Source organism: Balaenoptera physalus (genome assembly GCF_965194825.1).
Source record: "Balaenoptera physalus genome assembly, chromosome: 18".
In the NCBI taxonomy this organism is placed as follows: Eukaryota; Metazoa; Chordata; class Mammalia; order Artiodactyla; family Balaenopteridae; genus Balaenoptera; species Balaenoptera physalus.
Genome location: NC_138899.1, coordinates 68192565 through 68264653, shown reverse-complemented (window position 1 = coordinate 68264653; position 72089 = coordinate 68192565). Strand labels below are relative to the sequence as shown.

Genomic DNA, 72089 nt, shown 5'->3' with positions numbered 1-72089 from the left:
GTTGAATGCCAGATGCGGGCTCTTTCCCAAACATTTATTCATTTACTCTCTTTGGCTGGCTGACTCCATTTAAAAGGCCAGGAGAGGGATTTCCCTGGTGGCGCAGTTGTTAAGAATCCGCCTGCCAATGCAGGGGGCACAGGTTAGATCCCTGGTCCGGGAAGATCCCACATGCCACGGAGCAACTAAGCCCGTGAGCCACAACTTCTGAGCCTGCGTGCCACAACTACTGAAGCCCGTGCACCTAGAGCCCGTGCTCTGCAACAAGAGAAGACACCGCAATGAGAAGCCCGCGCACCACAACGAAGAGTAGCTCCCCACTCACCGCAACTAGAGAAAGCCTGCACACAGCAACAAAGATCCAATGCAGCCAAAACATTAATTAATTAATTAATTTTTTTTTAATTAAAAAAATAAAATAAAAGGCCAGGAGAGGCACTAACCAATAATGTTCCAAGGTTCTGTTATGAGAGGACTGGATGGTGGGGAATAATTCTCTTTAGGAGAAAACAGTTTCTGGAGTCTGCGTTAGTAGAGTGATCTGATGGATAATATAGTTTTACCAAGAATAAATTTGAATCCTGATGAAAAAAAATGGCTCCAGAGATTATATCGGTGCCAGAGAATAATATCTGTAAGAGACAGAATACAGGAAAGTAGCTAAAGCAGAAAAAAAGCAAGGAAATATCAATGGATAAGGAAAGGTCCAACTTCAAAAATCTCAGAGAAATAACAAGACTAGAAACAGCGCTAGACATGTCAAAGGTGAATTGTTTCTTTTTCTGTCTTTTATACTCTAAATTACATGAGGAACAGTGGGTTTATATTTGGGGCAAGAGGCCAAAAAGTGCCCTGCACATGTGGTAGCTCTTAATGAAAACTAGTACAAAACGGTTGGACTAGGATAGGATTTTAAAATGTTAGAGATTCCCTCTCCCATACTTTCGTCAGAAATTTTAAATTTTATAAACAGTGCATTTATATGAAATGCTGCAAATGTGGATTTATTTAATAAGTTTAGAAAATATGCATTATAATATTTAAAATTGTATCTGTAAGATATATATAATTTTTCAGTTGGTGTTTCACTTCGCATCAGCAACCTGATCCATCCCTACAACCCAATCCACGTAGTTCTGGATGCCAGTTACAACGCTCTATCACCACCACTAATTTAGGTTAGTCCATGTGACTTAAGAATATTCTATTCCCCTGGACACAATAATTGACCCGTGGATAGTCTATGATGGAAGCCAGGCCAGTCAGGATCTTACTCTATATTTTCCATACTGACACTGGAATGGAAAATCTTCTACAACCCACCACCTGATACCCGCACATAGAGTTGAACATGCATTGTTGCTTATCTAGGATGATGCAGCCCTAGGGCTCCCTACAGACATATTCCAACCCCAGGGTATAAAGCTCTGTATAAAAGAGAATATAATCAATACCGAGTGTAGTAGGGATAGGAATGAAGAGTAGTTGGTTAGAAGCTAAAACACTTCTAAGTCTCCAGATCCTGAGGTTTCTTAAAACCAACATCACTCCTGCCCTTCAGAGTTAACTAATAGATAGTTAAAATAATGTCCCTTCATTTTTTACTAAAACTAGTTTGAATCGTATTGTACTTGTACATGAAAAAATATTGTGAAAACATAGTGTCTTGAAAGTAAGTCGTTGTTCCTGAGAAGATTGCATTTTTTAAAATTTATACCAGATTAAGTGTGTAGCAGAACTAAACAATCACAGTAAATACAATTCAATGTCCTTATGACACTGATGTAATTCTACTAGTAAAAACATTTAATTCTGTGCCTTTTACAGGCTGGAAATAAAAGTAGGGAGACAAACAAAGAAACACAAAACTAAGCACTAGTCTTTCTTACCCATAAAATCATTTTGTTTACCTCTGAATAAAACATTCAGTAGCAAAGTTCTTACTCTATTAAGCCTGTTAATTATCTTGTGGTGTGACCCCCCAATTTGTGAATCAGGAATAGTGTGGAAGAAGATAGTTGAACTGTTAATTTATAATTACTCTTAAAATAGTAGTTTTCTTTGCTATGGATAATATATCTAGGCATTTCTCTATTGTCCAAGATAGATGCTCCTTTATAATAAGTTCTAAACAAATGTTTTGTAAAGTTTAAGGTCAGTGCTATTTTGGGGAAGTCACTTGTCAGAATTCATTTAATGAAATATTTTCTCAGGGTTTTGCAAGCTAGACTGGTCTTCTGGGATCTTTAATCCCTCATTAAAAAAACAAGTAAATAACATCCATGATATTAATGTTCCCATTAAATAATGACATATTTTCATCTTGCATTTTATCCCTAGATAATCAAAGGAATCGTACATTTATCAAAAAAATTTAAGTGAGTGTGTAAATTCCTTCTACACCTTCAGCATTGCTTAAATGTCAGCCCTTCTTTAGAGTTCTTGAAGCTGACACTAGTAGGAAAATATTGGAGAAGAAGAATGGGCAGACGTAATATACTTAATATTTATTTGTGATAGCTCTGTGATTGCTATCTGTCCTTCTCATCATGGCATGCCCAGGCCCTAATATGGTGCTGCCGTGCACATATAGGTACTTAAAGATACTTACTAGCCTGCATGGCCATGAATCTATCACGGTCTTAACCAGTGTTCCTCCTTCTGTGTTTACCCTTCTGCTTTCCTTGCCCAACCTATTTAACAAAGCCATGCCAAATAAGTGATACTTCTGCACAGAATATGTCCATACCTAAAATTACATTTGCATTTGTTCACTTGATTATTGTGAAATGTAAAGTCATGAGAGTAGGAGTTTCTTTGGTCGGTTCATTGCTATAGCTCTGGGAAGCTACCTTGGGGAATGCCATTGAAGGCATTCAATAAGTACTTTATAAAAAACCGAATAAATGAATTGATACATATAGTTTGAAAGGAAAGGAAGGAACAGATGTAAGAAACATTAAGATGGATATTTCATAATACTGGGTAATTTATTGTATAGAGAAGGAGAGATAAAGTTTGCGCTATCTCCAGAAATCAGTAGATGATTGGGATAAAGAGTTTATCATTAACTGAGATAGAAAGCAGATTTGAGGTGAAGGTGGGAGAAAGGAGAGAAAAAGTGTTTATTTTGAGAGCCTGCCCAGCTGTCCTCGTGGGGAAGTCCATTAGATAGGCAGAAAGGCAACTTTGAAGTCTAGGAGAGAAATATTGATGAGAAAAGTAGATTGCAATATTATTGTCATATAACTCATGGTTTAAATGTTTACATATATTATTTCTTCTGCCTAGAATAATTTCCTTTTCTTCATATATTTTGACAAATGTTCTATTTGCTCTTCATGGTCCAGATCAATGGTATTCTCATTTGGGAAATCTAATTGACAGAAGGATATTTGGCCATTTCTCCTTGGTACCATCATTATATTATTTCTTGAACACAGTAATACACTTATGGCATAGCATTACAAACAATAAATTATATTCTTGTCTGCTCTAATCCTCATGTCCATACATACTTAGCTAAGTGTGGTGGCAAGGGACATATTTATCATTGAATAATAACTTTAATTAAAGTAACGAGCACTTTTATAGCTGAATGAATGAACACTGTATGTGGAATCAGTAAGCAAGAGATTGAAGAGAAGCTGACACTGGAACACCAGGGAAAGCTATATTAAAATGGATGAAGAAATGGAATTTATGATTGATAAAGAGAGAACCATAAAGAAGATTGAGATGGAGCAATGGGGTAGGAAATGAAACAAGAAAATGAATTGCTAATTCTTATAGAAGGAGACTTCGAGAACAAAGTGCTACATAAGTCGAAACATGAAAAACAGTCAAGTAGTACATTGCCAGAGACAAGACCCTTGAGTTCTAAGTGATGCAGGGCACTAGTGACCTATAAGACAACTGTTTTGTAGAATAAAAGGGATAGAATCAGGACTGAAGAGAGAATAAGAGAAATATAATAATGAGCAGAAGATGCAGTCTTTCCAAAAAGAAAAGGGCATGATGAAAAGAGATGTAATAATTATTCAAACAGCTGCAGGATCCTTAAAGATGTTGTATTCTTAGTTTAGTTTCAATACAGAGGTGAACTGGGATACTATGTTCTTTAAAAGAAGATACCCAAATTAGCAGATGCAAACTATTATATATAGAATGAATTAACAACAAGGTTCTACTATATAGCACAGGGAACTATATTCAATATCCTGTGATAAACCGTAATGGAGAAGAAAATAAATAGATAGATAGGTAGATAGATAGATAGATAGATAGATAGATAGATAGATAGATATAACTGAATTGCTTTGCTGTACAGCAGCAATTAACACAACATTGTAAATCAACCATACTTCAATAAAATAAAAAACAAACAAAAAACAAAAACAAACAAAAAAAGAAGCTACCCAATGTAAAATAAGAGGCCAAAACTACAAGAGAAGAGACACTTAATGGAACAGTATCTCAGAGCATGTAGGAGAGGAGAGGAATACGAATGAAGGTGGGGAGGGGATTCAATTGGTTTCGGAAAAAAAGGAAGGTAGCTCTTTGAAATGGGTGGAAAGAAGAAATAGCGAAAGTAAAGGGATTTATTTTTCTGTTAAAAGGAAAAATTGAGGGCATTGCATAAAATAAGAATTTTAAAAATCAATGTTATTAGATAGATACAATGGCAATAATTTTATCTGTCAAAAAAGATTGCCAGTTAGATGTGAACAGAAACGTACAAATAATAATAGTCTTCCTATGATGTAACTGAAATACAGTAAAAATCTTAATGACATTTACGAAATCTTTTAGAAGCCCAGAATACCCCTTTTGAGATTTTGATTATCTTAGTATTTTAATATTATAATTACAGCATGTCAGTACTCTATTTAAAATGTAATTATCAAAGCTCAGAGGAAACTGATTCTTGTGCATCCATAATTTCATACAATATAATTTTAGAGCTTGAGCTATTTTTATGTTATCATTTTAGTCTTAGAAACATAGTTGAAATTCTAAGGACTTGTATTTTTCATTTTTCAAGAGGCTTTTAAAGATAATCTTTGCTTTTAAAGTGGCCTTGTCACTGAATACACATTTATCTGAAGTAAATCAAATTGCTTCTGGTGGAATAAAATGGTTCATTAGGTTTTCATAAACATATCATAACAAAACTATATCCTCCAAAACACGTGTTTTATAAAACTCTTTCACAGAGTCCATTTTACCTTATAGGGATTAGGACATTTTTAATTATACTGAATGATAGATGTTTTATTGATTTCATTTGAGTATTTACCTAAATGTCATTTCAAAGTGGCCTTCCTCAACTACCCTATTTAAAATAGTTCCTCAACAAAATGTAAACTCTTTGACATCCGGGGTTTTGCTTTGTTCATCAGTACATCCCCAGGGCCCAGAAAGAGGGTCTTTCATGTCAAATCAACAACTGTGTTTAAGAGATGTATATACTTCTGACAGTGATGTTATCACTGATTAAAACAATGGTGGTCCCAGGCTGTGTGGGCAAGAAGGCTGGGTCTCCAGGGATGTGGTCCAGCATCGCTAGATGTGAGTCTTTCCGGACATTCAAGTCTCAAGAAAGTTGTTGAGACCTGCTATGTACCAGGCACTTTATTAGTTCCAGCATATTCCCTGACCCAAAGGAAAATCCAGCTTAAAAAAGCAGGCTGAATTGGGACAAAGAGTAACCCTGTGTATGAAGAGCAGGCCATAGGAACCAGGGGAAGAAAGAGCTAATTCCACTGAGAAGCAAGGGGGTAGATTCACCAAAAGAAAGCAAAATTAGTATTGGAAGGACTTGTTAGAAAGGAGGCCTGACTGCAACTGCTGAATTGCTACAAGGCTGAGGGATGAGAACGAGGCTGGCCACCATTCAGCAGGAGACCCTCTTGAGACTGTCTGTTTGCCCTTGCTCCTGTTGAGTTACCACAGGTGGAAGCAGGAGATGGGCTCAGCAGCAGCCAACAGGCCATGATCCAGGAGGCGCAGTGAGGGACAGAGCTGCTGCTGTGTGGCTGACACGTTCTCGGTGCTGTGGCCAGGTGTCAGCCCTGAGCCTCTGAGGTGGGAGAGCCGAGTTGAGGACATTGAATCATCCAAAACCTCCCAGCCCCATATAATATCAATCACGAGGGGTCTCCCAGAGATCTCTATCTCAACGCTAAGACCCAGCTCCACTCAATGACCAGCAAGCTCCAGTGCTGGACACCCCATGCCAAACAACTAGGAAGACAGGAACACAACCCCATCCATTAGCACAGAGGCTGCCTAAAATCATAATAAGGCCACAGACACCCCAAAACACACCACCAGACGTGGACCTGCCCACCAGAAAGACAAGATCCAGCCTCATCCATCAGAACACAGGCACTAGTCCTCTCCACCAGGAAGCCTACAAAACTCACTGAACCAACCTTAGCCACTGGGGACAGACACCAAAAACAATGGAAACTATGAACCTGCAGCCTGCGAAAAGGAGACCCCAAACACAGAAAGTTAAGCAAAATGAGAAGACAGAGAAAAACGCAGCAGATGAAGGAGCAAGGCAAAAACCCACCAGACCTAACAAATGAAGAGGAAATAGGCAATCTACCTGAAAAAGAATTCAGAGTAATGATAGTAAAGATGATCCAAAATCTTGGAAACAGAATGGAGAAAATACAAGAAACATTTAACAAGAATCTAGAAGAACTAAAAAGCAAACAAACAATAATGAACAACACAATAAATGAAATTTAAAATTCTCTAGAAGGAACCAATAGCAGAATAACTGAGGCAGAAGAACAGATACGTGACCTGGAAGATAAAATAGTGGAAATAACTACTGCAGAGTAGAATAAAGAAAAAAGAATGAAAAGAATTGAGGACAGTCTCAGAGACCTGTGGGACAACATTAAACACACCAACATTCGAATTATAGGGGTCCAAGAAGAAGAACAGAAAAAGCAAGGGACTGAGAAAATATTTGAAGAGATTATAGCTGAAAACTTCCCTAACATGGAAAAGGAAATAGTCAATCAAGTTCAGGAAGCACAGAGTCCCATACAGGATAAATTCAAGGAGAAACATGCCAAGACACATATTAATCAAACTATCAAAAATTAATTACAAAGAAAAAATATTAAAAGCAGCAAAGGAAAAGCAATAAATAACATAAAGGGGAATCCCCATAAGGATAACAGCTGATCGTTCAGCAGAAAATCTGCAAGCCAGAAGGGTGTGGCAGGACATATTTAAAGTGATGAAAGGGAAAAACTGACAACCAAGATTACTCGGCCCAGCAAGGATCACATTCAGATTCAATGGAGAAATTAAAACCTTTACAGACAGGTAAAAGCTAAGAGAATTCAGCACCACCAAACCTGATTTACAACAAATGCTAAAGGAACTTCCCTAGGCAGGAAACACAACAGCAGGAAAAGACCTACAAAAACAAACACAAAACAATTAAGAAAATGGTAATAGGAACATACATATCAATCATTACCTTGAATGTAAATGGATTAAATGCTCCAACCAAAAGACATAGACTGGCTGAATGGATACAAAAACAAGACCCGTACATATGCTGTCTACAAGAGACCCACTTCAGTCCTAGGGACATATACAGACTGAAAGTGAGAGGATGGGAAAAGATATTCCATGCAAATGGAAATCAAAAGAAAGCTGGAGTAGCAACTCTCATATAGTCTATCAAAATAGACTTTAAAATAGAGACTATTACAAGAGACAAAGAAGGACACTATATAATGATCAAGGGATCAATCCAAGAAGAAGATATAACAATTGTAAATATTTATGCACTCAACATAGGAGCAGCTCAATACATAAAGCAAATGCTAACAGCCATAAAAGGGGAAATCGACAGGAACAGAATAATAGTAGGGGACTTTAACACCCCACTCTCACCAATGGACAGATCATCCAGAATGAAAATAAATAAGGAAACACAAGCTTTAAATGACACATTAAACAAGATGGACTGAATTGATATTTATAGGACATTCCATCCAAAAACAACAGAATACACTTTCTTCTCAAGTGCTCATGGAACATTCTCCAGGATAGATCATATCTTGGGTCACAAATCAAGCCTTGGTAAATTTAAGAAAATTGAAATCGTATCAAGTATCTTTTCCGACCACAACGCTATGAGACTAGATATCAATTACAGGAAAAAATCACAAACACATGGAGGCTAAACAATACACTACTAAATAACCAAGAGATCACTGAAGAAATCAAGGAGGAAATCAAAAAATACCTAGAAACAAATGACAATGAAAACACGATGACCCAAAATCTATGGGATGCACCAAAAGCAGTTCTAAGAGGGAAGTTTATAGCAATACAATCCTACCTCAAGAAACAAGAAACATCTCAAATAAACAACCTAACCTTACACCTAAAGCAATTAGAGAAAGAAAAACAAAAAAACCCCAAAGTTAGCAGAAGGAAAGAAATCATAAAGATCAGGTCAGAAATAAATGAAACAGAAATGAAGGACATGATAGCAAAGATCAATAAAGCTAAAAGCTGGTTCTTTGAGAAGATACACAAAATTGAGAAAACATTAGCCAGACACATCGAGAAAAAAAGAGAGAAGACTCAAATCAACAGTATTAGAAATGAAAAAGGAGAAGTAACAACTGACACTGAAGAAATACAAAGGATCGTGAGAGATTACTACAAGCAACTATATGCAAATAAAATGAAAAATCTGGAAGAAATGGAGAAATTCTTAGGGAAACACAACCTTCCGAGACTTAACTAGGAAGAAATAGAAAATATAAACAGACCAGTCTCAAGCACTGAAATTGAAACTGTGATTAAAAATCTTCCAACAAACAAAAGACCAGGGCCAGATGGCTTCACAGGAGAATTCTATCAAACATTTAGAGAAGAGCTAACACGTATCCTTCTCAAACTCTTCCAAAATATAGCAGAGGGAGGAACACTCCCAAACTAATTCTACAAGGCCATCATCACCCTGTTACCAAAAACCAGACAAAGATGTCAAAAAAAAGAGAAAACTACAGGCCAATATCACTGATGAACATAGATGCAAAAATCCTCAACAAAATACTAGCAAACAGAATCCAACAGCACATTAAAAGGATCATACACCATGATTAAGTGGGGTTTATCCCAGGAATGCAAGGATTCTTCAGTATACGCAAATCAATCAACGTGATACACCATATTAACAAACTGAAGGAGGAAAACCATATGATCATCTCAATCGATGCAGAAAAAACTTCTGACAAAATTCAACACACATTTATGATAAAAACTCGCCAGAAAGTAGGCATAGAGGGAACGTACCTCAACATATTAAAGGCCATGTATGACAAACCCACAGCCAACATCATTCTCAATGGTGAAAAACTGAAAGCATTAACTCGAAGATCAGGAACAAGACAAGGTTGCCCACTTTCACCACTATTATTCAACAAAGTTTTGGAAGTTCTAGCCACAGCAATCAGAGAAGAAAAAGAAATAAAAGGAATCCAAATTGGAAGAGAAGAATTAAAACTGTCACTATTTGCAGACGACATGATACTCTACACAGAGAATCCTAAAGATGCTACCAGAAAACTACTAGAGCTAATCAAAGAATCTGATAAAGTAGCAGGATACAAAATTAATGCACAGAAATCTCTTGCATTCCTATATACTAACAATGAAAAATCTGAAAGAGAAATTAAGGAAACACTCCCATTTACCATTGCAACAAAAAGAATAAAATACCTAGGAATAAACCTACTAAAGGAGACAAAAAACCTGTATGCAGAAAACTATAAGACACTGATGAAAGAAATTAAAGAAGATACCAACAGATGAAGAGATATACCATGTTCTTGGATTGGAAGAATCAACATTGTGAAAATGACTGTACTACCCAAAGCAATCTACAGATTCAATGCAATCCCTATCAAACTACCAATGGCATTTTTCACAGAACTAGAACAAAAAATTTCACAATTTGTATGGAGACACAAAAGACCCCGAATAGCCAAAGCAATCTCGAGAAAGAAAAATGGAGCTGGAGGAATCAGACTTCCTGACTTCAGACTATAATACAAAGCTACAGTAATCAAGACAATATGGTACTGGCCCCAAAACAGGAAAATAGATCAAAGGAACAGAATAGAAAGCCCAGAAATAAACCCATGCACATATGGTCACCTTATCTTTGATAAAGGATGCAAGAATAAACAATGGAGAAAAGACAGCCTCTTCAGTAAGTGGTGCTGGGAAAACTGGACAGCTACATGTAAACGAATGAAATTAGAACACTCCCTAGCACCATACACAAAAATAAACTCAAAATGGATTAAAGACCTAAATGTAACGCCAGACACTATAAAACTCTTAGAGGAAAACATAGGTAGAATACTCTATGACATAAATCACAGCAAGATCCTTTTTGACCTACCTCCTAGAGAAATGGAAATAAAAACAAAAAATGGGACCTAATGAAACTTAAAAGCTTTTACACAGCAAAGGAAACCATAAACAAGATGAAAAGACAACCCTCAGAATGGGAGAAAATATTTGCAAACGAAGCAACTGACAAACGATTAATCTCCAAAATATACAAGCAGCTCATGCAGCTCAATATCAAAAAAATAAACAACCCAATCCAATAATAGGCAGAAGACCTAAATAGACATTTCTCCAAAGAAAATATACAGATTGTCAACAAACACATGAAGGATGTTCAACATCACTAATCATTAGAGAAATGCAAATCATTAGAGACCTGCAAATCAAAACTACAATGAGGTGTCACCTCACACCGGTCAGAATGGCCATCATCAAAAAATCTACAAACAATAAATGCTAGAGAAGGTGTGGAGAAAAGGGAACCCTCTTGCACTGTTGGTGGGAATGTAAATTGATACAGCCACTATGGAGAACAGTATGGAAGTTCCTTAAAAACTGAAAATAGAGCTACCATATGACCCAGCAATCCCACTACTGGGCATATACCCTGAGAAAATCATAATTCAAAAATAGTCATGTACCACAATGTTCATTGCAGCTCTATTTACAATAGCCAGGACATGGAAGCAACCTAAGTGTCCATCAATAGATGAATGGATAAAGAAGATGTGGCACATATATACAATGGAATATTACTCAGCCATAAAAAGAAACAAAATTGAGTTATTTGTAGTGAGGTAGATGGACCTAGAGTCTGTAATACAGAGTGTAGTAAGTCAGAAAGAGAAAAACAAATACCGTATGCTAACACATATATATATATGGAACCTGAAAAAAATAAGGTTCTGAAGAACCTGGGGCATGACAGTAATAAAGACGCAGATGTAGAGAGTGGACTTGAGGACACGGGGAGGGGTAAGGGTAAGCTGGGACGAAGTGAGAGAGTGGCATGGACATATATACACTACCAAATGTAAAACAGATAGCTAGTGGGAAGCAGCTGCATAGCATAGGGAGATCAGCTCAGTGCTCTGTGACCACCTAGAGGAGTGGGATAGGGAGGGTGGGAAGGAGACACAAGAGGGAGGAGATATGGGGATATATGTATACGTATAGCTGATTCACTTTGTTATAAAGCAGAAACTAACACACCATTGTAAACCAATTATACTCGGATAAAGATGTTAAAAAAAAAAAAGAGAGAGAGAGAAGGATATGGCAGGTGCGAGGAAGTGTGGGTAATCCCCACTGATAGCAAGTGGGATCAGCCATTTTTGAGTAAATGGAGAGAATTCCGAGCTGCCCATATTTGGCAGAATGAAGATGTGCACACTAAAAATAAGCTTTGTTATTGTAACACCTCACATAGCATTCAGAATGATAAATGATTTTTTATTTAAAATAAAATATATGGGACTTCCCTGCTGGTCCAGTGGCTAAGACTCCATGCTTCCACTGCAGGGGGCACGGGTTCCATCCCTGGTCAGGGAACTAAGATCCCACATGCCATGTGGCTCAGCCAAAAATTAAAACAAACAAACAAACAAACAAAAAAATATGAAGGGAAGCTATTTTTAGGTCATACAAAAGGAGAAACTAGTCAACGGAGAAAGGAAGTTTTATCTCAATTTGTCTAAGGGTTGCTGTGTTAGTTTGAAGTCAAATCTGTTTACCACAGATTAAGATGGAAGAACAGAAAATTCCAGAAGAATTTGGTTTTCAGAGAATGTCAACTTAAGAGGTACAGATTGGTATTGATATCAAAATGGAAAACAAAGTTTACATTTACCTCATCTCTGAACTCCTCTGGTGGGTCCTTTATTTTAGGACTTGTTATATGGAAATGACATTGAATTGAATTGAGTCTGTTGGACCATCAACAAGGCTGAGAATCTTGAGTGCTGAGTCAGTGGTGTTCTCGTAAATCTGTTCTGGAGTGTGGGAGCTTGACTTGTACCATATTCCAATTTGATCAGTGTAAATACGTTCCACACCACCGGTTTCAAGTTACCAAGGGTTTAACAACCTCCTCACAAAATTCCTGAGTATTTAACCATTGGCTCCAGCACATGACTGGCTGGGACAGAATCTCTGCACCATCATCGGGTAACACATGGCCCAGCACAGACTGTTATGCAGCAAACATTCGTTGAATCCTAGTGGAGAGAGTTTTAAAACAATCATTATGAGAATACTGGTTCTTCCAATTCCTCGATTGTTTTACTTCAGGGCATGCCAGTTTTTATGAAACCAATTTTACTTTCTCCAGCCAATACCATTCCTTTTTATAGCCTATGAGAGATGAAAAGATAGAGGTTTAGGAAGATAAGAGTCCTGCATATTATATCACAAAGTCCGTGGACATTTCCAAATGTAGTAGATTTCAAAGAATGCTTTGATGGTTAAGGCAGGCTTGTCTTATGTCATTAAATGGAGAGTAGTTAATCATATAAATCATATAAGTGGATTATTTCAATATTCTCCATAACTAACATTTTTATAACAGAATGCCAATTGATGAGAAAAGTGCCTACCTTTTTGTTACTGAAGAGGAAAAAGCATACTTGACGGACTTATATATGCTAGGATTTGTTTAATTTTATATCTGTTGCCCCCTCTTTTACCAATTAAAGCAGAGTCATCTAAAGACTAAGTTGAACAAGTCAGGCAATTGCAACAGAAAGATTAGAGCTTTGTTTGACCGATTTCAAAGCCTTTGCTTGTATGGTGAGGAGACAGAAAGCAGAGCTCTGTAGGATGGGAGTTGGATAGGGGTCTAAATATAGCCTTTGCCTGCCCGTGTCTTCAAAAGAGAAGGCTCTGTTTACTGCTCAGTTCTGCTGGGCTTTCTGGGCTTCTGAATGGGTCAAGGCTTAGAATTTAACAACTCAAAAGAGAAGGGTGAACGAATCTTTATGAAAAAAGATTATTGCATAACCACTAGAAAAATTCCCAGTCCTGGAAATTGGGAAGAGTGGTGGCAGGGACCAGGTGCTCTTATAGGAAACTCAGAGAAAGAAGACGGAGATGGAGTAAAATAGATGCTTAGAGGATTTTTTAGGGATTTTGCTGAATGTTGGCAAATGTTATTCTCCTTACCCCCATCCCCTCTGCTGCTGCTTTAAGAGACTTCAGGAAATATCTTCCCTAATTATTTTTCATGACTTTGGAATGAAATGGATGTTTACATTAAATGCATTGCCTTAACTAAGACTTGCCTAAATGCAGTTACATTATTCTGGTAGTTACTAATCAAAAAAAAAAAAAAAGAAAGAAGAAAGAAAGAGAAAGATTGCAAACAATTAGTCCCTAGAAGAAACAGAGAGAAACTCCACTTCCTGGAGAAGTGAGATATTGTTAGATGCCAGCTATTTCTATGATTTCATTCTTTTTTAAAACATAAACATCATTACAGGTTTTTTTAGTCATTTCATTCTAAATACAAAGGAAGGATTTTCATAAGGCTTCAAAAACAGCACTCCGGCAGTTTGACCAAAGTTGTAAAGTTGATGTGTAATTTAAAAGTAACATATACACAGCTTCCCTGTCTTACCTGAACATCAGTAATATTTTCCAGTTTTGGCAAAAAAATAAAAGTTGCTCGCCATTTTTTGTTCTGCCAATGGTGTGTTTCATTTAACCTTTTTCTGCTTGTTAGTTCTTGAGTATGTTAGATTATTTCCTGGCTAGCCATTCTGGCAGTCACAACAAAAAGGAATCCAGCCAAGCTTCCTCAACTATTAAAATTTATAGCCTTGGATGTGTCAGATGCTAAGCCTAATAGACGATTACCCCTTGTGAAGCTAGTTCTTCTTTTAGATTTATATGGTCACGTACATTGATTTTTCAGAAAATTGATCAAAAAATATTTTAAGTGTTTCCAAAGCATCATGCTTCAGTTCACAGACATTGAAAAATATAAACAGAGCTTTGAGGCCAAAGACCTCATGGTATATCAAACGGCAAATATCAGTATAAATGAACATAATCGCTACGTGAGTTCTTGCCTCAAGCATGCGTTCTTCTCTGGAGACACTCAGATGTTAAATCTGAGACGGGCCTGGGACTTGGGCCCCTTTGCTGCAGGGCTGCAAAGCTTGCACTTGGACACACCACTCCTCCAGATACAAAATACAAAGAAACTATATGGCACTAAAAATAACTTTGTGCTGTGCAGTTCGGGCAAATTCTGCACCAAAAGATACAAGAAAGAAACAAACCAACCAACCCAACAGCCATTTCTGAAGAGGCGGGAGCAAAAGCAGGGTACTGCGCATGCCCCCTGCACTCAGCACCAAAAAGGGGTGATCAAACCACCTAAGCCTCGCCTCCGGCCCGACCCCTGCACACACCGCTGCCCTCACCCCGTGTAAGGAGTGGGGAGCGAGCTAGTGAACCTGCGACTTGTTCTCACTCTCTCCTGCAGCGGGCGCAGGGGCCCCAGTAAAGCCCCGCCTGAATTTCTTGTCTGGCCTCTAGTCAATTTCCAGTGATTGGGGCGCACCAAGAACCCTGATAAGTATCAAATCTACGCACTTTACACATCAAAAGCAACGAACTCTCTCCTCTTAGATTTCTTTCCACCGTTATGGTCAGCATTTTGAGGTGTATCCAAATTTTCATACGTATAAGTCACTAAACACAAGGCAATCACCCCCGGGAAATTCTGCCTTTCCATGGACCCCGTGGAACTGAGTGTGTTTGTATCTGGCGGTGGGGCTGTGGTGCTCTTAATCCAGGGCATTATCCTTCCGTCAGCGAAGGTAGCTCGTCATTTCCTTCTCCTTGCCCCTCCAATGAAGCTCTGCCCTCCGGTCTCCACGCAGGCTTTACTTCACTGCCGGCTTTGAGTGGTGGCACCAAGTGAGGAATGTGTCCGTGGGTCTGATTACAGAAGTGTTAGTGTGTCAGAAAGAAAGCATGAGACATTTGGAAACCTAATAATAAAAGTGAAAACGCAAAACTTTGAGCAGCAAAGCAACCCAAATTTGGGGGTTATTTTTAGAATCTTCTCTTAAATGTTCAGAATTTTCTTCCCTTGAAAAATCTAGACTCTATGTTGAGAGAAGACAAAAACTTTAGGTGTGGAGATGTATCGATTTCTCATGATCATAGCAGGTTTAATGTTTGTAATCTACAAAACAAATATTTTTCTAAATCTCTTCCTTTCTAATGGGCACTCCCTTTTGTTTCAGGGGTGTCTGGGTTAGTACCCTTACAGAGGTGAGATCAACTTGTGTTTACAAGGCTCCTGAGTCAAGCCTTGTGGCCTTATTTTTCTTTCCACATTTCTTAAAACAATGTAAATTGAGTATTTACTGTATGCCAACCCTGTGCTGGACATCTTTATCCCATTGCTATCCATACTTTCCTTGTGTAGTGATTCTAAATAGCAATTTGGAATGTCTCTGCTACTTCTTCTTTACAAGTCACATTCCATGGAACATGAAAACCAGGAGTCCTAGGAACTAGAAGAAAAGTTTACTCAGGGCTGCTAAAGCCATGTGCAAGCTGGAACTCTAGCTTCCTGGGTGACACCACCAGGATATCCCCTGAAATGAGTTCTGGGATCCAGTCACACCATTGTTATTAGAACCATTTTGAGTTCTTGATAACTTATTCTGCTAATCAGTGTCAATATGAGGAAATGTTGGGTAAACCCAGATACAGCAGAAATTTCCAGAACACTGCTTCTAGTGCTAGATAGTGTGGTAAGTACTACCTCAATGACCTTAACAAGTAATTTTACCTCTGGGCTTCAGTTTTGTTTTTGTTTTTAACGTGGAATGAAGCAGATGGTTACTCAGATTCTATCTAACTCTAACAATCTAATCTAAAAGGACCTTTTGGTTAGATGACAGGTGCAACATTCATTCATTCATTTTGTTATTGATCAATTGACTAGTGAGATTTTAGGAAAGTGATGGAAAGAAATTTGTGGATGGGGGAACTATCCTATCAGTCAAACAATCAAATATATATGGAGTGCATAGTATGTGTGACAGTCTAGGTATAATTTTTCCCTAGGGAGAGAAATAGGGAGAAAGAAAAGTAGAATCAAGGGAGCAAGTATCTGTTCTGAGAACCCCTGGATATTCCTGGACTCCTGTAACACAGAAGAACTGATGTATCCGAGTTGCCTTGGTCCAAGTATCTTAGGCATCAACAATAAAATAGATACTTCACTTCAGGTATTGGGAACTGTACAGACGAAAGCATACTGATATATATAGGATTAACTGTACTGATTTACTGAGATTTGCTTGATTTTGGAGGCTATGAATATAACAAAATAAATCAGATTAACCATGTTTTAAGTCATACTTGCAGAATCCGTTCATTTACATTCTCACACCAGACATGTGATGAAGGTCTTTCTCTGGGTTAGATACTGTTCTAGGCAAAGGCTAAAGCTAGTGAACAAGTCATGCATATCTTTGGCCTCATAAAGTTTAGTTGTTAACACCTCAAGCTTAAAAATAATTAGGAATTATATAATTCAACGTATTTTTTCTGAGTCTTTCACAGTCCTTACAATCTACACTAAGGCATTCAAAGTGCACTAGGCTTAAAAGATAAAAGCTTATGAAAAAGAATATTTAACCCTTAACTTTATCTCTAAGTCCTTATCTGGAGTTTTCCAAAGACTCTCAGAATAAAAGTCATATTCATAGCAATGTGAATTTAAAAGATTTCCAAGAAGTATAATTATTTTTAAATTTTAAGACTTTAAATGGTATTTAGAAGAGGTCCTAGTTGTAATTAAGAATTTTTTAAATTAATAGGAAGAGTAAAAATCAGTTTTCATATTCCTATATCATGTCATAAAATACGAGGTATTTATAAAATACAAGTTATACAATGGAATGCACATTCAAGATCAATAGGCTGCCTTCTCAATTTCACTCGGAGGCATTACAATTGAAGTGTGTAAATCTAATCTGATTATGGTCTAGAAAATTCTGACATTGAGACTTACAACATAAGTCAAATAGCTTTTCTGGCCTTGTTTTATTCTTTGTCAGTTTCAGTTCTATTCTGAAACTCTTTATTGACAATGGAACTTTCTGAGTGCTAAGTAAAAGTGCCGAATTTGGTTTTAGGGAAACCACCAATCATTAGCACAGATAGTGGGGAAATCTTCCATATTAAAATTAAATTTTTATGGTATGATTAAACTTGTTCATTTATTTAAAAAATAAAAAATACAAACACATTCCATTGTTTTTAATCAAATCAAACATTGGAGGTTTCTAGTTCACTTTCAGATCATGGATCATTTTAAGATGGTCCCAAATCATATGTCTATTTTTACTGACTTTCAGTTATACTATTTGTGTTTCAGTGTTTAGTGTTTAAGAGGGAATCACTAATTGTTAAGTCACATTTAAAAGAAAATTGGAGGATTTTCTTGACCATATGACTTCAAAGTCTCTATGCATTTAGCAATAGAAATAATTCAGTAAGCTTCTCGGGGTGACTTATTTAGGAATAGTTAATTAATTATAATTATTATAATTATAATTAATTATATCTTCCATTAATTATTGGATTAATGGAAATCCAATAATGCAAAAGGATTGCATAGACCAGAAACACAAGAATGAAAACAGAAAAACCTTTATGTAATTGCTTATCTTTAATTTTATTCTTTCTCCAGGAGTTTATGGTCCTTTCCTTATCTGAAATTTCCCCTGAGGCCCTTGAATGTAATGAGGTTTAACTTAGTAACTGATAATTATAAACTACTCAGTCTTACTTTTTACTTTTTTTAATTGAATTATTGCTGCTTTCAGGCCGCTTGATACATTTTTCATTCCTATCCATAAGTTATTTCATTTCTAATAGAGGGAACCAGGGGCATGGAGTGGTTTATAAAGGCTTATTGACCTTGAAACTTTGTCATCTATTAATCCAATCTTTCCACATTGCTGCAAGTGGATACATGTATTTCTGTATGATTATGTGAGAAAAGCCACAGCTCTTTGTCACATATAATAGTTCCAAGTTAATGATAGCAGCTTTTCTTGAATTCTTACCTCATGTCAAATCTATGCTAAGCACCTCTCATAGGTTGCTTCATAGTGTCATAAATGAAATGAGACCATATTCTTTTTTGGGGGAGGTGGCCACAACTCGCGCATGCAGAACCTCTCCCACAAGGGATCAAACACGCGCCCCCTGCAGTGGAAGCACAGAGTCTTAACCACTGGATCACCAGAGAAGTCCGAGACCATAATCTTATGGTACCAATTTTAAACATGTGGTAATTGAGGCTCAGGATGCTTGAGTAATTCATTCAAGGACACATGCTTATTAATAATACGGTATGGATTTGAACTAGGTGTGCCTGATTCCAAAGAAGGTGTGCTACCTCTAGGATGTACTGTCTTGCACACACCTACAACTACTTAGTTATAAAAGAACTTGTATTCTCACTAAAAAGTTAATTCTACTCCGAAGTTGCTATTGTCTGGCTGGTCCAGCCATTACTAACAGTAAACTTTCTCCCAGAATCCTCTCAAAAAAAACACCCAGTGAAAACTTAATCACTTTTTTTTTTTTGCCTGTAATTTAACCCACAGAGTAGAGTATTATTAGGTTTATATAATAATTGTGAAGGTAATTCACCAAGCATATCTAATTGTAAGGATCTCTTTCCTCATCTCTTCCCTGTATCCTGGTTCCTGTGTTCTTACTATATCTTCTATGTTCTCATATTTTGAATATATCTTTTGGGTCCAGTAATCAATAAATAATAAAAGGCACACCGCATACTAACCGAGCTTGGCCCCCAGTGTCTTCTCTGGGATTCTGACCATGTGCGCTATGCTTGCAGAGACCAGGATTTGAATAGAGATTCTAGGAAAGAGATGATTGTATTTTCTGCTTCTGGGAGTGAAGATATTCAGAAAGTGAAGGAGTAGTCAAGACAGTGACAGGAGAAGGTAACAATAGAGATAAATAGAGATAAATGTACATTCTTGGTGTTGACAGAATTCTAATCTGCTTGGGGGAAGAACATCGAAGTGGAGGAATATCTCTACTGAGGGACAGTTCAGAATATTCTTTGGGTCTTTTATCAAATTACATTTGTACTCTTCTCATTCCATTGCTACCTGCTACTCATGCATAGATTAGCATATCATCAAGACTCCCCACTTCTGCCCTGGGTAGAGTACTTTCCCAAGAAGGAAATCATGTCATCTGAGGAGAAATGTTGGTGATGGGAATGCCTGGCAGGTGAAAGTTGCAAATACTAAGCCATTATTGAGAATCATTCTGCAAACAGTCCAGCCTGAGGATCAGAGTTGCTGAACTGAATGTGAAAGGCACCTACTGAACAGATACTATTCCCAATCCTGTGTGGGCCTTGGTCACTAATCCTTTCAGGTGGTTCTTCTCCATCATTGGGTGCTTTCCTCAGAAGCATGAGCTGATCAATACTCATCTGAATAATCGAGGGGGACTCTGAAGATCTCTGGAATTCTCTTTAGGGTCAGCCTGCTCTTTTCTGGTTATCTGTCTTACAAGTTCAGTGGTTAAGACTGCGCTGCCAATGCAGGGGGCGAGGGTTCGATCCCTGGTCAAGGAACTAAGATCCCACATGTTGTGGGGCGTGGCCAAAGAACCCCAAAAAACAAAAAACCTTACACGACCTTACCTCCCCCAGAGTCCCATTTCATCCTTTCAGGGAGATTTCTGAACTATTCCAGGCTGCTTGCTTTCTATGCTGAAACTTGGAAATTTTCTCCAGGCAGTAAACTGTCAGTCATAGCCCTCTCCTCATCTGTGTCTCTTCTCTCATGGATCAGTGCCTTTCTTTGCCTAATGTTCAACACCTTGAGTGCCATTATTTCTTTTACTTTATCTACCTATTCAGCTGTTTCAAGGGAGAGTAAATCTAGGCCCTGTTACTTTATCTATACTGCAAGTTGAAGTTTGCTGTTGTGTCTTATTTTCAATCTCCTTTAATGTGGAATAGATTCTTGCCTTCCTTTGTCTTTTATGACCTTAACTTTTTGATGAATCCAGACAGTTATTTTGAATAATGTCCTTTGCTTTGGGTGTGTATGATGTGTCCACATGGTTAGATCCAAGTTGTGAATTTTTATCAGGGATCCTACACTACCAAGGTCATGTCCTTCTCACTGAGTCATTTTAGGATGCATTTGATAATGATTTCTACTACTTGTAATGTTAACTTGAGCCATTGATAAGGTGGTGTCTGACAAGTTTCTCTAGAGTAAAGTTACCGTTTTCTCTTTTTAAATAATAAATAGCTTGTGAAGATATCATTTGAGCCTAAGGAAGTATCTTGGTTTTCATCAGATTTTCACCAACTAGATTTAGCATTCAATGATGATTATTGCTGAATCAATTATTAATATTGCTTTCTAACTTCAGAATTTTGGGGTGGGGAGTGCTGGTAAATGAGTGAAGGAAGAGCTTTTCCTTCTTTCTTATTTATTTATATATGCATTTAATTAGTTTTTAAAAAAATATTTATTTGACTGCGCCGGGCCTTAGTTGAGGCATGTGGGCTCTTAGTTGCGGCATGCATGCGGGATCTAGTTCCCCCACCAGGGATCGAACCCAAGCGCCCTGCATTGGGAGTATGGAGTCTCAACCACTGGATCACCAGGGAAGTCCCTATATGCATTTAATTATTAACAACATTGTAGACTTACGTATTTAAATGAGTTTTAACTCATGGATTCTTTACAACTGGTTATAACTTATTACAATTATTTTGATATGCAAATCATCCCATACTTGGACAATGAGTGCCCCATCAAGCTGACTAGCTTTATTTTTCCATGTCCCCATTATTCTTAGATCATCTGTTACTTTCTAGAACACTTAGATTTCCAAGTTCATCTTAAATTTATTTCCTCAGCCCCAATGCTGGAATCAACATATTCTCCAAAGAACCCGGCTCCATTTAGTGAAGAATGGTACACATAAAAAGTATTTGTGTGCTGGTTGTTCTCATTGCTTCTAGGTCCTCTCAGTGAGTACATTTAGAAATGGTAGATAGATGGATGATATGCATATTATATATGCACGCGCACACACACATATATTTCCATGTATTTATTCAGTTGTCAGTTATGTTTCCTCCATTTTTTATTATTATTATTATTTTTTTTACCTGTGGAGTCTTTTTCCATCTTTAGAGAGGTTTTCAAAAGTTTTCTGGATTTTGAAATCCTCCAGAAAAGTAATTTTATTCTTATCCTTAAAATACTTCTATGTTGTCCTGGGTTTGGGCTCCAACAACTTTCCCTAGTTTGGTAACCACTAAACTGCCTCATCTCTTTCTCATGTCATCTTTAAAGATTTTTTTAGATGTGGACCATTTTTTTTTAAAAGTCTTTATTGGCTTTGTTACAATATTGATTCTGTTTTATTTTTTGTCCATGAGGCATGTGGGATCTTAGCTCTCCGACCAGGGATCAAACCCTCACCCCCTGCATTGGAAGGCGAAGTACAAACCACTGGACCACCAGGGAAGTCCCCCTCATATCATCTTCAAATCAATGAGCTCCTGGTACATATTTCTCTTTTTTCTCTTCCATAAACTTTTAAACTTACCCTTGAAAACCTTGAATCTTTTTGAAAAACACATTCAAGTACTTCCTTGTTACTTCCATGGTTTAGTCTCTCTCATTTCCAGAGATAAAACTTTTTCTAAGCCACAATTCTTTTGTTCATTTAAAGCAGTGGGCAGCAAACTTTTTCTCTAAATATCTAGATAGTAAATATTTTGGACTTTCTGTGTTGTCCAGTTTCTGTTACAATTACTCAAGCCCGACACAGTAGTGTGAAAGTAGTCATAAAAAATACATAAATGAATAACTGTAGCTGTATTCCAGTAAAACTTTATTTATAAAACAAGTAGTGAGCCTGAATTGGCCTACAGGCTATATAGTTTGTTGACCCCTCATCTAAAGCATCCTGATATTTTTCTTTCTTAAGACCTTTGTCTCTTTCTATGCAAGCATAATTCCTCAAATTAAGGGTTCATTACTCTAAGCTTTCTTTATTTACATTTGGGACCTTCAGAATCATTATAATTTCATTCACTTTTCTTTATGCCATCTACCAAAATGGAGGTTACATCTCTTGATTTAGTTAGGATATATTTAACTTGTAAGACAGTGTCCTCAAAAAACAGTGGCTCAAAGAATGTCGAAGCTCATTGCCAATTCTCTGAGTTGAGTGTTTGAGGAAGGCAGGCATCTTATTGCCATTCAGGAACCCATGCAAATGCTGGGTTTGCTTTCCGCAGTAGTGACTTTCAAGGATGCTGTGGCAGCTATCATCCCATCCAGGGGAGAAAGTGGAGGGGTACGTAGGGTAGTAATACTCATGCTCTTACCTTGCCCCAGAAATGGCATATATTCCACTGGAGATAGTTTAGTCATGTGACCATGATCAATTGCAGGAGATATTGGGGAATGAGTTCATTACTATGAAAAAATAGAGGATGGATTTTAGTGGACAGTAGCAATCCCTGCCATCTCCAAGGTTGGAACCATCCCTATTTCCCTTTGTTTGATCATAAAGTTCACCACACTTTTAGGGGTAAAAATTGCAAACTGAATCTCCCAAATTGACAGAACTAATTAGCACCTGATGAAAGAAAGGCAATCAGAAAGGATACAAAGGCCAAGAAGATGAGTCAAGCTACCCTTGGCCCTGGTAAATCCTTATAGTAGGAAGGCCAAAAAAAATGTGGTCTATTGGCTTATAGTTCTGGCTGAGAACACAATAGAAGGATGACTCTCTTCACTTGACACAAGTGAACAGCCAACATTCAGAAACTGTTCTAAAGTAGATATTAATGTGCAATAAAGAGGACAAACATGTAGTCCAAAACTAAACACATAAGTCCACCTTACACTGGCCCCATCAAAAGCTTCTGGAGTATAAATTTGATCCTCAAATTCTCTGCAATCTCTATTTCTCAGTTCACCAGATATTGGGGTCACAATTAGTCATCAGGGGTAATGGGCTGCAAAAAGAGCTGGATGTGGAACAAAGGAGAGTGTAGGCAAACCAGAAGCTACCAAAGCTCTACATATGTCTGTCTCTGCATCTAAACATGACGGCATTCAGAGAATATTGACTGTTGCTTCGTTAATCTCCTCCATGTCTCTTATGGTCTACACCAATCCAGAACCTTACAGGGAAGCATATTCCAGTAAATCAAGCCCCAGACTAACCGATCTGACAGAGTCCAAACCCCCATAGATGTGAACATGCATAGGAGATTTTTTTAAATAAAAAAGTAGATATTTGAACTTTTTTATTCTCTTCACTTTAACTGCCTCCTTCTTAACTAGAAGTTTTATAAGCCTATTTTACAAGATTTTAGAAGACATCAATTACAGTTGTCATGTAATCACTAACAGGATCAGTATCTTAGAAAGATGCTTAGTTTATCTGTAAGGTAATAACCTTATTTGAAAAATGAACAATTTGGAATGGATGATTTCTAAGGTTCCATCTTGTGCTTTGCTTCTAATAGTACATGTGAAGTGTTTTTTCTTTTCTTTGAGATTTTCTCAGAGCTTAATTCTTAGTAATAGAAACCTACATTTTTTCTAAATGTTATTCCATTTAGAAAATCTCTCCCATTATAAACCCAATATAATTCTACTTTTAAAAGGCAGAAATCTTGTTCAAATGCAACTTTGATCTGCCTTCACATTAGATCTGCATAATAGAATAACTGAAAAAAAAGACAGAAATATAGTACATTATTGAGCTTCAATTAAATTTCAGAGCTGGAATGTGTACACAGGGAAATAGTCAACCACAGTCTAATGCATTTAAAATTGCAGACATCATTAATGTTGTACATTAACAAAGTACAAATGAACTATTTCATATCATTAGCTTTTAAAAACCACTTAGGATGCATTTATACTCAAAATCCAAATACATTCATTATTTCAAACAAGAAATTGTGTCTGATTTGTGGCTTATAGTATGAATCAATATGAATATATCCTCTTCATTTCATTTTCATGTTACAAAACATGACGTAATGTACATAAAAACACTTAACATACATTTTAGCATTTTGCCACAACCAAAATAAAAGAACCTATGTGTTGATGGATTTGATTAATTTTTCTGGATTGAATAGCAGAATATTAATTTAGGTCTTCTTGAATTATATTTCTCATTTTAACCAAAAATTTAAAAGTAAGCAAGGGTTGAAAATAGAGTTTACTGTTAGTGGGAAGGTAAGTTGGTGCAGCCACTATGGAAAATAGTATGGAGGCTCCTCAGAAAACTAAAAATAGAGTTGCCATATGATCCAGCAATCCCACTCCTGGACATATATCCAGAGAAAACTCTGATTCGAAAAGATACATGCATCCTAGTGTTCATGGCAGCACAATTTACAATAGACAAGACATGGAAGCAACCTAGATGTCCTTCGACACATGAATGGATAAAGAAGATGTGGCATATATGAATGATGAAATACTACTCAGCCATAAAAAACAAATGAAATAATGCCATTTGCAGCAACAAGGATGGACCTAGAGATGATCATACTAAGTGAAGTAAGTCAGACAGGGAAAGACATATACCATATGACATCACTTATGTGTGGAACCTAAAATATGATACAAATGAACTTATTTACAAAACAGAAAGATTCACAGACATAGACATGGTTACCACAGGGGAAAGGGGGCAGGGGAGGGATAAATTAAGAGCTTGAGATTAGCAGATACAAACTATTATATATAAAATAAATGAACAACAAGGTCCTACTGCATAGCACAGAGAACTATATTCAATATCCTGTAATAAACCATAATGGCAAGGAATATTTAATAAATATATAATATATACATATTATATATATTATATAAATATATATATATATATATAACTGAAACACTTTGCTGTACACCAGAAACTAACACAACATTGTAAATCAACTATACTTCAATAAAAAATTTTTTTTAAATAGAGTTTATATTGGTTATACTCTTATTTTTTTCTCATCACTTTATGACATGGTTCCCAACCTGGTGTCTTTGTTTCTCCAAATTTCCGTTCTAAATTGTGTAAAGGATATGTTAAAAATTCATTTTACCATGGCGCTACCTCTGTCATTCCATGTGGTATTTTGTTTAGATAGAACCTGGGACTCTGAACTGTGAACAAGTTCCCCAGATGATTCTGATGCACACACAAAATTGGAAACTGCTGCTCGAATATTTTCAAGCACAGCTGTATTTGATGAATAATGACAAAAGGTACTTTGAAATATATGACTTGTGAATTTCCAGGCCCTGTATCCCTAACAGTCTCTCACCTTATATACTTGATGTGCTTGGGCTCTCATCAGCTCTTTCCTAGGCTGTAATGGAAATATTCCCGATTAGTTATCCTGTTTCCTTTCTCTCCTCTCCCACTGCTCCTTCTGGCTTTATCCTTTATTACCACCAATGTACATTTTTTTCTCAAATATAAGTCTCACCATGTGATACTTTTCAAAATCAAGCCGCAAATCTACCTCCCTAGCCTTATGTTTCAACACTAATCTTTAAACAGTCTCTATTCTATTCATACAAAAATTCTCAGTGTTTTTTTTGGTTTGTTTTTGTTTTTTAATTTTTATTTTATATTGGAGAAGAGTTGGTTAACAATGTTGTGTTAGTTTCAGGTGCCCAGCAAAGTCATTCAGTTGTACATATACATGTATCTATTCTTTTTCAAATTCTTTTCCCATTGAGGTTATTACAGAGTACTGAGCAGAGTTCCATGTGCTATACAGTAGGTCCTTGTTGGTTATCTATTTTAAATATAGCAGTGTGTGCATGCAAAAATTTTCAGTGTTATCTAAAAACCGTGTGTTCTGGCCACTTTATGATCAGCGTCACTAATCATTAGTGTTACCTTTGCCTTGAATGTCCATTTTCTCCTTCACTTCCTAACTTACTAATTACACTTATTGTTTTAGAAAGGTTTTAGGTTTACACAAAATTGCTAAGAGAGTACAGAGAATTTCCATATACCTTACACCCAGCTTCTCCTATTGTTAAAATCTTACATTAGTATAGCAGATTTGTCACAATTAGTAAACCACCATTAATACATTATTATTAACTAATGTCTGAACTTTATGAATATTTTCTTAGTTTTTATCTAACATCTCTTTTTGTTCCAGAATCCCATCCAGGATACCATGTCTTCTGCTAGTTACCATGTCTTCTTAGGGCTCTTCAGTGGTATCTTGTTTTTTATGAGCTTGCAGCTTTGAAGTGTACTGGTCAGATAATTGGTAACATGTCCTTCAGTAAAACTTTTTATAGTGTTTTTCTCAAACCAAGATCTGTGGACTAGGTATGCTTATTGCTAGTGGAGTGTGGTTGCTCCCAGGTCATCTCAGCTGTCAAAGCAAGGAAATATAAATGTATACTGTATTAATTCCCTGTAGCTGTTGTAACAAATTACCATAAACATAGCAGCTTAAAACAACATACATTTACTTTCTTATTGTTCTAGAGGTCAAGATTCCAAAATGGGTCTGAATGGGCTAAAATCAAGGTATTGGCAGGATTATTTTCCTTTCCAGAGGTGATAAAATATAATTTATTTTCTTGCCTTCTCCAGATTCGAGAAGCTGGCCTCATTTCTTGTCTCATGATCTCCTTACAACATCAAAGCCAGCAATGGCTGATCAGTCTTGCTCATAGCACATCTTTTGGACACTGATTCTCTGTGCACTGATAAGGACTCTTGTGATTACATTGGGCCCACCCAGATAATCGAGGATAATCTCCCATAATAAACTATTTTAAGTGAAAATAGAAAGCATTAGAATTGTTGTCAAAATTTGTTTCAAATAAACTAATTTATTATGATGTTGACAAAATAAGCTTTTTGTTAAAATAATTTCAATAAGATGGCTAAATAATAGTGTTGCTTTAGTTATTTAAGGAAATGGACAGTATCTATAAAAACAGATTTAATACCTTACAAACTGTCGGGTGTAGAATAGGCTCAAGGATGTATTGCACAACATGGGAAATAGAGCCAATATTTTGTAATAACTGTAAATGGAAAGTAACCTTTAAAAATTGAATTAAAAAATCACCACAATATACATTTTAACTCTCTTACGATTTTGTTTGTCAATTAAACCTCAATAAAGCTGGAAAAAAAATTTTAAAGATGTAATAAAAATGAGTTGCATAAAGTTAGGTCTGATATATCATATCCAAACTATTATATGTGGATAAATCAATTAAACAAGGTGGGTTTAGGATTGAAAATAAGAATATAGAAGAGTTTGGCAGGAGGAAAAGACATACAATTCATATATCTCTGATGAGAATAAGATTATCTGGATGCAATTCTTTGGAACATAAATCCTGAAAGCTATTAGAGTCACATGAGTTTAATTATGAAAAACAGCACCAGGAGAGCAGCAATTTCTCTGCTTTATAACTAACTATGAATTTCTTGAGTTTTCTCTAAAGGCAATAGGATCTACTTAGATTTCTCAGCACCATGAATTTTTGATTGTTTTATAGTAACACGATCCTAAGCTTTTATGCTTTTACGGAGTAGGAGGCAATACAACACAATCCCTAAATGTTTACACTTTGGAGGTAGGGCTCATTTTTAGACTTTATCACCTACCAGCTATAGGAACTTTACAAAATTATTTATCCTTCCTAACAGTCATCATGTTGTTGTTGTTGGCTTTTTTTTGTTTATTTTTGGGGAGCAGAGTGAAGGTTAAATAACATTATACAAGTAGAGTGTTTAGTACATTATAAGTACTCAAAAGATGTTAGCTATTATTATTAATGATATTATTACTAGAGTTATGTTCAAAGTAGCAGAAAATTCTCAAGAAGGGTATTTGAAAAAAAGGAATACCAGTGGGTGTAAAATGTGATTTTTAAGAAGAAAGACATGGCCAGAGGAGTTTTTTAAAGGAAACTCCAGTTGACCTTTACTCCAGTGAAAATTCTATTGAAGCTAAAGTATTCATGTTTTCTTCATCCTGATGATGAAGAAAACATGAATACTTTAGCTTCAATAGTATTTCTTTTTTTTTACTCAGTAGTCAACAAAATCAAAGGGACTTATGGATTTTAAGTTAAAGTATGGCAACATTGTCAATTCTAGGTGTTAATTGCCCTCCAAAGCCACCATCCCATGAGTTAACCCCTCCTCTGTCCAATTCAGTAGCCTCTTTATCTATGGCACTGCACTTTGCTGCTTTCTTCCACCTTTAGGTCTACAGATACCCTGGTCTCTGGCCTGTAACACTTATTTATCTCCGTTTGTGCACCTCCTCCCACCTTAGCATGACTGAAGCCTATCAACTAGATCTTACTCCCTCCAAAGAGCCTGCTGAGAGGACGTACCTCCTGAGTGCCCAGCAGCGTTTAGTACTTCCGTAGATGACCTGTTTTATAATCGCCAGTTCACTTGTCAGTTGGACCCTCTAAACGAGTGATTTTTCAATTCTAGCACTATTGACACTTTGGGCTGGATGATTCTTACTTGGGGGGTGGGGTTAGGGAGGGAACTCACCTGTGCATTGTAGGACATTCAGCAGCCTCTAAGTACTAGATACTGACAGCACTTACCTTCATCCCCAGTTCTGACATCCAGATATGTCTCCAGACATGACCAAATGTCCTTGGGGAGAAAAACTGCCCTTGATTGGGAATCACGGCTCTGGACAAGTGGATCTCAATCTTGGGTGCTAATTAGAATTTCCTGGGTAATTAAATAAAATCTGTATGTGGATCTCACCCAAGAGATTCTGTTTGAATTGGCTTAGATTGAGATGAAACCAAACCAGGATTCAGAATAAAGAATAAGAAAAAAAGGAAAAAAAAAGAAAAAGAAAAACCTTGACACTTAGCTTGTTTAAGTCACAAAAGCAAGGACTCAAACTTATTTACAGAATATTACTAGAACATAATAAAACCTGACACTTCTTTTTGGCAATTACTGGATATTTTGATGATGAAATGAATAAATGAATGAATTCAGCTACTTGTTCGTAACTATTTCACAGACATGGTTCTGCATTTTATTGTAGTGTTCTGTTTATTGATCTGTATATTATCCATTCTTTGCAGGAATTTGTCTCAGTATATTCTAGTGTAGTACTTGGTATATATTTGAGATGTATGTATGTATTTGATTAGTATGTATTTTGGAAAGGATGCGGTAATGAATGAATGAATAACTGAAGGAACATAGCATTTTGCACTTGCCTAGTTCCTACTGTGACAGAGACTGATGGTTGCACTTTGTTATTATCATTAGAAGTTTGTCAATTCAATGTCTAGTCTGTTTTTTATTTTCAAGCAAAAAATTCAGATTTTATCAAGGAAGGAATGCTCCAGCCCAAAGACTAAACTTCCCAGCCTTTGGAATGGGGTTTCTGGAGAAGCTCATTACAAAGGGGAAGAAAAATGACGTAGATCTCTTTCTATCTCCCCTCTCCTCATTTTCTTGTTCCCTAATACATATGGCTCGGGCTCCAGATGCTCTCTTGGACAACAAGATGACTTTAGAATGAAAGTCATTCCTCAAGATAAGAAGCAAAAAACATAAAAATCATATGCTGTCATATCAGCCCTGGACTGTGCACCTTTGTACTTTTATATTTAATTGAGAGAAGAGTAAAACCCAGTCTCGTTTCTGATCTTTGCTACCAGCAGCTTGAGGCAATTCTTAAGTACTGTAATAGTCACTATAACACACTGTGTTAGAAAAACCTGTTTTCTTTATCTCTCCCTTCTTTTGTATGTACTTTGCATGGGAAGAGGGCATATATTTTAATTCTGTCTTGTTTTATCATAATGCTTATGGGGATGGATGTATCAGCTTATGGTTGGGCATACGCATTTTGATCTGGCTTCTTATATTAAACTGGTGTGTTCCTTTATGAAAGACAAGTTTAGAATCTTCTTTCAGAATTCCAGAATGTGCCTTCAATACATGCCTAAATGCACTTCACAATGTTCACTTGCCTTTAATGGGAATTTTCTTGCTGTGAACTTGCTGCCCATGTAAGAATGCTTCCTTTCAGAGCTTGCATTAAGGATTGTAAGCTGCACATATAAAAATGACTGGCAAGCCTGCTGTGAAGTCGTTGTTTTTAGAAAAATAAATCTTTTGCTTCCAGCAAGATTCAGCTATCCAAATTCACCCAAATGGAATGGAAATTGCCCCCTCAACTAATTATACACTTTGAAATGTTCACTTAAGGCTAATTGTCTATTGATAATTACCCTCACGGTCTACCATCTTTAAGATGTGAGGCAGTGATTGTGCAGCATTCTGTTGAATACTTGAATGGAGAAATTGTGAAAATATTGTTAAGCTTTTTCTGAGAGAACTTGAAATATTTTTAGGCCTCAGATTCTCCCCCTAATTGCTTAAAAAGGTAGACTTATAAACATGATCCCTCTTTTCCTCTTAGCTCCCCCAAATAGAAAAGTAATAAGATGCTTTGTCAATTTATTTTCTTGTAAAACTTAGTGTTCAACATCTTAAAAGATAATTTTTACACTGCACAATAATACAGTGGGTTTCATAATATACATGGCTATGTAGTATATTTTGTAGCTATGGAACACTATCCTAAAACAATGGTCTGTCCTTGAGTGATTTTATTTGGGAAGTAAAATGATCAGACTTAACTTTAGACAAAGGTATGCTGTCTGCGCTCTGTAGAAAGAAATTAGGTGACTCAGGGAGGAAAGCAAAACCACAAAACACAAGTTCATTTATAAGGTTGCATTCAAAATCCCGATGAGAGAAGAAGGAATTATGGCCTAGACTAGGATGGTTGTAGTGGAGACAGAAAATGAAAGAGATATCGAGTAAGCCATGGAGTTTAATTGGGTTTAGGGGTGAGGGAGATGGGTAATAAAAAATTTAGCCAGTGATAACTCTTGAATTCCATCTTGAGCAGCTGAATAGTTCTCCTGAGACAGGGAACCTTGACAGAAAAGCTGGTTTGAGGGTAGGAGAGGTAATGGATTCCGGTTTGTAGAAGCAAGTGGTTATCTACTAAAGATCTGTTCTTTCTTCCCTTAGTAACTGAACCCCAGTTCTTAGCTGAGCATCTTGTCTCTTGGAAGAAAGACTAGATACTTTCATTTCACCTGGGGCAGAGGTGTCATGTGACTAGATTTTGGCCAATGAGATGGATGACATTATAAGTGTTGGACTTCTAGTAGGGCTACGTACTTGAAAGTAGCCAGCTTTATCCTGTCCCGCTGTCTTAAATGAGGCCATTGTGAGTACAGTTCCAGCCAGGGCTTGTGAGGTAGACAAGGGAGAAGAAGCCTGGATCCCTGGTATGTCTAGAGTTTCCATGCCAGTTTTGGACTATGTACCTTTAGATTTGTTTTTCATAACAGAGAATTAAATGTTTATCTCTTTTAGATATTGCTACTTTGAGTTTTCTTTTATATGAATTTAAAATGAATCCTAACTAATAAAGCACATGATTCAAATATAATGACCTTAACTCTAGATTTGGAGAGCTAACATTGTTTCCAAAAACAATACAATGTAAAGAAAATTCAATCTTTAATTTAGGGAGAAGCGTGATTTAGTAATGTCCAGGAAAACATGTAAATGTCTCTTATACCCAGATTTCTGCCACTCACAATATCCTTCACCAAAGTAGTTGCCACTACCCCCAAATCTCTCTCAAACTCACTGTTGATATCCGAACAAAATTTTCTCCCAAAATGGGTATGTTGACTTTTGTCTCATGGCTCCACCACCCCAAATTCTATATCAGTTCATGTTCTCTGGTTAGATTCTCTGTTACCCAATATAAAATAATCTTAACCCAAATTTGGTTCTTTCTGGTTATCGTTCTCTTTCCTTTATTTAAATTAGACTAAAAGAAGTCCTAAGATAAAAGCAGGCTGATTCGGATTCTTTTTTAGGAACTACAAAAGGGAAAAAGAGGAATGAACAGAATATGCTTACATTAATTTTTTCACACTTTATCCAGACAGGCTGAGAGTGGATATTTTTGAGACATCTAAGTAAAATGTTTAATGGACACTTCTATATTAGAGTCTGAAGCTCAGAGTGGAATTTTTGGGTGGATATATGAATTTGGGATTTGTTAGCATATACACAGTAATTGAAACCATGGTTATTGATGAGATTTCCTAAGTTGGGAATGTAGAGTTAAAAAATAAAAGTGCCTAGGACCTGGAGCTGCGAGTGTTCTTCATTTAGCTCCTGGGCAGAGGACAGAGCTGGCAAAGGAGCAGAGAAAATAGAGACTGAAGGAAATCCAGGAGACTTTCGTTTCAAGACACATCATTGCTACGAACTAGTTTCGACTTACACATGAGTGTTTCAAGAAATGGTTCACATTGGCTATCTTGCTAGACTGGAAGTTCAAGTATATGAAACTGTGAATTTTCCAAGAACAACACAATGAGATACACCTAACAGTAAATGTATATGAATAATGATTAACTTATGTTGATGCCATGGGCAGAACGTTGCATTGGAATTGACAGATTTCATTTCACTATCTGAAAGAGCAGGTGACTCAAGTCAGTCACATACTGCAATGCATGTTTGTTGATCCAGTTAAGCCTCTTTCCTGACTGGAAAGCAAATAGTCTAGGCACAGTTCTGAAGGGCTTGGTACGGAAGGTGAAGATAGCATCGCAAAAGAGCTGCATATGCAACTCTAATACAAGTTTTATTTAGGGACTAAAATTCAACCATAACATTGTCCTGCTTTGGAAAAGTGTATCAGAGTCATTCTGATAGTCTTGTACCATTAAATACATTTGGGAGATAGCCTTTCATATACTGACTTTATTTTGCCAATGGTTTGCCTACAGTAGGCACTTAAAAAGGAAAATCTTGATAACTGAAAGCTTAATTTTTGTTTTGTTTTTCACATAAAAGAACGTGCAGCAAAATATTCTAATTATTTTTACTTCCTACTTGTTTAGATTCTAAGTAGATGAAAGGTTTTCTACCAAAATCTGAGCAAATCAGTCATTTCCATCTGTTTAAGTTCATCATCTAACTGTCTTCTTCCTAAGAGATTAGAAATATGACTAAGACATAAAACATCTAGATATTCAGATATACCTCTTGGCAAATTATTCTGTCCTCCTATTTTTAATGCTTGTAATTTTCAATGATAAACTGCAACCTATACTTAATCATTTTCTAATTGTTACCTAAATTGTTAAATATTTATTAATCAGTACACTTTGATTAGGAAACACTTAATTTTCTTATAAAATAGAAACTGGAAGAGTAGCATGTTTTTTCTTTCCTTCTTACACAGAAGCTACTACCCCGAGTCAATACTTTTTATTTGCATTTGAGCACTTTATCGTCATTTTCTTTGATGCATGAATTCCTTCGTTTCAAGAAGCTATATTAATGCTTCTTTGCACCATAAATTTATTTAGATTAATTTTTTAAAAGGGCTACATTTTAAAGACTGATCTTAACTGGAATTTTAACCTTCTGAATTATATATGTTTTCGGTGAATATTATCTATTTTAATGATGTACTCTTCCATCTGCTCTCAAATAGTAACCTGCATTTATGACTAGAAATGCAGAATCAGAAAAAAAATGCCCTTTCTCCCATTCTATAGTGCATTATTATTTTATCTGAGATAAAATTTCAAGAATTGAAAAATAAAAATCTCTCTATCCTAACGCAATAGTATATTATGGGGAAAACATATACTTATTCAAAATTGATTGGAAAAACAACTTCTGAAACACTATTCATAGCATATGTCTATTTTTCCCCTCAGATTCCCATTTCAGAAGGAATAATCAGAGAAAAGAAGCAAAGTTTAAGATCCTGATTTTCTAAGTGGCAATTTTAGCTCTGCTACTTATTAGTTGGGTGACCTTGGGTAAAATATTTCATTTTTCATGCATCAGATTCATCATCTGTAAAGTGGGGAATATGATAGGACCTGATTCATTACATAGTTATGATGCCTAAATGAATTAATAACTGTAAGCACTAAGAATGCTTTCTGGAACAGAAAATGCTAAAAAAATAGTTGGGAGGCGGCACAACAAATCAAGAGAGGGGGTTCTAGACATAGACAGGTGGTGCTCTAGAGTCATGGTAAGGATTTGGGCTTGTACTCCGAGTGATGTGGGCAGCACAGCAAGATTCTGAGAAACGAAGTGACATAATTTAACTTATGTTTTAAAAAGACTGCGTCGCTGTTTTTGTGAAGAGAGTCTGGAGGAAGAAGAGGGAAAGAAGGAGGAAGACATTTAGGAGACTATGAAAACAATCCAAGTAAAAGATACCCAGGGCTCAGAGTAACTGAATAATTCTAATATTTTAAAATAAGAAAGCAGGATTTCAGAGGTCGGTTGATTTCATGGATGGTAATTTTCTATTGCATACTGTGTGAATTTGAGAACTCTAGAACCTCACCGTGTGATCATGAGCAACTTAATTTACTTCTCTGCTTTCGTTTCTTCATGTACAAATGGGGTTATTGTGAAGAATAAAAAATTTATTTATATAAAGTGCTTACAGTAGTGCCTGACACACAGAAAGTGCTATGTAAATGTTAGCCTATTATTATTGTGCTTATTTCAGGCAAAATTCACAACAAAATTTCTAGAGAAATCTTTATGGCCAAGTCAAATGGCTATTAATCTGTTACATTCCCATATAAATAATATTTTCAGACAAACACAAATGAACAAAAATCCTTCCAATTAGATACAAGTCAATGGTTCTCAATTAGGGGCAATTTTTCCCATCAAGGGACATTTACCAATATCTGGAGACATTTTTGTTGTCATTTATAGGGATGGGGGGAGGAGCTACTGATACAGAAGGATAAAGTGTTGGGATGCTAGTAAACATCCTAAAATGCACAGGACAGTCCTCCACAACAAAGAATTATCAAGTCTAAAATATCAATAGTGCCATAGTTGAGTAAACCTGGTGTAAATTCTCGAAACAGATTAGCACTAGTATTGAAACTTTTATGTGTGCTTAAAAGGACTTCAGCTGGAAAGTTTTCATACTGTTTTATACTTTTCTACTTTTCTCAGTGCGACAGTCACAAATACATCTCTCTCTTCCCTTCCTTTCTTCTTTAATTCCTTTCATCTCTGCAAAGTTTATCAATAAATCACTATAGTTTTTAAGATCACAGAGATTTCCTGTTTTTGATACTTAAATCTGGCACCATAGTTAGAGAAAGCTCTTGGAGCTTGAGTTATTGCTACTTGCAGCCTTTTTCATGTCATATAAGTATGTCCCAATCTTTCTGATAAAATTTGAAATTTGTCATTGGATTTGTTTTTAAAATGCATAAAATATTTTAACTGACTGTATCATATAATTCACTTTATTTTGTATGACCCTTTTCTTCATAAGAAACCTCATTGGATTATCCAGCTGAATTTTCAGGAGAATAGATGTAAACCTTGAACAGTATCAAACAAGTACCTTAAACAAAATTAAAATCTGAAATGCACATGAGGCTGCCTGGCCAGCCCTGCTGTCACTCAGAGTTGCCACCTCCTGAAAATACATGAAAAAGAATTAGAAACCTCTTCCTGGGAGGCTTTAATCATCTTACTTTTTGTCTTATTTATAGTGATATATTTTTTTAAGACTATCATACTTCTCAAATTATTTGCAGACATTAGTTACTTTTTGCTGTCATCTGTGTGTTATCACAGGTAACTGGCAATCTGAGAACACTAAGGTCTAGGAAATTCCTTACTTCCTAATTAGGTAAAGACTTTCAATTTGATCTTCTTTTACTGCTTAAAAGAGGAGTATTTCTAACATAAAACTATGAGGCAATCCAGCTGGGTTGATTTTACTCTGTGTGTGCGTGTGTTTCTTTTTTTTTTTTTTTTTTTTTTGCCTTTTTCTAGTGCCTTCTTTAAGAGCTTCAAGGACAAATGGCTTTCAGTAGTGGGGTGGCGCTGGCTCTTACACTTGGCAAGAGCCGATGGCACACATTTGTTCTTCTCTTTACATTCAGTGTTGTCCAATTGATAGCTTATAACTGGCTGTGTTGGGAGAATTCACACCACTGACGTTGGCAAGTACTACAGAGCAGGGCTTCCTCCTCCAGAATGAGAGCTGCTAGCTTTAGTATCCTCCTAGGAGTCCAACTTGTTCTTGTTTTGTTAGAGACTTGCAGAAGGGCTACACAAGCTTCCCCAGTGGTTTCAGTGCAAGAGTGTCTGGGAACATTATTGTCAAGCTGAGAGAATTAGTTTTAAAATGAGTCCTCCTACTTTACAGGAGAAACATATTTCTTCCAGTTTATGAGATCCACTGTGATTTCTTGGTCAATCAAGGTGAATTAAGCACTTGCTTTTTAGTTCCTCCCATCACCGAGTTACTGTTAATTTTTTCCAATACTAAACAGTATTTATGTCTTCCTTGCTGGGTGTCTTTTATTATCCAGGTATTTCTGGCAGATAGAGATCCACAGATATATCGTGGAGTAAATATTGTATTTTCTCATTTTGCTTGTTTTGGAACTTCTGAAAAATAATGATGGTGTGATTTTGTCACTGCTTTCAGCATTTACTGACGTTACTGGGCTGCACATTTGAATTTGGAGTTACTGAATTTTCAATAATTATATGCTAGTATTTAAGTCTGCAGACTTCAAAAACAAAGATTTGAAATTTAATGTCATATCTGCCATAGAAAGTATCCCTGGAAGTATCTTTCCTTTGGGTTTCTGCTCAAAGTTATTTTCATCTGTTTTATCAGCTAGACTATAATTTTTGGTAGATGCTTTCATTCAAGGGTATATGTATTTTGCCAGCACACTTGGTGGGGAGAGGGGTATTTCATAAACACAGCAACTAATATTCCAAATACATGTCTTATAGATGCAGCATGTATGTGAAACCACTTAGGACTCATCTATTACAAGCCATATAAGACTGTTTAGGACTCATGTATCAATTAGCCTGGTGGCCATCTATAGATTATCGAACTCTGGTGCCATCCCCACATCCCACAATTTTATGTTGCTTTCATTAAGAAAATATTTTGGGTTTTCAGATCTTAGTGAAATGCATTTGTTTATGCATAAATCGCATAAAAAAAAATACAGGACATCAAAACCAATCACACCACACTTCCCCAAGTTCTCAAGCATAAGCCTGCCTTTTTATCATTTGAATTTTCCACACAGTTATTCCCCTTTATAGAAATTCTTAAGTAACAAATGGGTGCTTCTCATTCAATAATACCTTGTTCTCAACTGGAGGCTACAAGAGGTTTTTGGTTTTTACTTTTTTTCTGTGTTCTGTACTTCTAGTGCTTCTGTCATATCTACTCCTTGTAGCTGCTTCTGCCCACAGCTCAATAGCTGGTGTTGAGTTGTGCCCTCGTCCTGCAGGTGGTCCCCCTTATCTCTGGGCAATGGCTGAGCACAGGCTGCTCAGCTGTTCCAAGATGGGTGTCGACATCGGGGCTTTGTCACTGTGACATTTGTATCTATATATTGTGCAAAACTGCTTTTCTTCTTTTGACATTATACCATAAGTATCCCTCTATGTCACTTAAACTCTTCAAAAACTTTGCCTTTTATAACATTTTCAAACATTTTCTAAATACTGAAGTAATGAATGTTTAATCTAAGCAACTTGGTAGAAGTAGAAAAGCACAAAGAAAAAGTAACACCCAAAAGTATCTAGGCTTAACACCTGGGTGTATATACTTCTAGTATTTTCTTATGTTATGTTTTTCATGTCATTTATTTTCACTTGTCATTCTTTAATGAATGCTGTTCATGTGATTTTGTGTTTTTCACACAATGATTATCTTTTATTGAAGGACAGTTTACTTACAATGTTGTGTTCACACTGTGATTTTTTTAATGGCTTAATATCAACATACTATCTATTGTATACTATTGAATATTACCATATTTTTATCAATGATCAAGTGTTGGAATTTAAATGTTTTAAAAGATAAAAAGTTGTGAAGATTATCCTTGTACATATATTTTTTAGAAATTTGCTTTAAAATTATATTACTGAGTCCAGTGAAAACTGTAACATTTTAAGGCATTTAAGACATTTTTCCAAATTGCATTCTACACAAGCTGTTACAATATACAATTCACCAGGAATATTTGAGGGTGCCTACTTTCACACACCTTGGATGCTCGATAGAATATTCAAAAAATTATGCTTCTTCATAAATTATTTCCCAAGAGGAAGACACTTAAACTTTTCTCCTTATTTTTGCAATAAAATAATTGCATATAACTCTGTCTGCATTTAGGTTGGATGCCTAAGGACACGGTGATTATACTTCAACATAGAAAACAAGGCTAATGTTTTCAAGAAATGACCTCCTTGCTAAGTATGCAGAGATTCCCACATTTGGGGTTGTTTTTTCTCCCATAGTACATGCTTTTTTATGTTATTTGGAAGAATATTGTTAGGAAATTGTGACTACAGTTGTTTTATATAGTTGATAGGTGAGGGCTTAATAAATAATAACAGATTGTGATAGATCATGCTGATGTAATATTTACAATATGTGACTTGGGATTTTATATTTTAAAGTATTTTAATTAACCCAAAACTTAAAACATAGAATTTTAGTAGAATATAAAATAAATGCAATTTTTAGCACAATAATAACAGTGATTTTTAAAAGAGGGCTAAACGTAAAGAATTAATTAGAATTCCTACCTACAAAAGTATTTAATGGAAAATATTTTTCTGTAAGGTCATTCAAAAAATGCACATTCAACAGCAAGGATTTCTATGAATATCGTATATTGTCAATATCTGCTGTTTGTTAGTCAAAAAAAATTCTCTTTTCTGTATGCTCCCATGCTCTGTTTAAGGGCAAGATTTTGCACTTTCGAATATTTTTAATTATGTCAGATAAAAACTCCAGAAGACTTTACTTTTATCACTGAAACCTACATGCTGAAAACAATTCATCACAGCTTATACAGAGTTTACAATTCAGTTCATATGTATGAAAAAAAATCCTACTGCCTTCCTCACTCAGCTTTTCCTTTGAGAAGTGTTAACCCAATTCCTAATAAGGAAACTGCTCTGCACATTTACAGGAAGAAAGGCACGGGTTTCCTTGGCAACTGGAGCCATGTGCAATCGCTCAGAATGGCTCCTCCTACACCCAAGTTTCCTAGGTGTCAGGCTGCATATATTTTATAAAGACAATGGGATAACGGGACAGATATTACCCTGTTCAACCTTGCGTGTGAAAAGCTTCAATGGGAAAGATGCTATAAGAACTGGCAATTTGAGAGAAAATATTAATTGTATAATGAGGTTGCTTCCTCTGTCTAATTCAGGATTAACAGTTGAATTCAAGGTCCAAAATATGTGTTTGTATATATATATATATTTACAGCAAAAAAAACCCACCTTCCATTCTATTTCACCCCCACCAGTCCACCACCAAATTAGCTCATATAGATTTGCAGCTAAAGCTAAAGGTAAATTGCAGGTGAGCAATTTCATGGTAAATAGCGATTACTTCGGTCTCCCAGAGTTCTGTCACTGAAGCAGAAAAGCTGAACCTTTATCGCACACGAATGGAAAGAAACTCAATTTTTCCTGAAATTGACTGTAAAATGCCACAAAAAGTTTAAAAGCTCTAAACGAAACCTGTCTATAGATCTAGAAAATATTAGTAAATAACTCATGAAAGGTTTAAAAGAAATGAATACTTACAGTAAAATAAAAAATTAGAAGAGAAATTATTGAGAAAACTGAATATAGACCATCTATGCACAGGGTTATTTTCTGGGTGTAGGAATGGGTGAGAAAATATATGTGAATTCATTTACATCATGCAGGTTCTTCTGTTTTTCTAACATGAAAAACATTCAGAAGAAATCAAATTAAAGAGCAGATGTACTTTATTATTAAATGTGGACAGAGCCAGTGCAAAATTTGCTGGCTAATTAGGAGTCTTTACAAGTCAAATATTTGTTGTAGAATTATTTTTGAAAACTTTTAAAATTCTTAATTTCATATAATAGGAGTTCCTGTTCTCTGACACACGACTCCTATTCTCTCACAGTGCAATTAAGTATAATTATCTATTGAGTTGCACACAAAGGAAATATAATTTATATGTAATTAATCAGCTCTGGAGCACTGTGAATTTTAAACTATGAGCAACTTGAGGAGTACAGATTACATTGTTTAAGACTGTTTTGCTGAATACCTAGTAGAACATTCTTACAACTAGAACGTAAAAGGAAGAATATCACAATACACCCATTCTAATACTCTTCTTGCAACATACATTGTGGGATAGTCTGGATATGTTTATTTTTTGAACCAAAAAGTGGGACAAATTTTTGAATAAAAATTTGGGACATAAATATTTTTATAATGCTTTTCTAAATGTAATTACATTTAATTTCTGCCTGTCTGTCTGTCTGTCTCTCTCTCTCTCTCTCTCACACACACACACACACACACACACACATTCTTTTCATCCAATCACTTTCATTGGATTCATTGAAATACTATATTTTCCTTTAATGCATCATAGACCTTTTATCAGGTTAATATGTATAATATGATTTAGATATTTTTAATAAATATATTTTACTCCAATGTATAAATTTAGCATAAGTTACTTAAAAATTTCTCCTCTGATGGATGCTTAACTTCGTTTACTTCAATTGCATACACAACACACAACACACACACACACACACACACACACACACACACACACACACTTGTGCTTTTCATTTCCTATTTGTGTTATTCCAAGCAGTGAGGGGTGCAGAGTTTGAGAATCAATCTTGGAAAGTGAGTTTGAGATTGCAATTGTAGATTGTAAATAATTTATGACAGTAACAGCACAGATTTCTTATAATTGGAAATGCTAGTTTAGCACACTCTAGGGTATGACTAGGTGCTCCATCTGCAGGTTTACTTGTCTCATGGTGCAGATTTGCTAAGTTTGTGTTCAGCAGCATCGTTTTCAATTCCTGTTCTTATTCAAGTATGCCTTCCTTTTCTTCCTCAGAGTTCTAAATCCAAATTTCCCTCTTCTATTTGCAAAAACAAAAATGTAGCAGTAAGAATAAACATTTACTTTGTTATCTAATTATCTAGTTGAAGTGAAAACATATGAAAATAAATAAAACAAGAAGAGGGCAATTACTAACACCTGGTTTGATCGTATAGCAGCAATGCTTATTTTGATGAGTTACAGAACAATTCATTTCTTATAACTAATAACTAGTTGCCACGCAGCATAGTGATTCCAAAGTAAGAATATCAGGGCAATCTGTGTACATGTTCTACCATAGTAGAATTTTATCTTCTGGTAAATAACACGAAAATCGAGGCTATATTTGATGGGCATATTTAATTTAATACGTTTCTAATTTTAGTTACTTGGTTCAAAATTACCATACTACCTTTAAGAAAAAGAGGTTTGAACTGAACAAAAGATATTAATTTAGTTTGATAAACAAATTAACATTTATGGGATGTTGCAGAAAGAAAATCTCTTGCTTGGATGGATTGCCTCTAAACCCTTTCCATTTCTAAGATACTCGAATTTTCATGCTGCAGTCTTGTAATATGGGTCACCATTGGTGTCTTTGTACAGTGCTGGACTTTGTCCTTTTTAAATCATGTCAGCTCCATTAGCCACAGATAGGACCTTTATACCGCCTTTCATCCAAATGGTTAATCTTCACCTAAAACTGGCAGAGTGATATTCTTTAATTAGTTAAAGCTATGGTGTAATTAAGATACATCTGGCTGTTTTGGAAATGCTAAATATTTCTTACACAAAAGTGGCAACTTAAAATTTCCCCAGAAAAATGAATCTATTTGTAAACGGTATGAATACATGATTGAAGAGACCAACAATGTCACGAAAACCATTGTCAATTTGAAGGCTTATTGAAGTGCGTAAAACAGATATTTCATTAATCTTTTACATGACTATAAAAAGCAGTCTAAAGATCTGAATGAATATGAGAAATTTTCAATTTTGACCTTTTAAAATATATTTATTAGGTTTATAAAAAGTTCCATGTACACATAGACTTCATCTTCATGCTTCTTTCTTCTCTGAGATACTACACGCACTCAAACATACCCTCCATGCTCTACATGACTCTCTATGAAGGGAAATGGAATTATCTTTTACTTTGTCCAACATTAAAATGTTTATTTTTCAACATATCATTTAACATATTAAGCCATATGGTATGAACTCTAATCCTACAATGAATGTTTTCTTTTTTGTTAATTAATAGTTGATTTACAATGTTGTGTTAGTTTCAGGTGTACAGCAAAGTGAATCAGTTATACATATACATATATCCACTCTTTTTTAGATTCTTTTCCCACATAGGTCATTATAGAGTATTGAGTAGAGTTTCCTGCGCTATACAGTAGGTTCTTCTTAGTTATCTATTTTATATATAGTAGTGTGTATATGTCAATCCCAATCAAAAATTTTCTTATTTGATCACTTAATAAAAAAATCACAAGAAAATACAAAAATGTCTGAGAAAAATAATGTGGAGTTTCCTCTTTCTCATACAGCATGTGAAATAAACTATCAGATGAAGCAATCTGACATTGTCTCAGTATGAAATAACGATATTTGTATATAGCTGTTTAATTTTTTCTCTATTTTTTCTTTATCAAATTTCAATATATTGAATAAATTCAAATAGACATAAGTAATATTAATATGACTTACTAAATAAAATGATATAACGAACAACCATGAACCTACTACCCAATCCAATAATTAGAATATAATCTGGAACTTGCATTACCTACTTCAGCTTTCTGTCTCCCTCCCTCCTTCTATATTTTATCATATATATTTATTAAAACAATAAGTTGCTTAGTTTTTCTTATTAAATTAGTGAATAAAAGATAACATACAATAGATAACCTTGTGGAACATACTGCTTTTACCAACATTATGCTTTCAAAATTCATTCATGTTGTTTTGTGCACATGCAATCTATTAATTCCTCTGCTGTCTAATGTTTTGTTGTGTTAATGTACCACAATTTGTGAATTTGGATTGTTTCTAGACTTTTTTCCTATTGCAAACTGTATTGATAAGAACATGCTTTTGTACATTGTTCAACAGGCTAAGGTTTTGATACAGGTCTATGAATGAAATTATGGGGAAGAGGTATGTAAATATTTAGCTTTATGAGATGGTGCCAGATTATTTTCCAAAATGGTTGTACAGCTTACATTCACATTAGAAATATATGAGATCATGGTTGTATTATTTGACTTAATTTTGAAAATCTAGAATGTATAAAATGGTTTCTCACTTTTATTTTAATTTTTTATCTAAAATTAACATCGATTTTCAGCAGTTTTTGTACACTAACTGGCCTTATGTGTCTTCTTTTGCCAGTTGTGTTTGGCCTGTTTTTCTATTGGGCTGTTTTATTTATTTTCTATTGGACGGTTTCTATTTGACCTGTTTTCTATTGGGCTGTTTTACATTTGAATTTAGATTGATTTTTAGGAGTTCCTTATACTCTGCAAGCTAAAACTTTGTGGGACAAATATAATTTGTCCAACTTTGTCCAACTTTGTTGGGCAACCCTTGCATATGCTTCCAGTTTATGATATCTTTCAATGAACAGGATTTGTAAAATTTTATTTGGGTCGATTTGTATCATTATTTAGACAGTCTGTGAGCAGTAAGTTTAGCTGTAGTTCTTTTCTTGCATGAGGCTGATCGCTTTAGGGTTCCAAACCAAGGCAAATAAGGAAGTTTGTAAGTGTGCATGTACATGCCAAACAGTGCTTTTGTTTTTGCTTTTGTCTTACATGAGACACCTATTTGTCCTTCAGCCAAATGGGATAATTTATAATTTCTTTCACTTTTGTTATTAACCATCTGTGCTAACTCAATTGTATTTCAACCTAATGTATGTTCTAACCAGACACATAACCTGTAATTGCCTTTAATTTCAGTCGTTTTAGGATTTGAGGCAGTTTTTGCTTTTCCTATTTTAAGCTGGAAAGACAAAGCTTAAAGTAAAATTTTTTAGTAACCTCATTCCATAGCTACACATTTATGTGGAAAGTACAGAACTAGCAAATTCCACAAGTGGACAATTAATCAGTTTCTCAAAAAATAAAAACAACAGAGCACACACTTCTTCATTTTATAGATGCAGAAAGAGAAAACTGTTTTGCAATTTTATTTTAAGAAGATACAGAAACCTCTTAGTCTTTTCTAAAAGGATTTCATATTTATTAACTGCTAAAAAAACAAACTTGTAAATACTACCAAAATTTATAAAATAAGTTATCGATTATCTGATAAAATGTAAGTAATTCTTCCCAAACTGAATCAAATAGCCAATACATTATACATACTATACAGATTCATCCTTCACAATATCATATATGGTGGATACAATTTACCTTTAGTAACAATTTTTAATTACCTAGGTACACTGAGAGGTACTTCTTTATTTGAAGAAAATTGTGATCAACTCTTCTCAATGATCAATATAACACTGTAGTAAGTTTTAATTTATTATTAAATAGCTTTTGTAAGCGATCCTCCATCAAAGTCAATTTTGAGGAAAAAAATGGGAACGTTAATATTAGTGAAAATTTCTTTCAGGTTTATCCCTGTAACAAGATAAAATCATCTATAGATTGTGTGTAGTATAAAGAGTGTCTTTTTTTCTCAGCAAATGATAAAAGGCAAGTGGAGAAGTAAAATTTTAAATTTTAAAAGTGTGACGCACGCTCCTGCATGACTTGTCTGTTTTTAAACGACATCACGTACGTTTCAATCTGCCCAGCTAGTTCTTAGTTTTAAGTCAACAGAGAGAAATAAAAATGAAGGCTCTTAAGACAGTAGTTGATTTTTTCCTTTCATGTGAATACTTTTCTACTGAAATTGATTGAAATTGAAATAATTTTAGAACATATCTAAAACTTGGTCTTTTTTGTTTTTCCCAGCTACAGTTTCTAACCTCTCTCTTTAAACGAATTTTCAGTCAGTTACACATAAAATGAAACTTCTCGTTTTTCCCTCTGCCTGCCCTGCTCCAGCATGCTTGCCTTCTACAGAGCCTTCCTTGAGCCCCAATAAGTGGGAGTGTTTGAAATAAAATAATTTCTCTCTCAGTCTCTCTTACCTGAAGCATATTTTTGCCTTGCTTTTCACATTCATTTCAATTTCATGGAGAAGCCCAATGTCACCCTGTAAAACAAATGACTAAATCTTTTGGACTAAATGTCAGGGATGTGCTTTTTTTTTTATTATTAATTAATTTATTTTTGGCTGTGTTGGGTCTTCGTTTCTGTGTGAGGGCTTTCTCTAGTTGCGGCAAGTGGGGACCACTCTTCATCGCGGTGCGCGGGCCTCTCACTGTCGCGGCCTCTCTTGTTGCGGAGCACAGGCTCCAGACGCGCAGGCTCAGTAGTTGTGGCTCACGGGCTTAGCTGCTCCACGGCATGTGGGATCTTCCCAGACCAGGGCTCGAACCCGTGTCCCCTGCATTAGCAGGCAGATTCTCAACCACTGCGCCACCAGGGAAGCCCAGGGATGTGCTTTTGAATGGTACCAGGAGAGAGTCTTATCTTGAATGTTGAAAGTTACAAGAGATGCCTGGTGGAAAGAAAAAAACAAAAAAAAAGAAAGTTAGAAGAGATGAATAATGACATTTTCACATAAAAGCTGACTATAATAAGACTATACCATTTTCTTTAGAAATCCCTAGGGCAGGAAGCATGTCAAATATTAATTACAATTTATCACCAAATTATGGTATATTAGCAAAAATCACAAATAATACTAATATTACCTAATTGACTTTTCTGCATTAGAAGTATCATGGACTAGCTATTCTGCTTAAAAATATCCTGATTCTGGATAAATTAGCAAACATAATTTTAAATGTCTAGCTAAGCTCACAAAATATTAATGAAAATCCCCAAGAAAAAATCAAATACAAAAAGAAATAGGAAGTTGAATCAGTGTTAGGACAAAATAAAACAATTTTTCTGCATAAGGAGAAGGGTTAAATCTCTCACAAATAACTTAATAGATTGGATAGTAAAGAGCTACTCCTTCAGAGAAATACTGCAAATTAAGGGATTCAGATACAATTGTGAGCAAAAGGACCCTAAGGGAAAACAGTGTTTTAGCTCCAGATTAAAATAATTTCTCCTGAGATTTTGTGGTGAAGACCTACCTCACTTGGGTGTAGAATTTAAATTTGTATTATGTACATGATTGCAAGACCTCTAAGGAAGAATTAAATTAAAGCATTCCTTGGCACACTCAGAGTGAAGTTCAGATCTTCTGAATGAAAACCTCTTCATATAAAGACCCTCAAGCTAATGTTTAGGCAAAATGAACTGAAAGTAAAGTGTTAAAAAACAAAGAAGTAAAACAATATAAGTGAATATAAGGGAAAAACTCTCAAGAATTTCAGAAGAAGTGATCAGAGATAACACATGAAAATGATTAGTTATGGATAAAATTATTGAATAAAAGATGAAGTTGAAACAAAAGAATCATGGATTAAAAGGTTATCAAAAATAGTCATAGAGATGTTTCAAAAAGACCAAAGAACTTCTTTAATTGTATGTATGTACAATTAATGTTCCTATTACCATTTTCTTAATTGTTTTGGATTTATTTTTGTGGGTCTTTTTCTTCTGTTGTGTTTCCTGCCTAGGGAAGTTCCTTTAGCATTTTTTGTAAAGCTGGTTTGGTGGTGCTGAATTTTCTTTGCTTTTCCTTCTCTGTAAAGGTTTTAATTTCTCCATCGAATCTGAATGAGATCCTTTCTGGGTAGAGTAATCTTTGTTGGAGGTTTTTCCCTTTCATCACTTTAAATATGTCCTGCCACTCCCTTCTGGCTTGCAGAGTTTCTGCTGAAAGATCAGCTGTTAACCTTATAAAGCCACATCTAGTCCTATTGCACTGAGGATGCAGGACACTAAGAGAAAATACTAAATTCAGCAAGAAAGAAAAGAAAGATCACATGCAAAGAAATCACAAAGAAAGCTAACTTGTATTGGAATAACGCATTCAAAATGTTAGGTAATAAAACTACCAACTAGAACTTTATACTCAGCAGAACTATCTTATTCTTAATTTTTCTTATATTTTGTGTCTTTATGAGATAATGGATGTTCATAAACTTATTATAGTAATCATTTTATGATGTATGTAAGTCAAATAGTAATACTCTACACCTTAATCTTATATGCCGCTCTATGTCGATAATATCTCAATAAAACTGGAAGGAAAAAAATATCCACATATTAGAGGACTCATGCATTTCAAACCCAGGTTGCTCAAGGATCAACTGTAGTTTACATCACTTCTCTGTTCAGAATCTTCTAATGACTTCTCATTTTACTCAAGATACTTGTGTTAGTATAAACTCTATTCTTTTTCTTCCAGTTTGAATTGTTTCTGATAAGAAATGTGTCTTATTTCTCTGGTCACTTTTAAGAGTATTTCTTTATCATTGGTTTTCAACAATTTGATTTGGTTGTGTCTTGGCATATGTGTGTGTGTTGTTTTGTTTTTTATGTTTATCCCCTTAAGGTTCTTTGAGTTACTTAGGTCTTTGTATTTATCTCTCATCTAATTTGGAAAATGTTCAACCAATATTTTGTCAAATATGTTTTCTGTCCAAGTCTTTTTCCATTTATTTTTTACTCTTTTGCATGTATGTTAAACCTCTTTGCATTGTCCCATTATTCACTGAGGAACTATTTATTTTTATTTGCTTTTTTCTTTTCTTTGTGATTTAGCTTTGATAGGTTCTATTTTTTTCTTCAAATAAACTGATTTTTTCCTAGTTTTCAATCTATTGTTAAACCTATCCAATCATTTTCAAAACTATCTATCAATAATGAGTGAGAAAAATAAACCAAGAGGAAAGAAAATGACACTGGGATAATACTATGAATAAACAATAGAAAAAGAGAAGAAGGAAAAAAGTCATAGAACAATCAAGACAAATTTAAAACATGAATACAATGTGTGGAAAGATACAAAAAAAATTTCATGGAAGAGGAGATATAAATGTAATAAGTGCATGAAAAATGGCCATCTTCATTAAAATCTGGGAAATTCTAATCAACTGAAATATAATTTTACATTCATTTTTTTAACATCTTTATTGGAGTATAATTGCTTTACAATGGTGTGTTAGTTTCTGCTTTATAACAAATTGAACCAGCTATACATATAAATATATCCCCTTATCTCTTCCCTCTTTCATCTCCCTCCCTCCCACCCTCCCTACCCACCCCTCTAGGTGGTCACAATGCAGTGAGCTGATCTTCCTGTGCTATGCAGCTGCTTCCCACTAGCTATCTATTTTACATTTGGTAGTGTATATATGTCCATGCCACTCTCTCACTTTGTCCCAGCTTACTGTTCGCCCTCCCTGTGTCCTCAAGTCCATTCTCTAGTAGGTCTGTGTCTTTATTGCCATCCTGCCCCTAGGTTCTTCATAACCATTTTTTTTTTTTTTTTTTACAAAAGGCAGAGTCTCTGCAAAGTACGAAATGTTGGTGAGGAGATACAGCAATGGGAATTCTATATACAGCATTTGTGGAAGTATATTGGTCTAAACACTTTTGAAAACAATGTGACAATATCTAGGTAATTTAAAAGATATGCATACTTGTGACCAAGCATTTTCAATCTCAGGACAGTACCAAAGAGAATCTCATATAAGTAGGCATCAGGAGGCATTTGCAAGAATATCACTGCAGTATTGATTTTAATACTAAAACTGAAAATAGTATAAAATTATTGATTTCTAATTTTATCTCATAGTGGTCAGAGAATTTAATTTGTATGATTCCAGTCTTTTAAATTTAAGGATATGTGTTTTATGGCTAGGATTACGGACTTTCTTGGTGAATACATTATGTGCTCTTAAAAAAAAGATCTATAGGTTTAGGATGCAAGGTGGTTAGTAGTCTTGTTTATATTATTTATGTCTTAATGATTATTTTGCCTATTTTTCTTTCAGCTGTTGAGAATGAAGTGCTAAAATCTCCAACCATAATTGTAAAATGGACTAAATTAAATTTAATGGGATTATCTATAAAGTTGGATGCTGTCCTTCTGTTTAATTTTTGGTTTCCTTTGGTTTTTTATTTCAACTGTTTACTTCAACTACTTATAAAATAGTTTATAATTTTTTCTTGCCAAATTCCTTAGTCCCTTTTAAATCCTTTCTTTAGCTTCCTGAGTTGAATAATGTAGATAATTTACTCTCAATTTTAAACTATTCTTGACAGATATTTAACTTAGGATTTAAACAAGAGTATTCTTGAAAACACTTGCTATCTTAGTAATGGCACTTAGAACCATCCTGCAGTACATCCAGTCACCTCATAGCACTTGATTATATCTAGCACTAAATCTTATGAAGACATTAAAGGAATTTGTCAGAATCATGTAAAAAACTGATTGTTTGGAACAATAAAATTACAAATTCAGCATATTATCCTCTAGGTAAGAAGAGCATTACTGTCAGTACAATATTTTAAGTATCACTTTTCATTCTACTTTACAGAATATGTTCATTAAAGCCACTGACTTGCCCTAGTTACTAATTGTCTGCCCTCTATGATTTATTTTTTCCTCTCTCCTCTTTTTATTCCTTCTCAGCTCTTACATCATTTAAATACTCAGTGATTAGTGCCATCATCAACTTCTTTTCTTCAACGTGTTGATTTAATTTAGCATGTGCAGTTCACAGCTGCAAGGTTATTGATAAAATTTTGAAAAATAAGGATAGGTTTATTTTAGTACTATACAACTGGTAGACACTCTAGTTTTATGTGTTTCCTTTGAAAATGAACTGCCCAAAATCTTATTTTTCAACAGCATTCACATTTCTTCTACCAACAATATGTTTAACATTCTAAGACTCATCTAAATGGTATCTTCCCTGAAATTTTTACTTTTGGAGTTAAAAAGTAGTATAGAAATCGCTGCTGGATTGTACACATTCATTAGTAACAACAGGTTTTTGTCAGATAGACAACATTATAATTTGTTATCTTTTAATGTGTTTATTGTTTATTAATATTCCTTAAGGTATTATTATCAATACCTTACTAATTTATGAATTTTAAAAATTGCATATAGATCATTTCCTCATTTTAGTATCCCAAGATGTAAGCAAGGGTAGATATTATTTATGCCTTATGGATGAAGGAAGAAAAATGGCTAACAATAGAAGGAGCAAGTTGTTGAACGAAAAGAAAGACTAATTCTTCTGGTTTCTTTGATCTTAGTCCATCATTATTAAAATAAAATGATTATTCTGCATGATTTCTTTCTAATACATTTTGTGGTGCTCAAAGCTTGGAGGCAGTTAAAGAAAGGATTAGAAGGATCAATTGGGAATTCAGAAATCCTTAGATTTCACTCTCACCAATATTTTAATCTTTCTGAAGGTTTTATTTATTTCAAGAAATGAGAAAGTGTCAACCAAGTAAGTCATGCATAACATTGTATTTTGCCTTCATTTGTGAATAGAAAACTGCATTTAGACATCATTTAAGTTTTGCTGTGACCAATATTAGAAAACCCATGCAAAAGGATGGAATAGAATACCAAAGTCAAGATCTTATGTATATTTCTAAAGTGTATTTATTCTACATTTTCTCAAGGTAATTAAAAAGGAATAAGGAAAGAGTATAGGAAGAAAATAGAAATGATACAAAGCAAAAAAGAAATAATAATGAAAACTGACACTACCAACATCTTCTATATTCCTGTCATATTACCTAAATGATGAATTAAATGCATAGTTATATGCCCATTTTACAGATGATTATGAAACTAAATTTCGTAGAGATTAAGTAATATGTTTAAGGTCACTTATCAAAGGTGATAGAATCAGGATTCAAAACAAGGTCTTTCTGTCTCCATTACCCCTGATGTTTCCACTATACTGTATGGGGAAAGGAAGGGGAGGCATGGGATGGAAAGAAAGACAGATAAAGGGTAAAATGAAAACCTAATGTGCAGCACTAGCCAATTTCACATACAATATTTTATTATTCATTACTTAGTTTGTTATTATCACTTCCATTTATTTTTAACAAGTTAGAAAACTAAAATTCCGAAATTGTTATCTGTGTCCCAGGTCAAACAGTTGGTAAAGGGCGGAGCTAAGATTTTAAAATAGGTATTTCTACTCCTATATCTTAATGTATTTTTCTCCTAAGTTCAGGACCCATATACCAACAGTTAAAACTGTCTACAATGCCTTAGGTGGCTCAAAATAAATATGTCCTAAACCATCTCATCATGTTTAACCTCTCCTCATACCAGTGTGTTTTCTCTAGCTTGGTGAATTATACCATTATTTACCCAATAATAAGAAATATGAGCCTCAGGTGGATTCTTTTTTTTTTTAATTTAATTTTTTTTATACAGCAGGTTCTTATTAGTTATCTATTTTATACATATTAGTGTATACGTGTCAATCCCAATCTCCCAGTTCATCCCACCACCACCACGCCCCCTCGCCCACTTTCCCCCCTTGGTGGATTCTATGCTTTTACATTTTAGTACCATATTTTCAGAATGTCAAACTACATAAGATGATGAAATATGGGAACCCAGGTCTCTCTAACATCATGTAAAATTTGTCTTATTTTCTATAAACAGAGATATATGATCAAATAATATAATCACTATACTTTAAAGTAATTACAATAATAATAGCAAGAGCTAACACTTATAAACTCTTTGTTGTGTGCCAGATACTGTTCCCTGCACTTTACAGGTTTTAGTTCATTTAATTTTCACGTTATTACTGTTTTGCAGATAGGGAAACTGAGGTAGATTGAGCTTAAGTAGTTTGCTCAAGAACACACACTTCCTAGGAGGTAAATGGCCAAATTTACCTCCAGGTAATTGCCAGGCAATTAGTCTCCAGAGCCTATGTTCCTCAAAGCCATACTGACTTAGTGATTTGAAATTGGTGAGGCTGATATACAATGGCCCATTTTTAGTTCCAGGAGTGTAAGAATATGAAGTGTATCCCTTTGAAGTCAGAATACTGAGCAGGGGACCAGAGAAAAATTCAGTATGACTACAGAATAAACCTGTGTGACTTTATGCTTCTGGTTATTAGTGTCATCATATATAATATGAGAGATTTGGTTTGATAAACTTTAAGGTACCCTCTGTGCACTAAAATTCTGTATTAAGTAAATATATTAAATCTATTCTCTTAAAGTAAATCAATATATTGAAATGTCAGAGTTTTCATTGGAATGACTTTTAAGGCAAAGGGTGCTTAAATTCAGCATATGACATATTTTGGAAAAGTCATCTCAAATCCAAAAGTCACCTGTGTAGCTGTATATCCCGCTAGAATGTTAACTCCATGAGAGAGAGAAAAGTGGGTCTGTTTTATTCATCACCATCTTTTAGTGTCTAGAACAGTGCCTGGAGAAAAGTGGCTACCAAATCAATATATCTTGCTTTTTTGAAAGCTAAGTATTGAATTAATTAACCATTGGTAGGCAATAATTCATGTCGTGTCCTTGTTTGTCATAAGCAGACAAAACATTGAATACTAAACACGAGGAAAATCTGTATTTTATACATTTCAGTCATCTTGGAAAGCACACTTTTAGCCCACATCCTAGTGAGAATTCTGGAAAAGACTGGAGACTATCAGGTGATTGTCTTAGTCTATTCTGGCTGCTGTAACGGAAGACCACAGAACAGGGAGATTATAAACCACAGAAATGTTATCTCTCACAGTTCTGGAGGCTGGGAAGTCCAAGATCAGGGGGTCATTATGGTCTCACAGGAATAGCTTTGCCAGTTATTTTCTAGTCTCTACATTCTCCTTGAGAAAGATTGTTCTGAAAGCAGATAGAAACTGTTGTTGTAAGTGTGAAAGCCCTTGATCATCTCTTACCCACTGTTTCCTCTTTCCTCATCCTTTCAGTGGCAGCTGGCACTGAGACATGCTCATAAGATAATTAAACAAGTTTTTACTTGAAGTCATGTACAAATTTTGGGCTAAATAATATAAACCTTTAATAACAATACCTCTTCACGTTTGTATAGCTTACTGAATTGACCTCACAGACATCATCTCAGAGGTAAGAAAGGTAGGTGCTATCTTCCCCAGTCTTTCAAAAAAGAAAAAAAGAACTTGTTGAGAGACTACTAAGTACTGGGTATAATTGCCGTAGAAGAAAATAACAAATTAAATACCAAGGGAGTTAATAGTCCCAGGGGTAAAAGTGCTCAGTTCATGTTCTGCTTCAAGTATGGAAAAGGGACGATGCAGAAGTCCACAAGGGAAGATAGAGTTTTTGCATCTCTGACTGTGTTCCTAGGAATAAAGGAGGTTCAGAGCTATACACACTCTGTGTTGATAGTAATGAGGTCCCATCCCAGGCATCTCAGAGCCTGGAGCACATTAGACTGGTATCTGGGCAGAGGCTCAAGTGACCCTGAGAACATGGGCGCAAAGGAAGACATTTTGCTCTTTTCTCTACACATATTAAAGGGGGCTTAAAACACTCAGGTTGAAAATGACAGATCATGTCTGTAAATAGACATGAGATCTATTGAAAATTTCAATATAATATATTATGCATTAAAAATTTTAATGGATGTAACTGTGTTTGCATACGAGTAATGATAATTGTGAGCTATCGAGTCCAGATGTTAATACTGTTTTACATGCTTATATACATTAAGCCATAAGATAAAGGGGCAATTAGCTTTATATATTCCTAAATTTCATTTATATGTTTAGAAAGATGCCTTATTGTTTTGTAATGCCACAGTCCACTCTGTTCCAAGAAAGTTTTTGCATGTTTGCCCCACTATATCTGTTCATGGTACATTTGTATATTGTATGTTTGAAATAGACATATAATGAGACATCAATATCATATTTGTTATGGCCTTTTAGCTAATACATTTGGCATCATTCATATCTTGTTTATTTGGGATTTAAAGGTAAAAGTTTCTAATGGAAAATAAGAATTCGATAACTTTTTTAAAAATAAGGTGTATTTTGTACCCTATCAATGCATTTAAATGATACTTTCACAAGTTCACTATCTGACACTTTCCTTTCTCAACACATTTTAAAAATAAGGTGATGGCAATATCTTCCACAGTAAGCTTTATTTTGAATGTTCAGACCCGAAGAATTTTTAAAGGATTTTCTTTTAGTCTTTTTTCTTTAAATCTAACTTCTAAGAACATCTATATTATGTCTTCTTATAATATAGAATTATGGTATAATGTAATTATTCTCAAATGTATAATAGGTCGCTATATTTCCCATGTGTAAGATACTTAGAAATGTGATTTTTCACATATTTAAGCAGTAGAAAACAATAGAACTAAGAGTCTTTTTAATTTAGAATATCTGTAACACAAAGTCCTTGCCTTTTAGGGCAATGATTTAGATTTTTATTTTTTATCTTCTGGATTCCTGTGACTAAAATATTTTACCTAAATTGTTGTTTGTGAGAAAAGTTGAGAAGAAATATAGCTGCTTTAAGGAATTCGAGAGGAAAAAATTCCCATGTCATCCGGTTTAAACAAAGCCCTTGAGTGCGACTGAGCCATTTTGCGCTAAAGAATATATGAAAAGACCAGAGAGAGGGTTTTCACAAATGTTCACGTTTGCCACATTGGAACCACTCTAGGGATATTTAACTTATTATTTCATTTGATCTTCAAACCGACCCTGAGAGGTAAATCGATTGGCCCATTTTACAGCATGAAGCTGAGGCTTATAGCTATCACATATTTTCCAGGGTCAAGTGGTTATTAAGACATAGCTGGAATTCAAACCCAAGTTTTGACAAACCCAGAACATTTTCTACCATGCTATAGGCACCTGCTCATATGAATTGCTAACATATCCCTAGGTATTAGGACTATTAAGTTAGAGTTGCTTAAAGTATTATGCTATCCAAAATTAAAGGAGAGGATAGAGCCTTCTTTTATTAGAGTATAAATGCAAATGTCTTTTCCAAATCATATACCACCAACAGGAAGCCTGCAGAAATTAATAATTGTGCCAGCTATCAATCTTTTCATGCATAAAATTCAAAATTTGTTACTCTGCCTACAGATGAAATGTCATTTTATAAAAAGTTAATAATATGCACCCACAAGTTTGCCTGTCAACACCAACGAGCCAATAGTGATCTGCTGAAGCTAAAATTGAGTATAATATTAAAATCATTTGAACATACACATAAAATTACATAGTTTATTCAAACTGTGTTGAGTATCAATAGAATTTAGCTTTAGAGTGTACCAGAGGCTTTCAGAGTTAGAAAATTATGGATAATTATGACATTAGAGCTCATCCTGACATACCTAGTTGCAGAGGTAAGGACTCTGAGAGCTAAAGAAAGAAGAGAACTGCTCCTGCCTGGATAGAGATGGGGTTGGCATGCAATCTTCTTGCTTGTACTTTCATCCCAGGGATTATCCAGTACTTCATCTTTAATCCCCCTCTCTGTGCCTGAAGTTGTATAAGGATTATCCACTTATTTATTTAAGTCTATTATAATTCATTCTAGAAACTAACTGAGACAGCTTACAAATAGAATTTTTAAAGATGGAATGAACTAAAAATAGGAGTAAAAGAAAGAAAAACAAAGATTGCATTACAAATGGACACAGAAATGAGATGACAAAAAGTATACCATGAAGACCTATATATGTTGTTTTAAATTAGCTTTTAATTTGGCTGTTAACTTTGCAGTACAAATGCAAGAATTAACATTTGATCCCGTAGGTAATTTACCATATCCATAAGGTAAAAAGTATGCTTACTCCGAAGGTAATGGTGTTCAGGGGCTGACTCACACTAGCTCAAATCATGTCATGGGATTCAGTTATACACATCTCTTCTCAACTCTGACTCTAGTGAGGTCACATGGGTATCTTGAAATCACCCACTGTGGAAGGGTTCAAACCATGGGAATCAGTGCATGCTACAAATCAGGACTTTGTCCCCTGGAGAACTAGGTGTCAAATATTCACCAGCACACCATTACTTAAAGGTCTTTTCATTATAGCCCCCTCAGTGCAGGCATGATACATTAAAGATACAATTCGGTAAAAAAAAATTTTTTTTATTAAAAATTTTTTTAAAAACCCTGATGGGGTGCCAATACATTGTAGTCTTTATTCCCTCATCTTGGTTGACAAGAATTGATCAAAGTATAGATTCTATAGAAAAAGTAATGGGCCACACATGCTTCATGCCAGTTTTTTTAAAAAAAATATTCTTCTCTGAGCTGAGTATTGACCCATATTGAGAAATAATTTGTTCAAGATAATAGTGTCTGACTACTTGGAATCTAACCCAAAATAATAAAGCTGAGAGAATTGAGGTACCTTAAAAGGAGAGGTAATCAAGTCTCTCTTTTCACTCATTCATCCCCGGTTTATTTCCACTCCTTCAAAATGGGTATTGAAGTCCCTACATTCAAATATCAGAGCTAGGAGGGAGGGTATCACCTAAACCTAGAAAACAAGAAAATGAGTGGACTTTTAGTTGCAGTAAATAGCTTTCTTGAGTTTATACGTTGTGTTGGTCTTAAGATACCTAGTAAAAATATCTCTAGCAGAGATGTATGGGGTGCATTGCTATATGTTATTAGTCCTTTTGCCTCTCTTTGTCAGCTAATTCTCAATTCATTCTCTGTGAGTATATTCTCTCTCTCTCTCTCCCTACATTGCATATATATGTATACATATGTGTGTATGAGTTTAAATTCTGAAGTTTGATACTAGAATGGCTATTTTTTTTAAAAAAACACACAGATAGGGAGTTCCTTGGTGGCCGAGCACTTTCAGGGAACTGAGATCCTGCAAGCCACAGGGCACCTCCCACACCCAAAAAGAAGCCCCACAGATAATAACAAATGTTGTAGATGAAGTAGAGAAATGGGAACTCTCCTACAGTGTTGATGAGAATGCACACTGATCCAATCCTTTGAAAAACAGTCCGACGGGTCTTCAAAAGTTCAAACGTAGAGTTACCTTATGACTCAGCAATTCCACTTTTAGATATGTAACCAATTAGAATGAAAACACATGTTTACACAAAAACTTTTACATGAATGTTCATAGACACATTATTTATAATAGCCAAAAAGTGGAAACAACCCAAACGTCCATCAACTGAGCAACTGATCAAAAATGTGGTATATCCATACTGTGGAAGATTATTCATCAATAAAAAGTTAAATGCTGATGCATGCTACAGCATAGATGGACGTTGAAAACAGTATGCTAAGTGACAGAAGCTAGTGACAAAAGACTACATATTGTATGATTGCATTTATATGAAATGTCCAGAATAGGCAAATATAAGACAGGAAGTGGATTAGTAATTCCATAGGTTTAGGGGCAGAGGTTGGGTGTAAGTGGCAATTCCCTGCTAATGGGTATGAGATTTTCTTGGGGGTAATGAAAATGTCCTAAAATGTATTTTGGTGATGGTTGCACAGCTTTTTGAATATACAAAAGCTATGTATACTAAAAACTATTAAATAGTACCCTTTAAATGCATAAACTGTATGTGAATATTCGTCAATAAAACCATTATTTAAGAAAAAAGAGTAAACACCACAAATCTTCCAAGGAACTTATCCTCATCATCATGGCTCTTTGACTCAATTCACTTCTTTATGTTCTTGAGTCAATCCTGTGTCTCTAAATACTATTAACATCATGACTAGAAACCACAACATTCATCTGCGGTAGAGAAACTTTGTTTTTTTCATCCTGGCTTCACCGCTTACTGTTTGAACTGCCTTTATATTTATCTTTGCAGGTCTCTCTTGCTCCATCAGTCCACTCAAATGAAAAATGAGTAGATTAAACTTCATGGTTTCCAAGATCCCTTCTAGAAGTGTGATAGATCATTGAGGATGAGGTATATGACCAGATTTAAACAATGGATATTTTATACCCTTTAGTAATAGATCTATTATATAAAAAGTGATATAAAATCAATATAGGCACCTCAGTCAGACAGCTAAGAGGCAGTATTATTTTCTTGCTCCTGAGCTAAGTGTTAAGGATATCTTTAAGGTAAAAATTAACTAGGCAAGTATCCATTTATTTTTTCCCTATTTTTTTCTCCATAGATCTCACCTCCACCATTTGTTAGCTGTGTGACTACCTATAAAATGGGGATATAATAGTACTTATCTTGATGACTTATCATGGTGACTAGCTGAGATAACCCCACTACCTGGAAAAGAGTAAATCTTCAATACATAATTATTTTCATACCAAAAGAAAAATCTTCAGTGACTAGGTTGTCCAGTACAAAAAATTCCATTCTCTATAGGACATTTCATGCTCAGTTTTACTCACTGTGGACCAAGCTGAATTCTAGATTTACCTCATAAAATCTACCCAAACAGTAACATCTGTAGAATTCCAAGGACTTAAGCCAAAATCTCTCTAACTGACTTCCTTCCTAGTCATCTATCCAGCTATGACCTTTGGTGTGCTAAAAGAATACTTTTATATGGGTCCTTAGAGGTTGCTGGCCTATTTGTTTTTATTCATTGATTTTTCATCAGTTCCATATAAGTCAAAGCTGTGCCATATTGTGAAAAATATATATACTTCCTAGCAACTTTTTCACTAATTGGTCATAGCTTCAGATAACTTAGCATTTACATCAATAATTGAGAAAATTTTAAATATATTTTGTAATTGTATGGAGCTGGAATGGTTAAATAATGCTTCATTTATAAGAACATAATTATGATTACATGTAGATGCTCTGAAAATCACCATCTTCAATTCAGTGTTTTTGCAACTTTCACATAAATGGTGTGTTTATAAATTAGTTTTATTGGATTTTGTGTTATATTTAATTGTTTAAATGTTTGTCTTCCTCAATGAAATATAAGTTCCTGAAAGTCGGGTTTTATGTTTCAGGTAAGTTTCTTCAAAATATAACATATATTTCATTATTAAATATATTTATAGTTAACATAGAATATATTTAATTACTAAATATATATATAGTTAACATATATTTGTATAGTTAACATATATTTATTTATAGTGTGTCTTATGCACTTTGACATGTTTTTGATATATAATAGGTTAAAAAGTAAGCATGACTGTCTCTTTGCAGTTCCTAATCTATTTCTATGGAATATAATTGTTGAATGCTTATTTAATTTATTAGAAAAAAATCATTAAGAATTCACCAAAATTAAACATAATATAATTGATTAATGGAACAAAATGTTCAAGGATATTTTATAGGTGACATCAAGTATTTTTATTTTTCAAAATAAAAAGAAGTTGGGACATAATCCTCTTGCAACTTGTTTGGTTTTTAAAGTAAAGAACAATATCAACGAATTTAGAAGAATTGAGTCTTAGCTTTGTTTTTGTCACTCTGTAGATATGCGATGTTGAACTAGTAAGAGTCTCAGCTTCATTCTCTGTAAATGAGAGAAGTAGACAAATTCCAACATCCATTCCACCTGTAAAAGTTTGATGATTCAATATACTTTCCTAAAATAGTCTTTTTAGTTTCTAACAATTGAAGTTTTCTTTTTCCTTACTCCCGTAGGTACATTGGCTAAAAAAACCTTTTCAATCAGTTTAGACCTTTCATTAGGAAAAGAAAACCTAAATGGAAATTACTTATCAAAATCTGAGCAGGGGTTGCAGCATTTGATGACAGGTGGCATTTGCCTTCCAGAGAAATGAAAAGCATCTCATGCTCTCATTTTTATAGAAAGGTGGCATGCCTCAGCTGCAAACCCAACTTTTGAACTTCGGAAATCCCTTCATTTTGCAAGCCTCCAACTAAGAAACGCAGCCACCTTCCCCAGGAGCTATAGCAGCAGGATGTGTCTACCCATTAACACGGGATGAAAAAAATAAACGTGCATGCAATTGTGCATACAGTGACATGTTTCATGTTGCCTCATGCCCTCGGCTGCTATAAAAAGAATCTCTAATTTCAGGTGGTGGAAAGGGGGGGAGAAGACATGCATTTATTAAAGAGAACTTTAAATTCAACCCCCAAATATCTTCTTCTGTTGTTTACAAATCAGGCTTTAAACAAAGCTATTTAAATCTGCCACATCACTATACTAATAAACACACCAATATCTTGCATATGTAGTAATTTTCATGCTGAAAATTTGCAGCTGAAAGCTTGAAGGGTGGTGAAATGTACGTCTTGATTATCCTTTTGCTGCCTGAATTTGGGTTCTTTTTCAGCTCATTAATGCCTCAAGGAGAGGAAAGAATAGGAGTCAAAAAATCTTCTTCAACTTATTCTTGTTATAAGGGTAAAATACAAAGTTTACGATACCATAAAGAAAAATGAAAGAACTAGTTCAAAATTAAGAAGGTAACATCATTCATCAAAAACAAGCCTTAGCCCCATACCATTGTAGCCTCTAGTTTGAACTACTTAGAAATTTTCTGGGAGACCCCTGAAGCAGCCTCTTGGAACTCCTGTTTAGATTGTGGGCCAAAGACTCAAAAGAAGATTTCCTATAAAACCCAGCTTAATGAGAATCTTTGGCAATTTACTGCTTAGACAGTATTTCCTAGTTATCTGGTTAACCATAAGCCTTTAATTCCTCACCTTGATCCCCGCCCCTCACTTCTCTTTCTCACACACACAGGCATGTACACAACTTTGTTAACTATTAGCAGTGTGGTATATTGCAAAGAGTGCTATAATGGAAACTTTTTAAAATGTGTTTTTTACTCTTTTATTCACCACTAACTGTGTGTGATGTTTTACGCGAGCAAACCAGCTCTTTGAGCTTCCTTTTCTCCTTTCAAAATAGAAATACATTTTATATTTGCTCATCAGAGTGTTGTGAGGTAATGTCTGACAGTACTGAATGACATTAGTAAGAACCCCAAGTCAATGTACTTATGCCTTAGGAGAGAAAAAAAAAAACAGTAACTCATAATCTCACAATTCAGCTAAATTAGTACATTCTGCATTCGATAAGCTTTGATACTTTCTTGTATATAAGCAACAGTGGATCGATTAAATTTCAGTAACATTCTGTGGAAAGCTAGAATTAATTTTCAAACTCATTTTCAATGGTCTAAATCAAAGTTTCAACAAAGAAGAGTAGGAAGGGTTGATAATGGGAAAAAATTAATTGTGGTTTAGTGTGTAGAATTTAGATGTAGAAGGATTTTAACTCATATTATTTCTGCCACTTATGAATTACATAACCTTGGAAAACTTTGTTAATACTTATATCTCAATTTCTCTTTTGTAAAATAAGGATGATAATATGTGTGCCTTAAGGCTGAGTCTGGGCAGGGTTGTCTTGTAAAATAATCCTTTAATAATAAAGGGATGAAAAAGGTACAAAATCCATGGAAGGAAGTTGCAGGATCTCTTGTCTTCAGTGGGGAAGATGAATAAGAAGCTAATGTTAATCCAATGCAATCTTGACTTCATGAACTGCTAGTCTTATGTGAGACCATTACCTGGGGATAGGATTATTCCTGTGTATGTTCTCTTTTTCATTTCTATTTCCAATTAGTTTTATCATTTATTCTATTTCCACCAAATAACTCTTACTTACTTGTAGTTTCAACTTTTACCTTACTTTATATCGTGTATAATGTGACATAAGTTTCCCAGTTTTTCTCATGATTTTAAGCTGCTGGTCCCAAGGAACTGTCTTTCTCTCTTAATATGCCCTACTTCAATTTCCAAGACGAAGAAATGTGACTGTACCTGCTTATATTTTATTCAAAATATGGCATTATTGGTGACTTGCTACGGTTTGGATTGGATGTCGAGTCTCAAATCCACACTTGGGCCAGTCAACAAATGCCTGGGTGTAGAAAGGAGGGAAGATGTGCTCTTATGGTACCAACTGCCTTTTCTGGCTGTCACTTGAGTTGGTGATTTTGGGCAGAGTCAAATTTTCTTAGAATTAGCTTACAGGTATCTTGAGTGAATGTCAAATGAGATAATTATTAAATTTAAAGTCGAACCATACTAGGCACACAATAAATGTACTTATTATTATTACTATTGTTATTATAATTAAAATTGTTAGTTGGTGACTATTTTAGTCAAAAACTGTGGTGGAAAAATACTTACTAAGAAAAATATGTAGTTTCTTTTAAAGGAGGTGGTAGATATTTTGATGCCCAAGTATGAATTTGAGAATAAATTTTACCTCCTAGTGTATTTTATATTCATTGCAAATTAGGAAAAAAGAAAACTTGCACACTGACTATTCCATGTATTTCTTTACTTATCCAAAGAAGTTCTAGTTACAACTTGACATATATGATTTGTAGGTGTTATTAGTTTCTAGGGAACTCTAGGAAATAGTACCTTCTACGTTAGTTTGGAAATAGACAAGGAAAAGGACTTTCGTTTACTCTTCTTCTAGCAGAAAATCAATTTGTAATTATAGGATAAATATGCAAAGGATAATTCAAAGAAGGAAGCAAACGTCAAATGCTCATATTAGTGAATGAATATTTCTGTATATGTAAGTCACCACAATAAGTCTAGTTAACATACGTCACCATACATTGTTACAAACTTGTTTTTGTGATGAGAACTTTTAATATGTCCTCTCTTAGCAACTTTTAAATATACAATACAGTATTATTAACCATAATCACCATGCTGTACATTACATCCCCATGATTTGTTTATTTTATAACTCAAGTTTGTACATTTTGGCCCCCTTCACACATTTCCCCCCCCCGCCCCCCCGATCTCTCACCTCTGGCAACCACTGATCTGTTCTCTGTGTCTATGGTTTGTTTTTTGTTTTTTGTTTAGATTGCACATATAAGTGAGATCATTCGGTATTTTTTTTTTTTATAAATTTATTTATTTATTTATTTTTGGCTGTGTTGGGTCTTTGTTGCTGCATGCGGGCCTTCTCTAGTTGAGGCGAGCGGGGGCTACTCTTCGTTGCGGTGCACAGGCTTCTCATTGCAGTGGCTTCTCTTGTTGCGGAGCACGGGCTCTAGGTGCACGGGCTTCAGTAGTTGTGGCACAAGGGCTCAGTAGTTGTGGCTCGTGGGCTCTAGAGCGCAGGCTCAGTAGTTGTGGCACACGGGCTTAGTTGCTCCGCGGCATGTGGGATCTTCCCGGACCAAGGCTCGAACCCATGTCTCCTGCATTGGCAGGCAGATTCTCAACCGCTGCGCCACCAGGGAAGCACCCGATCATTCGGTATTTATCTTGTCTTTCTCTCCTTTTTTTTTTTTTTCTTTTGGCCACACGGCATGGCATGAGGGATCTTAAGTTCCCCAACCAGGGATAGAACCCTTGCCCCCTGCAGTGAAAGTGCAGAGCCCTAACCACTGGACCACCAGGGCGTTCCCTGTCTTTCTCCTTTGGATTTGTTTTAAAGTAATCCAGTGTGCTGGAGAGATAGATCTATGAGAGGAGAGACAACACAATTGGCACATTCTACAGCATGTAATTAGAATCCTGGCAGAGCCCTCTGGCTACTTAAAGTAACAGGTGCTTTGGGACGCCCTAGTAACAATGCATTCATGTAGCAATGCTTTTCTTTCTTTAAAAAAAAAGGAAATTAAGAAGTGAACTTTGTGTGCATACACACACACACACACAAACTAGTAAAAGTTGGCTGGTGACGTGATATTCTAGTAGTTCAGCCAGAGTAGGAGCTCTGGTGCCTGCAGTTCATGGTCCTGGTCCATGGTTTGCCAGTGCCCATCAATTATCAATTCTTACAAAAAAGCTTATAGAAATATATAACTCATCTTTTAGGATTCTTCTTGTTCCAGAATGAAGGTAACCAAAGCAGAAATAAATGAACGTTTAAAAATTGTTTCCTGATCAAAATAACGGACAAATGTGCAAACATTTACAGGAGATTCAGGAACAAAGTAAAATGGTACTCCATTTTCTCTCCCGAAGAACAAAGTGAGATGAGAAGATGACAGGGCAAAATTGATATTTTCCAAGGAAAGGCTTGTCTGTTAAAAGCTGTGTGGTTCTTATAAAATTTATGTTAAAAAAAAAACAAACCCAGGGATGAAGCTAGGTAACAATTTGGGTCATCACTGCCCATTTTTACGAGTCAGAAATAATGGTCTTTAAGATTAAAAATATCTTGAAATTTAAATATTTTTTAAAAATTTGAGACAGCCCCAAACCTCATCACCTCAGTAATGAAGCTTTGTTATTCTATTGCGTCCCAAGTCGAGTCAAAAACACTCGCTAATTGTGTCAATCTTTTCATTTTTCTCTAAAACAGTGAGGGCTCTGAGTATTAGTTATTAATGATCTGACTAGTCCATTATATGTATCATTTTCTTTGATGTGTCTCATTTTAAACAAATTGTCTGTATTTCAACTCAAAAATACAAAACATAAATCATAAAGAAAAAAGTCATCCTTTTCAGAGACTTAATCATTGCTTTATTTGACTATTCTGAATTCCTGGTACATCACAAATGCAATGAATCGGTTTAAAAATTGACTATTCAATATTTTAAAAATATTTATGGTATAAAGCGGGGTTAAGTGTGTTTTAAAAGACTAAGATTTCCCTACATTTCAATGATACAGGAGGAGAAGAACAGCAGAGTTGGCTCCTGAATGTTACTTGATGGGTTTGAAACATGACTTTTTCCATTTACAAACAGTGTGGAGTTGGACAAGTCAATTTAACCCTCAAATTGTCTTATGTGTAAAATGGGAGCAAAAATAATATCTACTTCGTAATGTTGTCCAGAGGATTAAATGAGGTAGTAATGTAAACGGTTCAGAACAATGCCTGGCAGATAGTAAGTGCTCGTTCATATCAGTTACTCCTATACTCTCTGTTATTACTGCTTCTAGTACCACCAAAACACTAAGTATGAGAAATTTCTCTAGGGAACAGAAACTCAAAGTGTTCTAACTATGAAAAGTAAAGGTTTTTTTACATCCCTAAAATAAAATCACTTCCTTCTGGCATATGCAGAGAGTAGAGTTATTTGAGAATATTGCTAACATCTCAGATGGTTTGTATAAATGAATATTAATCTTTTCAAGAAGGTGATTTATTTTCCTTTTGCTTCAAACACTCTCTTACCGCAGAGTTTAATTTTCCATTATAGCTCATACATTTTGAGAAAACATGAATGCTAATATTTCATGCTATTTTTAAAGTTAAAGTTATAATAAGCTAACTGAAAAAATTCAAGTTATGACAGAATGTGTACTTAATCTCAATGCCATTTTGAGATAAATGCTTAGTATTTCATTTATTTAAGTCAGTGTACTATCATCTGTGAGCGTGGTTTTTTATATATAAAAAGGCATGAATGTATATACTGGTTTATGCTTAACCAAGGTCTTGAAAATTCAAAGAAGTCATATCAATCAAGCATAAATAAGTGTACAAGTAACAAAGAGTTTACTTGCTTTATAGAGATTACAATTTAAACCATTACTAAAAAAATTACCAATATTTGATTAAGAGATTATGATCCTTTGAAGTAGACAATTAGGTCGTAGGTCTGGTGGTTACATCATATGTCACTAGGTCATATACATTGTATTTCAGGCTTATAGGGGGCTTTAAAATAGCACAGTTACGCTGCACAATTATAGGTGTTCTATGATTTTTCACCTTTCAATGCACATCCTACCTCTTATTGCTTCCACATTTTCACATATATTTTATATATGAAATATCTATATATTTTCATATATATTTATATCTTCACAACTGACAGATAAATATATTTGCTCTCTTTACAAAAATTTCAAGATGTTCTCCTGGATGTAAATATGTCATGAATATTCCCTACATGCCCTTCTTTCTATTTTCCTTTTCGACCTTTTTTTTAACATCCTCTCTTCCCTTCCCATCTTCTCTTTCACTCCTGGGGATGATGTCAGACTGAAAGCCCAGCAGAGGGTTGTTTTTTTTTTTAATGAGAAATGTTTATTGAACTGAAATGAACTGCTGTATGATGTTGCGCTAAACCAGTTCCTCTGAGTCCAAGTGGTACTTCTAAATCTTTCCAGATCTCAGCAGTTCTACTGAAAACAGGAGAACACTGGGCCAGTTGGCTAATCACTTCAAAGTCTCAGCACCATGTCCCAGGGCCTAGGAGAGCTGGATGCTGAGGAGGAAGGCGTGCCACAGAGGCTTTGGAAGTAATGCCCTGTAGGTAACAAAGCAGAAGGGCAGAGAAACCAGGAACAGATGTGACCTGTGAAGGAAGAGCAGAGCAGAGGGCCCACATGGTTGTGAATTGGGAGAAACTGGGCAGATAAGTAAGTATATTGGCAACTGTGGAAGTCAAGCTTCTGAGTGGTTGAGAAGGGATTCGTCAGTATGGTGGTGTGATGAATTGGGAGATTGGGATTGACATATATACGCTAATACGTATAATATGGATAACTAATAAGAACCTGCTGTACAAAAAAAATAAATAAAATTTAAAAATAAATAAATAAATAGCTGAAAAGAATCCTAAGTTATTGGATGGAAATTGGAGGTATTGGAAAGATTAGTATGAACTCATGGATTTTATTTATACATATACACATAGAAATAAAAATATGTGTGTGTATATGTGTATATACAGCCAATTTTTGTTATCATGGTAGCTATGATCTATAGAATTGCTGTGAACATGGAATTAGCAAATACAGAACCATTGCTCTTAGGGAAAATAAGTTAGGTTCCTGCAAGCCTCTGGTCATATTTTCATTAACTGATCAATACATAACTTTGCTTTAAATGTGTTTCTGTTTAAAGACACTTTAGTTAATATGTATTGTTGATTCATGGCCAGCAGCATTATAACTCATGCCTGAAGCTTATTCTAACACATATATTTACTCTGTAAGACACATCACAGACTTCTTGTACTTAGAAACACTAGACAGCACTTCAACACTACCCTTGGGGGCTATTGTAAATAGCAAAAATCACCAACAGAAGCAAAATGCAACAAACACGTAGTGCTAAGTAAACCACACACACACACACACACACACACACACACAAACACACTCGTTTAGAGTATGAGAGTTGAAACAGGAATACAGAGCATTGTCTTATTTGACCTCAGCTGGGAACGTGTGTGTAGGGTGACTCAAATATTTTACCATTCTGTGTATTCCATGAATGAAGCAAAAGCACCCAGGTATTGATTTGGGGGTTACAAATAAATTTTAAGGAGTAGGCAAATTTTTAAAAAATGAAATCCGTGAATAAAGAGAATCAACTGTATAGCTATATGTTTATATACTGGTACCTATTTCTTAGCTCTGTCTATTGGGAAGGCTTAGAAGCACTGAGTTCATCGGGTGCCAGGGTAAATACCATCCTCTATTGAAAGGAACAGGACTTAAATCAGAAAAGTACCAGATGAGCCTGGAATATTGTATTGTATTAAAGAATAAGGAATAGGAAACATTCAAGGAATAGTGGAGCACATGAAAAGAACATAAGACCCAGCTTGAAGGGGCTCCCACTGGCTAAATTTAGGACAATTTCAGCACCAAATAAATAATGAGAAAATCAGACCACAACCCACTAAATAAAGTAAGAATCCATTAAACTAAATATATATGTATGTGTAAATGTGTGTGTGTATGAAAACTCCTGTTTAGAAACTTTTCAGGAAAATCAACTAATACAAGAAGAAAAAAATGTTAGAAATTATATAATTACTACTTGACAGCCATCATAGTAGTAGTTGATAAACATGGGAGTCATCAATGGATTCTAAGGGTGGTGAGGAGACATTTGATGAAGAACAGGATATTAGCATAACAATATTTTTAATGAAATATTAATCATACCTTCATAAAAATGAAATAATGGTATAGGATTTGTAAAATTACTGAAAGACATTTTTCAATTAACAGAAAATAATTTTTAAATTTTAACTTTGGGGATTTTATTCTATTTTTTTATATAATATTCTTTCACTAAAGGTTTTTATTTTATTCAATGCTTCAATATATTTTTATCTCTCAACTAGATTGTAATTACCTGGAGGACAAAAACTTACCAAATTCTCCCTAGGCATTGTTCTCAGTAACAATGGTAGCTAAATCAACTAAATGTTGCTGTACCACCACCATCATTATGATCATCAAGGTCTATTTCACAATAGATACCCATTGATTTGTTAAGCCAGAGACCCTGCCCTCATATTCGGATGAGCAGTCCCATATTTTTAGGCACTGTTTCTTATGCCACCCCAGTCCTCTGGTTCCCATGGGCTGTTTCATTTTAACATATGACCCTATTACATGGGCACTATTCATTGTCCAAAGCTGAACCCCAGACCCAGCTAAGATAATCATGTAATTTTCTTAATCTTTTAGAACTGAAACAATGGCCCTTCCAAGGTGGCAAATGCTATGAGGTATGAGATCTGAGGGTCATTGGATATATGTTGCTTAACACATGGAAGAAACACCCAGAGTGATAGATTACTAAACAATAGCAAAGACATAGGTGGATGAAAGATGAAGAGATTGAGCCTATGGTGTCTGAAATTCTTGTCTAATCGATGTGGAGGCCTAGCTGCACCCCTACCCCTCCCATAACTTTGCTACTTCACTCCTCTGTTTACCTTGTAAGTTAATACATTTCCTCCTCCTCAGCCAGTTGAGCCTCTGTGACTTGCAAAAAAAAAAAAAAAGTCTGGTTAAAAAATTATCTTCCTCCTCATCATCATATTTATCAAAATTAATAAGAGTATCAAATATGTTTGAGGTAATAAAATCTGCAGAAAGGGTGTATATATAGTACCTATATATATAGGGATCTTAGTCTGGAAACTGGCGATATAATATTCTGTAAATATTATGTAAAAATGTAAAATAGTTACTTTTCATGGACCAAAAAAAGCCATTTAGAGAGATATCAGAAAAAAGGAGCCAAAAGTTAATGATCAGCAAAATTATTTTTTCCCATTGGAGTCTAAAAATGCTGAGACTACACGAACCTGTTTCTCACAGCTTTTATTTGGCAAAGGTAGAAATGTAAAAGATGCTATAATGAATTCCTTCTTCAACATATATGTCACAGAGAGATTTGTGATGTGTTATTTTACTGCTTATTCAGTTTGCATCACTTTTCTCCAGGTATAAAATGTTGAAGAATACAAAAGTTTACACAAAACCATCTTTAATTTCCCCATTTTAAAGTACCAGCACTGTTAATTAATTATTATAATGAAATGTCTATAATATATGAGTGTAATAGGTTGTAAATGATATAAGAAGTGAAAATAAACACAGGAACAATAAAGCAGAAATAACCCTGAAATGTGAAGAGTAGAAGCTAACTAGTGTAAAGCATAGTGCCCAGACCCGTACAGTGGGCTCACCACTCGCAAGTTCAGCAGCTTACCACATATTTCCGTCTTATCATTGTCACTTGTAAAATGAGGACAGTGGTAGGGGTAATCTCATAGTGTTATTGTGAGGATTAAGTAAATTAATATGTGTAAAGCTCTTAAGAATAGTGCCTGTCATGTATTATATTTTCATATTAGTACATTTTAATAGATCATTTTTATTTATTATGCTATCATTGTAAAAAATTGATTATTAAAATGAAGAGGGGAGGGGGGCAGAAATGGGTGGGACTATAAAGGCCAACAAGAGAGCTACTTTTGGTGACGGAAATGTTCCGTATCTTGGCTATTGCCAATGTCAATATCTTATTTTGCAAGACGTTACCATTGTGGAAACCGATAAAAGGTACATGGGATCCCTCTGTATTATGTCTTGTATTACAACTGTACGTGAATCTACAATTGTATCAAAACTAAAAGTTTCATTTAAAAACGCCTATAGACATAGAGACATATTACACTGTAGCAGGGTAATATGAATGAAGAAAATATTAGCATGTTAAAACAAGATAAGTATTAATAATAAGACATAAAAAGTATAGAGACATGAGTTCAAGGGTACAAAGAGTTAGGGTGCAATATTAAGTGAAGGAAAAATATCAAAGAAGGTGACATCTAAGTAATGAATTCAAGAAAGCAGAAACTAACACACCATTGTAAAGCAATTATACTCCAATAAAGATGTTAAAAAAAAAAAAAGAAAGTAAAGGAGTCAGTTCTGGAGCTTTCTGTGTGAAGAGCATTCCAGCAAGAGGGGGGAACAGCATGTGTAAAGACCCTAAAAAGGCAAGTGTGACTGGGAAAATATGATAGAGGAACCGAGTAACGGGATTTGAGGTCATGGAGGAGGCTGAGACTAGATCACATAGTGTTTTCTATAATACCATATAGACTTTGGCTTTTTCTCCTTATGAAATGGGGCAGTTAAAAGGAGGGAGGTGAGAAATTCAAACAGGATGCTTATAATCCAGAACTGATTTTATCCTGAACCAAATGCCAGTTTCCAGACTAAGATCCAGTGAATGTGTTGTGAAGCCCCTGCTCTTCCCATTAGATTCCTTTCCTGCTTGTTTCCACATGCGTCCTTATAAAATCCATCATACAAACTCCCCACACTTGTGTGTTTCCAGCAAATCTCTCTGTGAGCATAAGGGCTTAAACCAAACAAACAACCTACCATGATAAATGTTATATAAGGGACACCAAGATGTTCCAGACAGAACTTTTTTTCCAACAACGTTTTGGTAGAGAAGAAAATAAAAGTAGAAAAAAGCGATAGAGCAAAATATGGATGTGACCTAAGAGATGTCAACCATGTTCTATGATGGAAAAAATAGGAAAAAAAAAAGATTAATTCTAACAGAGTAAAATAGGCAATTCTTCATGGGGGAGGCATTCAAACTGAATCTTGAAATATATGTAGGATTTCACTAGGCATAGATGAGCTAAAAGCATATTAAGTGCAGAAGTTTTGCAGAGATGAAGGGTTGGAAACACAATGAGTTTCAAGGGTAAATTTGGCTAATATTAATTTTGTCATACATTTTTGTCAGTTTTGACATTTTCACTATAAGATTAGTGTGTGGCTGTTCAAGGTAAATTAGGGAGAAATAGTGACAATTACAGGAAATATTACTTTGGTGAGTTGCTAAGTTTGAAGAGAAATCTTAAAATCTTTGCTTAAGGATAAGTGTTTTTGTAATGTAGATATTTTCCAACCTGATTTTCCAAAATATTTACCTTGGAGAACAAAATTATAATTCATAGAAATTTTTTAAGAGCACAGGAATTTGATGAAACAAGATCTTGTATTTTATAGCAGAAATATTGCTCTGTTTATGCAATGAATACAATATGCCTTGTTATGCCAATGTAATTAATTTTCATATAATAGCTTTAGGGAGTAATTCTAAAAGGCAATGAACAGAAGAGCACAGGAAGATACCATTAATCTTCTTTATGGAATAAATTCCAAAATATACCAAAAATACACTAACCCAAAAGGGATTATGAGCTTTAAAAATGTAAAGTGACGTCTAAATTCATTCTTTTATAAAATCATTCTCTCCTGATGCCATAGTAA

At 35.1% G+C, this 72089-nt stretch overlaps 1 long non-coding RNA gene across 1 annotated transcript; it reads right to left on the bottom strand.

The window, feature by feature from the left end:
* Positions 1–27897: 27897 nt before the first annotated feature.
* Positions 27898–63339, bottom strand: LOC309647545. The gene is made up of 2 exons (XR_014256161.1): positions 61031–63339; positions 27898–46186 (listed from the first exon to the last, which is right to left on the bottom strand). It is a non-coding gene; the product is annotated as an uncharacterized lncRNA (long non-coding RNA).
* Between the last annotated feature and the right edge of the window lie 8750 nt (positions 63340–72089).